We start from the raw sequence: 72,089 nt of genomic DNA, 5'->3' as shown, positions 1-72,089 counted from the left end.
GGGCCAGGGAAAGAACAGAAGGACTTTGCCCAAAGTAAGAGGATGGATTCAAATACTAAAGAAGGAATAGAATAGAGAAGCAGAGGACGCAAAGAGAAATGGAGAGAGAGAGAATTAAAGGGGAAGCCAAGATAGGAGTGATGGTGTGGGAAGTGTTTGTAGGTAGAACCATGTCCAACATGCCTGTGGGTTGGTAAGCAGACTAACGGAGAAGAAGGCTGGTGATGAGAAGTGGAGAGTAAGGAGAACAACTGAAACCAGATTCCCAATGACTCATTGAGATACAATGAGTCATAAAAGATACATATTTGGTCATTTCTGAAAACACAGCAGAGTCTTAAAGGTGAAATGGGTGTCTTGTCATGTTAATGGGAGACTTTTGGACCCCATCCAAGGGCGGGGTAAGTTGAATCAGCCAATGGCCAATAATTTAGTCAATCACAACTACGCAATGAAGCCCTTACAAAAACCCCCAGAGAAGAGCTTATCGCCCTCTGCTCTCTTGGATCCTGCTTCTTGGTCAGAGAAAGCTTCTAGGCTTAGGGAACCAGAATGCCTCCATGTGCCACTGAGCCAGACCCAAGCTTCTCGAAGACAGAAGCTCCTTTATTTGGGACCTTGCCCTGTGTCTCTCTTCATCTGACTGTTAACTTGGATTCTTTAGAGTATCCTTTATTAAACTGGTAAACATTAAGTGTTTTCCTGAATTGTGTAAGTCTCGAACCTAGCAAATTAATCGAACCTAAGGGGGAGGTTGTAGGAATCTCTAATCTGTAGCCAGTAGGTCAGAAGCACAGGTAACTGCCTGGGGCTGGCAACCAGCATCTGAGACAGTGGTGGAGGGCAGTCTGGTAGGACAGAGCCTCTGACCTGGGGATCTGGTGCTGTCTTTGGGCAGATAGCATCAGAACTGAGTTGAGTTCTTGGACACCCTGCTGGTGTTTGAGAATTGCTTGGTGTTGTGTGCATTGGGAGAACACCGTGCACCCCCTCCACATGTACTGGAGTCGGGCCTGGGAACCTGGGAGTTAAACGTAACATTGCACTTGTGAATTAGGTGAATCTCAAGCTGGCTCCTCAAGCACAGTCATCATCTTGAAGGCCATCAACAGGTTTTGATGCTTTAGCAACACCTGGACAAAGGATGTACTGACCCAATACAGATCCAGAATCCACCAAGAAATCCAGTCTTTGACTTCCTCCTACTCAGCCAATCTGAGGGAGAGGGGTTCTAACAATACATAGAAGGAAAGGAAATAAAAGTCCTGTTGTGGTTCTTCAGAACCAACCCACTTTTCCCACTCAGGTGCAACCACAGGCCTTCAATAAATTACTTGATCTTGAAGTCATAGTGACAGCCACTCTCATAAATCCATTCCTGGTGCTTCCTTAGATCTCTTTGCTGGAAATATAGAGAAAACAGACAGGAGGAGAGGAGACAGCCTAGAGTTCTCTGTGGGGAAATATAATACCGAACTTGAAAAATCTAAATTCTGGCCATTTTGACCTAAACACAGGAAGCATCAGCTTTTCCACTAACAGATGGCAGGCAGCTTGGCCATGGGCACCTGGAGAAGTTAGGTAGTTCTATTTTTAGCTCAGTACAGAAGGGGAAAAGTTCGACCTGTGAACACCAGAGAGGCTGTGCTCACAGAGCCCTGGGAGCTCTGCCCTCCCCTGGTGGCATTTACCACCTTCCACGCAAGCAGGTAAAATGACAAATCTTCACCTGTTCTCGGCTCCACCACTGATGAGGGCTGGAGGGTACATGTCTCTGTTTGGTAGCTGAAAGTCAATCTTACTCACCAGCATGAAATTCAGATGCCAAGATTTGTCCATAACAATGCTCATTACTGGTCTGTTGAAAAATCTGAATATCCGAGAGGTTCTTTCTTCTATATCTATGCCCCTTTCCTCTTTTTCCAAGAACTCTCCCCAATCTCATTCTATTTATGTATCCTCTATGGTCCCCACAGCCCTTCTTCTTTGTGGAGAAATAAGTCAACAATGTGGAAAACTCGATGTGCTGCTACTGTGAGGTGGACGAGTTTGAGTGAAATCTACAGGTTTCATTTTGAATCCAGGCTCTGCCCTCACCAGCTGTTGGAGGACATCCCTGAGGGGACCTGACCACCAGCTAACCTTGAGCTAAACCTGGGCAACTGGAGGCTCCTCAGCCCCTCCCCAGTTCTTGGAATGTATGTTCTGCCAACTGTCCCATGGCGTGAGCCATTTTCAAGGTGTTGAGAAAGTAAGATGTGGAGACCCCCTGGATGGTATAGGGGACTAAGCCCAGTTAAAGACTCTATATAAACTCTTAAGATCCTGATTATGTAGATGCAGAGACAGGTCTTGAATGTAAGTTCTCTTGCTTATTAAATCACCAGCTGCCAGCTGAGTTGTCTGCCTTTTCCTTTGGTCTCTCCCTGCCATCCCTTTACAGGGGCCCCATTCAGACTTCACCCAAGAAATTCCTGAGTTTGTGGACCAATACCAGCTCTGTGACTTCAGACCTGTACTTTGCAGTACTTGGGCCCCACATGTGGTTCATGGGTCCCCTCTCCCACTGTACCTGCTGTCAATACCACTCAGAAGAGGGCATCTTTGGCAAGCCACGCCTTTTCCTTACCCACGGGTAGTAGTGTCTTTGGAAGAGGACAAAAGAAGCAGTGGCAGGCAGAGAAGCTGTATTCTCCCCAAACTGGGACCTAGAAGTAGCAGGATGGGTAACTGCCTCCCTATTGCAATCAAGGGTCATCAGAGGGCTTCCAAATGTCTTCCTCAATGGCCTGCCCTCCAGAGAAGAGTGGCTAGAATAAGATGCCTTCCCAGGAGGCTGACATGTTACCTGAAAAAGGATATCACATCAACCATGCATAATCATTGCTAGGCTTAGTCTGTCACAGTACTAACATTAGAGATAAGGCTTCTGAGGGAAGAAGACATAGGATACCTAAGTCTTGGCAGTGAAAAAAGTTGAACAAAGTTGGGAGCAGCATGAGAGTGGTAAGTGTCAGTAAAAAGGTAGAAAGATGAAGCATGGAAGAAAAGTTTGCAGAAGACAAACTCCTTCCATGCAGAAGACAAATCACTCCCAGTGCGCTAATTACTAATGTACAGTCAGCAGGTCCTGGTGTCCCATTTACACCCTTCCTACTATCACTTTCCTTAGTCCAGTACACTTTGAAGTTAAAAGAAGCCACTTTTATTTACAGCTCATCTCCTGTGTCCCTCACTTCCTGCTGCATCTGCTAGTCATTTCTGGGTTTATCCACCATGGGGCTCAAGCAGAAACATGAAAGCACTAGACATGAAGGGGAGATTACACCACAGATGGTCAGTGTCCCTGGGACAAAGGCAGCCAGACATGAAGAACAGAGATGTTTGGGGAGAAAACAGTGGGGGAGTAAACATTCATGGTGCAATGGTGAAAACCTCCATGCTGGGGTCAAACAAACTTAGAATCAACAGTCATCTAATTTTAAAATTTGAACTTACCTCCAGAGTCACTGAGATCTAAAATCGTACGCCCTTCTTTCGTACCACTGTCCGTGACAGTGGTACATGGCTATAACAAGGTCCACATTTGGATCTCTCTCATTGTAAGAAAGATCTTCCTTATGCTTCCACTGTGTAAAAAAATATAGTGCAATGTACATATGGTCTTCATTGTATATCTGATATCAACTTTAAAATGCAAAAATAAACTATAGTATATCAGAAGGTCACTTGCAGTGTTGCTCATACCCAAAATACGGTGCTTCAGGTACCAAATAAAGACATTCACTTTATCTTGCTTATGTTTTTGTCCCAAAGTGCTGTTAAGGTTTATATTTAGAAACTTTTAAATCCAGAATGAAAAGACAGGAAAGGTCTGCTTTCTCTAAAGCTCTTTATCAGCTCAAAATATTAACTATTTATTCAACTCTCTTCCTCTCAAGAAAAACTAAAAATCTACAGGCAACAAAGAAGAAATACCTTCAGTCCTGTGTTTGAATAAATTCTTCTCTAGGAGATACTTGCCAAAAACTCATAACTTAATAAATATTCTTTATAGAGTAGGGACAAATATCTACAATGAAACAGAATTAAAGGCATCTTGTAACTGAAGTATCTGTCAAAAATTTATTTATTAATAAATGAGTATTCTTTGGTTTTCCCAGCTATTATGTTGCTCTCCACTTTTAGGAAGTTTCAACATGTATACTCCTTTCAAAACCAATAGCTGGTTTATGAGAAAGAAGGAAATGAGCCATGAGAAGGAAGGACACCCTGCCATTTGTGACATGCATGGACCTTGAGGACATTAATAATGGGGTCATTCAAGTTATTTTTAAAATTCCATTTTAACTTACTATTGGCATAACTACACTTTTTAAAGGTGGTTGTTCTGGGATAATAGTATACATCCTTAACTTCTTACAATCTATATAACTTAATATTATACGTCACACACAAAAAAACAGAAACCTTGAAATCACATAGGTCTCTTTAATTTTGGTAAACTTGATGCTATAGTTGTTATATATATCACACTTAAATATTTTAAAGCCACAAGACAATGTTCTGATACTTTGTTTTAAATAATCCTATTTAGTTGAAAAATTCAATATAAAAAGTATTATATATTTACCAAGCTATCTACCACTTCTGATATTCTTTATTCCCTCCCAAAGATCCACAACTTCTTATATCACTTGCCTTCAGACTAAAAAGCTCTTTTAGCATTTCTTGTGTTGCAGTTCTGCTGGCAATGAATTCTAGATTTCTTTTTATTATATCTTCCTTATTATAAAGTTACAGTCTTTTTGTTGTTGGACATTGAGTTCTAGATTGCCATGGTGGTTTTTGCTGTTTTCACCTTTTAGCACCTCAAAGATATCATTCCACATCTTCTGGTCTTTATAGTTTCTGATGAGAAGTCTGAGTTCATTAGAACTGTTGTTCTTCTATGTACAGTGTGTCATTTTTTGTCTAGATGCTCTCAAGATTTTTCTTTTTACCTTTGTTTTTAAAATCTGTTTACTGTGATTTGATGAAGCATGGTTTTCTTTATATGTATTCTATTTAGGTGTCACTGAACTTCTTAAATTTATACATTTGCGTTTTTCACCAAATTTGGTAAATTCTGGCTAATTTCCATCAATCTGTGTTAAGGTTGCTGATTCTTTCCTCTGTTATTTCCAGTCTGGCTATTAAGTCCATCCTTTTTAAAAATCTCAATATTCTATTATTTCAGTTCTACTATTTCCTTTTTTCAAAGTTTTCTTTCTATGCTGAGACCTTTTGTCTTTTAACTTACGAGTTAAAGTTAAAACTCCTTTGCCGTGTTGGACATAATCATGATAGCTAACTTACAGTCCTTTCTGACAAATCCAACATTGAGGATACCTTGTGATTTGTATCTGAATACTACCTTCTAAGGGTAATATTTCCTTGGCTTTTTGTTTGTTTACTTTTGTTGCTGTTGAATCATTTTGGAGTATATCCTTGACATTATGGATGCAATGTTATGGAGACTCTGGATTTTATAAAATTTTTCTGAAAAATGTTGACTTTTTTGTTTTAGTGGGCAGATCTGGTTACACTCAGACTTAAAGTTTCATCTCACTTCACAGTCCTGCACCATCTGGGTATCTACAGCCTGCCCGCGGGCTACATCCGGGAAATCAGGAAGCTCACCCCTGCCTTTTTCCTAGTTTTAACTCCTCTTTAAAATCTGCCTGTTTTTGTTCATTTTCCAGAACTTCCATGCAGACCTTTCGATTTTGTTTTGTCCAAGTCTATAGATGCTCATCTGTGGGGTTGTTGTTCTGTTAGGAGCTTCCTTCATAATGCTGTAAGCAGAAACCTCTGGAGGTTTGCTCTTAAAATCTGAAATAATTCCTAGAAATATGGTGTAAATTTGTGGTAAGAAAGGAAGCAAGATGATTTATGTCAGTATCCTCTCAATTATGTGTGAATCTCTAAGAAGGTGCTAAGAAAACACCAAGGTTAAGGAGGAAGTAAGAATGCTTTTCAAGGCTGTCCAGTGAATATTAGCCCTGCTGATCCATTTCATGTTTATGCCCTAACTGCATGATTACTTCTAGAATAATTTACTAATTATTTCCAAACAACAACAAAAAAAGTGTAGCACATGTTGGTGTCCTAGCCAACTTCCAAAAGCCAATACCTGCATTTCTTTGCCTGCTCTCCCGACCTGCACACCCAACTGGGAGAGACGAGTGATTTGAGCTTTCAGGAGCAGCACTAAAATACTGGCTTGCCTGGGTGTACAAACAATGCTGCCCACTCACACCCCGGGACAACTTAACTCTGAGGCATCGGCTTTCTGTATCAGTGCTTCTCAACTCGTAAGTTGTGAGGTACCTGTTTGTTTCTGACCAATGTTTTAGTAAAATACAATAAAAATCATAGTGTAAAAAAAGATGGCAGCGTGAGAGGAGAGACAGAGGCTTCCTCCTAAAACTGGATACAATTAGAAAATTTAATTGGCGCAACTAATTCTGAGAGAGCAACAGGAAAGAGGGCTGCAACAGACTGCACACACCTGGAGAAAAGAGCAGACCTCAGCTAATGGGGAAATGTACCAGAGCTGTGGCTCCACGGGACCCGAGCCCCTGCTCCCACCCAAGCTCACCTGCGGGAGGAAGACAAACGGAGCAGGGAGGGAGTAGAAGGCTTGGGACTGCTGAATACCTAGCTCCGGAGATCTGCACTGGGAGCACAAACCTACATTTCATGGTGCTTGCATGAGACTCTCATGACTACTGGGTTGGAAAGTTAATACAGGCAGAGTTCCTGGGGAGACTGGGATTCTGGCTGCTTGTGGAAAGCAGGGATCTGTATCTGGCTGCTCTGGGACAAAAACATACCTGTGTGCCTGGTCCACTGGCTCAGGCAGTGGAGACAGGCACAGCAGCCAGGAGGCAGGGAACAGTTCTTTCCACCCCCCAGGTACCAGTACCACTCCCCTGCCACCCCCGACATTGCTTCAGGGGCTGAGAAGCTCCAGAATAGAGCTTCTGAACACTAGAGAGCACCATATACAAACATGAAATGCCAAAGGAACCTTGTCCAGAGTAAAATTGTTAATACAACTCTGGAGAAAAATTTAAATGATATGGACCTCATGACTCTTCCTGAGAGGGAGTTCAAAATAAAAATAATCAACATTATAATGGAGGTACAGAAAGACATCCAATAACTCAGGAATTAATTCAGGTCATAGATCCAATTGTTGAAGAACACCATGGAGGGTCTTAAAAGCAGGTTGGATATGGTGGAGGAGAGAATAAATGAAATAGAAACTAGAGAAGAGGACTACAGAGAAGCTGAGGCACAGAGAGAAAAAAGGATCTCTAAAAATTAAAGAATATTGAGAAAACTGTGTGACCAATCCAAGCAGAACAATATTCATATTATAGGGATATCAGAAAAAGAAGAGAGAGAGAAAGGGATAGAAAGTGTCTTTGAGGAGGTAGTTGCTGAAAACTTCCCCAGACTGGGGAAGGAGATAGTCTCTCAGGCCATGGAGATCCACAGATCCCCCTACACAAGGGACCCAAGGAAGACAACACCAAGACATATAGTAATTAAAATGGGAAAGATCAAGGTTAAGGACAGACTGCTACAAGCAGCCAGAGGCAGAAATAAGATCACATACAAAGGAAAGCCCATCAGGCTAACATCAGACTTCTTGGCAGAAACTTTACAGGCCAGAAGGGAGTGGCATTATGTATTTAATGCCATGAAGCAGAAGGGCCTGGAACCAAGATTACTTTATCTGGTGAGATTATCATTTACACTTGAAGGAGGGATTAAACAATTGCCAGATAAGCAAAAGCTGAGAGAGTTTACCTCCCACAAACCATCTCTGCAGTCCATTTTGGAGAGACTGCTATAGATGGAAGTGTTCCTAGGGTTCGATAGCTGTCACCAGAGGTAGTAAAACCAGAGGTAGGGAGGGTGGAGTAGCTGATTGAGAGGCAAATGCAAAATTGAATTGACTATCCCCAACGTCAATCAAGAGATAGACAAAAAGTACAGAATTCGATACCTAATATATAAAGAATGAAGGAGGAAGAAAAAAGAGGAGAAATAAAAAAGAACCCTTAGATTGTGTTTGTAACAGCATACTAAGTGAGTTAAGTTAGACTCTTAGATAGTAAGGAAAGTAACCTAGAACCTTTGGTAACCACAAATCTGAAGCCTGAAATGGCAATAAGTACATACCTATCGATAATCACCCTAAATGTCAATGGATTGAATACACCGATCAAAAGACATAATAGAGTCACTGAATGGATAAAAAAACAAGACCCATCTATATGCTGCTAACAAGAGACTCACCTCAAACCCAAAGACATGCACAGACTAAAAGTCAAGGGATGGAAAAAGATATTTCATGCAAAAAATAGGGAGAAAAAAGCAGGTGTTACAGCACTAGTAACAGACAAAATAGACTTCAAACAAAGAAAGTAGCAAGAGATAAAGAAGGACATTACGTAATAATAAAGGGCTCAGTCCAATAAGAGGATATAACCATTATAAATATATATGCACCCAACACATGAGCACCAGCATATGTGAAACAAATACTAAAAGAACTAAAGGAGGAAATAGAATGCAATGCATTCATTTTAGGAGATTTACACACAACATTCACTCCAAACGACAGATCCACCAGACAGAAAATAAGTAAGGACACAGAGGCACTGAACAACACACTAGAACAGATGGACCTAATAGACATCTATAGAATTCTACACTCAAAAGCAACAGGATATACATTCTTCTCAAGTGCACATGGAACCTTCTCCAGAATAGACCACATACTAGGCCACAAAGAGAGCCTCAGTAAATTTCAAAAGATTGAAATTCTACCAAACAACTTTTCAGACCACAAAGGAATAAAACTAGAAATAAATAGTACCAAGAAAGCAAAAAGGCTCACAAACACATGGAGGCTTAACAACACACATCTAAATAGTCAATGGATCAACGACCAAATTAAAATGGAGATCCAACAATATATGAAAACAAATGGCAACAACAACACAAAGCCCCAACTTCTGTGGGATGCAGTGAAAACAGTCTTAAGAGGAAAGTATATAGCAATCCAGGCATATTTAAAGAAGGAAGAACAAACCCAAATGAATAGTCTAACATCATAATTATCAAAATTGGAAAAAGAAGAACAAATGAGGCCTAAAGTCATCAGAAGGAGGGACATAATAAAGATCAGGGAAGAAATAAACAAAATTGAGAAGAATAAAACAATAGAAAAAAATCCAGTGAAACCAAGAGCTGCTTCTTTGAGAAAATAAACAAAATAGATAAGCCTCTAGCCAGACTTATTAAGAGAAAAAGAGAATCAACACACATAAACAGAATCAGAAACGAGAAAGGAAACATCACAATGAACCCAACAGAAATACAAAGAATTATTAGAGACTATGAAAACCTGTATGCTAAGAAGCTGGAAAACCTAGAAGAAATGGACAACTTCCTAGAAAAATACAACCCTCCAAGACTGACAAAGGAAGAAACAAAAAATCTAAACAAACCAATTACCAGCAAAGAAATTGAAGCGGTAATCAAAAAACTACCCAAGGAAAAAAACCCCGGGCCAGATGGATTTCCTCGAAATTTTATCAGACATACAGAGAAGATATAATACCCATTCTCCTTAAAGTTTTCCAAAAATAGAAGAGGAAGGAATTCTCCCAAATTCATTCTATGAAGCCAACATCACCCTAATACCAAAACCAGGCAAAGACCCCACCAAAAAAAGAAAATTACAGAACCAATATCCCTGATGAATGTAAATGCAAAAATACTCAATAAAATATTAGCAAACCAAATTCAAAAATATATCAAAAGGTTCATACACCACGACCAAGTGGGATTCATCCCAGGGATGCAAGGATGGTACAACATTCGAAAATCCATCAACATCATCCACCACATCAACAAAAAGAAGGACAAAAACCACATGATCATCTCCATAGATGCTGAAAAAGCATTTGACAAAATTCAACATCCATTCGTGATAAAAACTCTCAGCAAAATGGGTATAGAGGGCAAGTACCTCAACATAATAAAGGCCATATATGATAAACCCACAGCCAACATCATACTTAACAGCAAGAAGCTGAAAGCTTTTCCTCTGAGACTGGGAACAAGACAGGGATGCCCACTCTCCCCACTGTTATTTAACATAGTACTGGAGACCTAGCCATGGCAATTAGACAAAACAAAGAAATACCAGGAATCCAGATTGGTAAAGAAGAAGTTAAACTGTCACTATTTGCAGATGACATGATATTGTACATAAAAAACCCTAAAGACTCCACTCTAAAACTACTAGAATTGATATTGGAATACAGCAAAGTTGCAGGATACAAAATTAACACACAGAAATCTGTGGCTTTCCTATACACTAACAATGAGCCAATAGAAAGAGAAATCAGGAAAATAATTCAATTCACAACTGCATCAAAAAGAATAAAATACCTAGGAATGAACCTAACCAAAGAAGTGAAAGACCTATACCCTGAAAACTATAAGACACTCTTAAGAGAAGTTAAAGAGGACACTAACAAATGGAAACTTATCCCATGCTATTGGTTAGGAAGAATTAGTATCATGAAAATGGCCATCCTGCCCAAAGCAATGTACAGATTTGATGCAATCCCTATCAAATTACTAACAACATTCTTCAACAAACTGGAACAAATAGTTCAAAAATTCATATGGAAACACCAAAGACCCCAAATAGCCATAGCAATCCTGAGAAAGAAGAATAAAGTGGCAGGGATCTCACTCCCCAACTTCAAGCTCTACTACAAAGCCATAGTAATCAAGACAATTTGGTACTGGCACAAGAACAGAGCCACAGACCAGTGGAACAGATTAGAGACTCCAGACATTAACCCAAACACATATGGTCAATTAATGTTCGATAAGGGAGCCATGGACATACAATGGGGAAATGACAGTCTCTTCAACAGATGGTGCTGGCAGAACTGAACAGCTACATGTAAGAGAATGAAACTGAATCACTGTCTAACCCCATACACAAAAGTAAATTCAAAATGGATCAAAGACCTGAATATAAGTCATGAAACCATAAAACTCTTAGAAAAAAACATAGGCAAAAGTCTCTTGGATCTGAACATTAGCAACTTCTTCATGAATATATCTCCCCGGGCAAGGAAAACAAAACCAAAAATGAACAAGTGGGACTATATCAAGCTGAAAAGCTTCTGTACAGCAAAGGACACCATCAATAGAACAAAAAGGTACCCTATAGTATGGGAGAATATTTTCATAAATGACAGATCTGATAAAGGCTTGACATCCAAAATAAATAAAGAGCTCACACTCCACAACAAACAAAAAGCAAATAATCCAATTAAAAAATGGGCAGAGGAACTGAACAGATAGCTCTCCAAAGAAGAAATTCACATGGCCAACAGACACATGAAAAGATGCTCCACATTGCTAGTTATCAGAGAAATGCAAATTAAAACTACAATGAGATATCACCTCACACCAGTAAGGATGGCCACCATCCAAAAGACAAACAACAACAAATGTTGGCGAGGTTGCGGAGAAAGGGGAACCCTCCTACACTGTTGTTGGGAATGTAAATTAGTTCAACCATTGTGGAAAACAGTATGGAGGTTCCTCAAAATGCTCAAAATAGGAATTTACCCTAAGGATGCAGCACTCCAGTTTGAAAAAGACAGATGCACCCCTATGTTTATTGCAGCACTATTTACAATAGCCAAGAAATGGAAGCAACCTAAGTGTCCATCAGTAGATGAATGGTAAAGAAGATGTGGTACATATACACAATGGAATATTATTCAGCCATAAGAAGAAAACAAATCCTACCATTTGCAACAACATGGATGGAATTTAGAGGGTATTATGCTCAGTGAAATAAGCCAAGCGGAGAAAAATAAATACCAAATGATTTCACTCATCTGTGGAGTATAAGAACAAAAGAAAAACTGAAGGAACAAACAGCAGCAGAATCACAGAACCCAAGAATGGACTAACAGTTACCAAAGGGAAAGAGACTGGGGAAAATGGGAGGGTAGGGAGGGATAAGGGCAGGGAAGAAGAAGGGAGGTATTATGATTAGCATGTATAATGTGGTGTGTGGGGGGAAAGGGAGTGCTGTGTAACACAGAGAAGACAAGTAGTGATTCTACAACATCTTACTATGCTGATGGACAGTGACTGTAATGGGGTTTGTGGGAGGGACTTGGGGTAGGGGAGATCCTAGTAAACATAATGTTCTTCATGTAATTGTAAATTAATGACAATAAAATAAATTTTTAAAAAATCATAGTGTAATCATGACAGTGTCAACTTGCTACAAATGTTTATAAACATCTGTAAACATTTGATGTCCACTTCTGGACTTACCTCATTGTTAACTGGTAACAAACAGTTTGTGAAGTAACACCAGCTACATGTGCTCACTGTAGTCACTGGCTGCATAAACCCCCTTTATGGGCTCTAGTTCTTTCCCTGTTTCACTTCTCCAATTCTTTACCAGTGTTTTCTGGGATCAACTCCCAAATAAACTACTTGTTCTCAAATGCTTGTCTCTGGTCTGCTTCTAGAAGAATCCAGTCTAAGACACGAGAAAATCCAGCTAACATATCAGATATAACATTAATTGGAGTGGGTAGGGTAGTATTGCGTCAATAAACAAATGAAAATGTTCTCTTTTACTCAATGCAAAAGAAACTCATACACTTGAGATGCTAAACCACTGACTAGAACATTTGAAGTTGAAAGAAGAAAGAAACTAAAAACAAATGTGATTCAGACCCAGAATTTCATTCCAAAGCAGGGCAAAATCTGATCTCAGAATTCTGACTATATGCTGTTACCATCCATCTGGTGAAAGGATACCATTTTCTTTGTGAGTTGTGTGATTTGATGATTTCTTTTATAATGTCACAGTAGGCGATCAAAACAGTAACTTTTCTTTCCCTTTGGCTTAAGTAGTGGTTTATAATTGGACATGAAATGATTCTACATCAGTGAAAATAAACACAGTCCTTTCCTTTTTGTCCTAAGATGACCCCCTTTATCCTGGTGCTTGACTATAATCCTTCAGTTGGGAAAAGAATAAGCTTAAGATCCAGAGCACAAAAATATAATCTAATTTGGGTTTGAGTTTGTGAAGGAAGAGTCCCCAGGAAGAGTTTTTGGCATGGAAGATACCTTTGTTTTAGTAATGATGTACACTGTGTAGGGAGACTCAGCCAGATTTTACATCATGTAGTGGAAAGTATATGGCTTTTGAGTTTTAAATCTGACTGCTCTGGCTTGAATTCTGATCTTGCCAGTTACAAAGAATGCAATGTGTACAAGTTTCTGTAATGGATTTCATGATTATATCTATCTCTTAGGGATGCTGAAATTGAAATAATATAATGATGTATTTGAAAATATCTGGCTTAGTGGAAGAGATAAATCAAAATTATGCATGCTCTACACCGATTTTTATAGTTGGGAAAAAGAACGTGAAAGGAAAAAGCATCATATGATGGTGGGGGTTAAGGAGAGAATAGTAAAGGTGTGGATAGTTCAGCGTTGTTTATCACTGTTCTACCAGATAAGATTTACCAGTCCAATTCCCCCTTCTCTGCCAACCGGAAGGGACCTAGCTGAAGTGGAGTACAGTACATTGAACAGGAACCTCTCTGGCTTTCTCTAATTGTGTTCTGTGGAATGAAATGAAGCTCGAAAAAAAAGAAAATTTTAATGCAAGTAACGCCTGCTGCATATGAGGCCACAAGGACACTCACTGTAACCATACCATAAATCATCAAAGAGATATGCCAGGGAAGATCTATGCCTCCAGGACAGTTTGCCTCATTTAATATAGCTAATGCCGCCATTATAGCAACTCCTTCGTACCCCCCTTTCCTTTGTTCAGTGGTAATTGTCGTTCTGCTGGACCATTCATTTCTTGTAGAGGTGTCTCCTACCCAGGAGATGTGTACAACCAGCCCTGAGTTATGAGTTCTCAGCCCTGGAAAAACCTTATGTTTGGTTCGGTAGTGTTCAAAGTTAAAGTGAAGAGCAACTAAAAGCAGAGAAGGAAAAAATGACCCTTGGAAAAGCTTGTTGAATAAAAGAATGGATGTTGATAAAAATGCCTTCACTTCCTGCTGTGTTTCTCTAATAAAGAATAAATAATGAAAGACCTCATTTTGGAGAATAATCTAAAGAATATGATGAAACTGATGCAAAAAGTTATGAAGCTGCCAATCTAAGAGCCCACATGCAGTATGTCACAGACCTTCTACATTATAAATGGGTCACCAAGAAATCTTCATAGTGTGGTTTAGAGCCAGTGAATTAAAATGATCAAGTATATTTTAACCAGAAATCAGCATCCTAAAAGCTATATTCAATCTCCAGTATGCCTTATGATTTGACACATCTAGGACTACTCACAACCATCAACCTATAATGAAACTTTAAAAGCTTTAGTCCTTCTCAAGTTGGTAGCTAAATCTCCCACTGGAGACCTAATCACACATAAAAGAGAATAATAGATTTAGCTGAGAATCTGAGAGAAAAAAATTGAACAAGATACAAAGGCTCAGCCCAAAAGAAAATTTTAAGTGAGTAACAATAGACTATATAGCACTAGTATTCTGATTTTACTTCACACACTACTTACAAGTTCTTCAAATAAACGCACCAAGAAACATGCCAATAACACAAGGGACCCAGTGTAAGCCTACAAAAGGAAAAAAATTAAAAGCTGAGAAAAGAAAGCATTACAAGAGGATTAGGAAGCACCGGGGATAGCTGGTTAGAAGCAGCAGGTACAATAAATATCTTTCTTGATGAGGTGTGCCATCATAAGTTTTTCTTGATCTGTAGCTACAAAAGCAAAATAGATTTCCTTATTCTCATTCACTGCAGTATGAGATACAAAGATAAAACCCAACTTTTCAGGGGCTGGAAGAGAAGCAGTTCAAACAAAGCATTCACTTTATCTTCCAAAGGACCACAGCACAGCAGCAGAAAGCAATGCCATTCAAGTTTTCTTTAAAATTCATCAGGCAGCTCCCCATTTTTGACTATTTAAGTGGTTCCATCCAGATTCTCTTCTCCTGTCTGGTTGCGTCTATTTAAATTGATGGCCCGTGGAGTTAATCATCACAAATCAGAGGCTGCCCTTTGAGAGGGGCATGACCTAACAAGATTTAATATTTACTCTTGGCCTCTTCGGGTTTCCTTTTAAAGGACACACCTGGCCTCACAGTCGGACAGTGAGTCAGTGAGGATTTCTTCTGTCCCTTGAGGATACAAGCAGAGCACTGAGCCTTGTTGCCAGTAGGCTGCAGTTCAGTCTCTCTTGGCCTGCTAGAGAATATGGGGGGACCAGACTCAACAAGCCCCAACTAGAAGGCCCCACTTGGCTGGCAGGTGTGGTTAGCCCTGGAGACCTTCCATGCCACTAAAATCTATTTCATACACTCAATTACCTGCATTATCTTGATGCCACAAGTCTGCATTTGATTTCTGGCGCTGACAATACAGTGGTTTCCAAGTTCACATGAAATCTCCTTTATTACAAGCTACATCTTTTTGCCATATCCTGGATATAGTGACATTTACATAGAGGTAAGACTAGACAAGCTCGTTCACCCATGTAGAAAACAAAACCCATGCCTGAGTGGTTTGCTTTTTAATGTATAGTCCACAGTCGTTCCTGAGGTCCATTGTTAAATGAGATCTGCAAAGGCACTGATGCTTCTGCACACTCCATCTGTCCTTTGCACCCTCAAGAGGAACTCCCTGTAACAGTCATGGCCACGTAAGGCCAGCATCCCACAGATCTTTTCTCCACTTTCTTCGGTCACCTGCTGCTCTATAATTCAGGGAAGCCAGTTGTGTGCAGCAGATTGAGCCAAGACAGGTGATTTCTGCCAGAATGTCCAGGATTAAGATCTTAGAAGATTTGGTTCAGCACTCTACATTTGTCACCATATTTAGTCACTGAGTTTAGCAGGAACCTCTTTGCCAAGGCTTCAGAAAAGACACAGCTGAAAGTCTGATGCTTCTAATACTAATCATTTATTCATGCACCTCCCCACCCAAAGTGCTAATCCAGATAGCTATGATAATTAAAAGACACATCAGCCTCCACCACAGACAAGGGACTAAAGGACTGAGTAGGTGACTAAAGGGACAACAAATCACACAACACAGGAAAAATAATCAACAGGACAGCATAAGACTATGGCTTCAGAGGATTAACAAGGAGAAAGACAGATGGCTCTGGGACTAGTCAAGAGGAGCCAGGGAGGTCCAAAGAGGGGATGGGTTGAGCGTGGCTGTTTCAGTTGGTGGAGTGAGGAGAAAAGGATGGAGTCCTGTGGACCACCATGGGCTTTGAGGTTGCATTGATCTGTGCCCAGGTTTTGGTTAAGTCATGTCCTGACGATGTCATTTTTAATAAACTAATCTGTGTAAATGTAAATTTCTTAATCTGTAAAATGGGGATGATTAATACCTAACTATGGCAGAGTGTAGTGTGAAGAATAAAAAGGATGATGCATAAGAGTTATCAGAGCAGGGATGATTACGACCTAAGCAGAAGCTACCTGTTAGCCTAATGGGATCAGAGGCTACATGGAGAGACAACCTTAAAAACTTATGATGAGGCCAATTAAATGTGAGCTTCAGATATCCAGCAAAAGAGTGTGGGTCTGGAGTAGGGAATCATCAAGATTCATAATTATGTGGATAATATAATAAAAAAAAGTGTTTTGAAGGTTGGGCTGGGAGGATGAATAATGGTAGTCAAAATGTTATGAGCACTTACTATGTACAGGCTCTGTTGGAAGTGCCTTAAGCATTATCTCATTTAATGATACTACAGAAAAAAGGGCAGAGAATGAATGACTGACACAAGGAAAGCTAAGAGGCAATGAGAGGAGTAAATGGTGGGGGAAGAGGAACTTGAGCGGCATGGTGACTATATAGGGAGAGATAAAGGAATGTGGTTGACGTGGGTCACATGTGGCTAATACCTTAAGGCTAGAGAGCATGAGTCCACAATTAAGATGAAAAGTCATGGAAAGCAGAAGTTGTGACTAAGAATACTTCCTACTGACAATTCCCTTTGGTTGTCAACTTCGATTTACTTCTTCAGTTCCCTTTACTCTCTGGCTCTCCATGCCTCTCTTTGTGTTGCTACTGGAAGGAATCCAATGGAATCTCTTACATTTTTTGACAATATGTACATGCTTCAAGGCCCTTTGCTATTTTTTTTTTAGTTCTTGATTTTCTCCACTCACCCTAAAAATTGATACAGTTGCTCTTTTGATTTTTCAGTTTGCACTGTGCCTTCAGCTACTAATCCTACAAAATACATGTGAAAACACCAAAGAGGCAAAAAATGCTATAGAATTCATGTGGGACTTATTGGGAAAACCATTAAACTAAGATCATTCTCAACTTTCCAGAATGAGACATAATTAAAAATTGTTACTACAGTTAGAAAGAGAGTGGGGAAAAAAACTGTTTCAGAGCTGGGAGACATTCTGGGCTTCTCAGTCCACAACAATTCTCTTATAGATAAGTCACACAGTGCTGAAAACAAGATTTTTTTCCTGGATATGTGACAGACCCTTCCTAAGTGACAAAATGGGTCATAATTTTAATGTCCATTGTGACACCTATCAGTTATCCTTGTATGTGAATGTGACTGTGGAGTGTGCAAAAGTTGGAGAGTGGCTAAGTTCAGTGAGCAGATTCCTGTGTATCTGTTGACAATTGTCAAGAATCTAAATGACCCATTTAAGGTAAAATTAATTTAATGTTTAAAAAGAACCTCACCTGCATATGCAAAACACCTCTATCTTAGGATCAGAGAAAGTTACAGAGCAACCCACAGTACAATAAGGCAGTGAAGTATACTAATGGAGAAAGGGGGAAAACACCTTGGAATTCAGAGCAGCAGAAGTTAAAATTATCAATGGAAGCTCTTGTTGTCATGGAAACCTGATGCAACAGAGGGGCCAGGAAAGCCATTGTTTAGTTGTATCAAATGGAAAGGTTCGGATGCTATTCAGAATAATTGAAATTGTCTGGGCAGATGACTTCAAGCAACCAGTAACCAAGTTAGTGATGGATCTAAAAATTACAAAGAAAATCCCTGATAATGAAGGTAAGGAAGTGAGAAATCCAGTGGTCCCAAGAAGAGAAAAGGAAATCCCTTTGGGCTCATGTATACCAGGGAAAGAATAGACAAGAAAAGACTAATTAGCATCTGTTGGGTCTTCTGATATAATAACGATAACACTTAAATTGTATAGGAAAGGAGGAAAATTAGGAAACAAGAACATGCTTTCATGATAGTATTAATCACACTGCACTGTATTAATTGCTAATATATTTATCTCCCTACAGACTCTGAGTTCTTTAGAAAGGGTCTGTGGCTGTGTTTATCACTCTCCACCCTCTCCAACCCCCAGCCGAGCACACAGTAGGCACTCACTGCTTGGTGAGTGCTAGTAATGGTGACTGTTTATTGAAAAGTGTGATGTGAGAGCCACTGCAGTGAGCTGTATTAGTTTGCTAGGGCTGCCATAACAAAACAGCACAGACTGGGTGGCTTCAGCAACAGAAGTTTATTTTCTCACAGCTCTGGAAGCTGGGAGTCTAAGATTAAGGTGTTGCTGGATTTGGTTCCCTCTGGGGGCCTCTCTCCTTGGCTTGCAGAGGGCTTCCTTCTTGCTGTGTCCTAGCATGGCCTTTCCTCTCTGTGCACACCCTTGGTGTCTCTGCTCATAAGGATGCTAGTCATATTGTATTAAATCACCACCCTAAGGCCTTGTTTTAACTTAACCATCCATTTAAAGACCTTATCACAAAACATGGTTACATTCCTAAGTATTGGGGCTTGGGGACTTGAACATACGAATTTTAGGGGGGATACAATTCAGTCCGTAATACAAGTGTATAGGTTGCTTCATCTAATTGTCAGCACAATATTAATATAGTTACTTTGCAGGAGAGGCCATTTGAATTTCAGAAAGGTCAAGTAACTAGTTAGCGGCCACACAGCTAGGAAAGGGCCAAATAGGGATTTAAACCCAGGTTACTGATCTCAAAACCAGTTTTCTTTATAATGAATGAAGTAAGATAATCAAAGATGAACTGGGAAAGTTAAGCTAATAGGTATAATGCTATCATCATCATTAGGCTTAGGAGGTAAAGGTAACCAAAAGATTCTGCGGGACTCCTTCATTTCACAGATGAGACTGAGCCTCAGGGAGGGAAGGCAGGTTGGTCCCTAAGGGCTCCTTGTGTCTTAAACGCTCCAGCTCTGTTTCTTAAGAGTTGTTCTCTCAGACAGGATCAGGTAAATTCTTCTAGCCTCTAGGTGAAAGACCAGAAAGACCTTCTGAGAAGAGCAACAAGAACACACTGGAGCCAGCCTCATGCACAGTCCAAAGCGTGATGGAAATCTGCGCAAAGACTAGAGTAGGTTTTATGTTCTCATGGTGGTAAAAACATGCTTTGTTGCTGTTTTTGCTTGCTGCAGTGTGTTTTTATGGCCAAAGCTGGTCTTTTTCTAGTAAACTCTGCTGACCTATTCCTGTTCATTTAAACAGAATTTCATGAGAATTAAGTGGTAAAACTGCAGCATGTTTTTGTGAATTAATAAAAAAATGGAAATGACTTTGAAAATTCCAGTGTAATCCTCTTGATTCTCTAAGTAAGTGGTGGTGTTTTATTTCCATTGTTAGAGGTTAGAGGTCCTTCCAAGTCACCAATCTCCAGGCCTCTGCCATTTGAATAGAATGCATTTATAAACTGATGCAGAGAGAAAAGGTGGCAGCTGTCAGATCCTGTCTCAGTCTCTGGCCACAACATGCCTTCCACTGCATTTTGCATATTTTTCAACTAGATCAAACCCATCTGTGGAATCCTCCTCATGAGGAACAAAGGTCTTTAAGAAGAAGGTTTCTCCTGCAGGCTTATAAGCACTTTAGCTCTGGCAGGGGAAGGCTGTTCCCTGCCTGGGGCAAGTTCTCTATGAATGAGATGAAACCAAATTAGGACAAGGGGAAGAGCAGGTTGGGAGAAGGACTTTTATTGCTCACAGGCCGCTGGAGATCACTAGCCAGCCCTCACTCCATCCATCCCCTCCAGCAGTGGCATGCGGTCTCCCTTCCCTGCCCACCCCTTCCAGCAGGAATTCCACAGGCAGGTCCCTGGTGACAGACACCAGACCATTTACATACCAGGAATGGAGGGGAGGAGAGAATGGCTGTTTTCTCTCCACCCATTGCCCCAGACTGACCAGAGGCTCTGCCATGGTAAACATCCATTGGTATGTAAATGAACTAAGGTCATGTGGAAGATGCTGGAAACTCTGGGGGAAACTCCCATTTACCAAACAGCACCTAAAGCTAACAGGTTGATTGGGGGTCCATAATGTTGGGAGATATGGAACCCTGCAGCTCTCTGCATTACCCTTGATCAAATCAGCACACCTTACCAATGAACAGGGCATGTTCCTGGGTATTGTGTGCTGATCATTGGGGCTTGTTACTTTCTGTAACTATTTCTCTCCTCCTCTGCACTAGATTTCCTCATGAGCTCTGGAGCAGAAGAGGGAGGGACCCAAGAATTTTCCTCAAATTAAAGGCCCTACAGGTAAATGCAACTGATGTAACAGGACTCTTTGGGGATGGATATTATGCCCCTCTTTCAGCAAGACAGTTTCAAACACCAGTAAATTCTAGTCATTCCTAAAAAATGATCTTGCTACCTTGCAATTTATGGCACACAGCTCTCAGTGAAACGCAGTGAGGCCCTATGGTAAAGCTTCTTGCTGTGGAGTCAGTCACGGTACAGACAAGGCCACACAGGCAGTACTGGAAGCCGCTAGGGGAACTGTGGTTTGGGATGGATGGAAACAAAGAGGAGGTGCCAAAGGGGAGACAAGGAAGTTCTCGTTAATTCCGTAAAGTTCAACATTTACTGACCCGCTATGTTCCAGGCAAGGTGCCATACTCTGGTGGAGTGCTAACAAAATAATGCTGTTTCTCCCTAGAGGTGTTCAGGGTTAAGATTAAGCTTTTTTTTCTTCAAATAATACAATCATGAGAATCTGCTCTTTTCCCGATCTGCGACTTCTACTTTTTCAAATGATATTTGTCACCTTAGATGTTTAAAAAGGAATCTCAGAAGTGAAAACAAGCTCTTCCACCCTTAATTAATGAGTCATATAGGAAATATATACCTATGCTGGCAGATATATACATATGTATCTGCTACATATATACATATATCTATTCAAGTGTTGCTATACATTTTACAGAAGCCAATATTTTTTTAAAGTTCAGATCCTATGATTAAGGAATAGAAAGTAGAAACAGCATCATTTTTTTCTCTTCTCTACTTTGTAGGAGAAAGGGAGGATTTGCATATCTCAAGAGGAAGTTCTTCAGTGCACAGAGCCTGTTTCTTTTCTCTCTGCAGGCTCAGCTTCAGCTTCAATAGAGCTCAAACCCTGCATATGACAAATAGAATATGAGCAATTAAATAATTACCATGTCTGTGCTCTCTACAGAGAAAAGGAAGAAGGGTAGGCATTGACAGACACAAAATCAGAATAAAAACTGCTTTCACAGAAATTATAAGGTGCATCCTGTTTCTTGTCATCTCGCCCCAGCTAAGAAAAGAGACTTTAATTAATCTCAGAGAAAAAGCAAAGTGAATGACACTCCTATGGCCAGGCCTAGACAGGGCACCTAGGAACAAGTAAAAAGCCACTTTAGGGAGAAATTAAAGCTCCTCTTTCCAGCTTCTGGAGAGGAACTGTTAATGTTTTTTCTCTTACTGACACACTTGTTCTCTTCTCAAGAGTTCATTTCAATTCTTACTACTGCTGTCATTATTTTGGTTCTTCACTAAGAAAGTTGGCTGGCTTAAAAGTCATTTCGGACTGAAGTTAAAGATCTGTCTTATCCTCAGTTTTTCCTTACTTGTCTCCTGTTGTATTTTCTCTTTAGAAAGGTGTTAAGTCATGAACATAATAAGAAAATGAATTTGAATTATTACAGGTAAGCTTTTGGTTTTAAGTGAATATCAACTGTAAAAGCCTGGAGTGGCATTTCTCAAGTGTAAAAATTGGACTGCTGGTCTTAGAGCCATCTGGGGATTATTATTTTGTATAACAGCTTTACTGAGATAGAATTTATGTACCATGCATTTCCTCTGTTTATAAAGTGTACAATTCAATGGTTCTTAGCATATTCACAGAGGTACACATCTATCAACACAACCAATTTTACAACATTTTCATCATTCCCCAAAGAAACCCCCCTCAACCCATTAGGAGACACTCTCCATTTGCCTCTGATTTCCTCAGTTCCAGGCAACCAATAATCAACTTTCCATCACTATGGATTTGATTATTTGGGATATTTTACATAAATGATCATACAATATATGATCTTTTGTGCCTGAGTTCTTTCACTTAGTATAATGTTTTCAAGGTTTATTGATGTTGTAGCATATATCAGTACTGCATTTCTTTTTAGTACTAAATAATAATCCACTGTTTAGATCTACCTTTGAAAAAAACATCTTTGACAGACAATGGGTTTTCCCTTTGAGGCTATTATGAATAATGCTGCCATGAATATTTGTGTATGAAGATTTTTTTGAACACATGTTTTCAGTTCTCTTGGATACATTATCTAGAAATGGAGTTACAGGCTTGTTGGGTTATTCTATGCTTAACCCTCTGAGGAACTTCTAGACTGTTACAAAGTGGCTACACTGTTTTAAATTTGCACCAGTAGTGTGTGAAGATTGTAGTCTTCCCACATCCTTGTCAACACTTGTTATTATCTACCTTTTTGAATATCGTCAGCCTAGTGGGTGTGAAGTGGTAGCTCATTATGGTTTTGATTTGCACGTCCTTGATGGTTGGGATTATTGTTAAAAATGCATATTCCAGGGCTGCAAACTGATGCTGAATTAGAATCTGTGAGTCTGCATTTTACTGAGAGTCACACATCAGTTATTTTTCCTGCATAACAAATATTTATTACCTCTCACAGTTCCTGAGGATCAGATATTTGGGAGAGGCTTGGCTGAGTATTTCTAGTCTGGGATTTCATGAGGCTCAGTTACATATCAGCCAGGGCTGCAGACATTGAAAGGCTTGACTTGGGCCAGAAGATCCACTTCCAGGGGATGCTTTGTAGACATGCAGTCTGTGCAGTTATACAGGACACCACGCTCAGAAGGGTTTTACATACTTGATTTAATGCACTGCTGTTGCCATCTTATAATTCTTAACAACTTGTTGTCTTTGATTTTATGCTTTATAAGTCAAGTCCTGTGGGACAAGGGAGCATGTGTAGGCAGACAGGGTTTGTACAATATGTGTGTCTGTGTTCCTTGGGGCCCCATTTGCTTGATAATTGAGTACCCACGGACACAGAATACTGGTGGACCCATGATGTGTGCGAGTTCTGTGAGACTCAACATAAGTATAAGGCAAGCATGTTATGTTTACAACTATGGGTAAACACTTCCTGTTAGAACAGCAACCTGCTATGAACACAGTAAAGTCTGCATTTGGCCTTGGACATGAAGGAGGGAAAGAGAAAGGATAAAGCTAGCAAGATGACCGAAGCTTTGTAGTGCACTATGGGCGCCCTCCCTGTTCCTTTTCAAACCTTTAGGAAAGCTCCCAACCCTGACAGATGCTTTGTGGGAGTATTTTATTGTGAAAACCACTGGAAAGTTTTAGTTTGGAGTATGAGTGGATTTAAGGGAAAAGAGAGACAGTGCAAGTGGGTGCAGGATTGCAAGATCTCAAGTACTGTTCAGGGCAGATTTGGATCAGGGATCACAATGCTGAGCCTAACTGAAATCCATTGATCCCCTCAACTTAGTATTAGCTGAACAAGAGCAACAGAGAGGAGGAGGATAGCCTCGTGGAGGCTGTGGGAGGGCACCAGGGACCAGTAACAACATGAAACATTGGCATTTGAAGACTATAAGGCCAAGAGGAAAAGGGAATGGAATGTTCTGGTCTCTAGTTGCCATTGCCTGAGTCTTGGCATGGCTTGCTCCGTTCGCTAATTGGGGCATAGCTTACCATCATTCACTAGTGACAGAATTTCCTCATCCCGACTCCATTGAAAACCCACTGCAGGAGCAAACCTGCTTGTCAAAGCACTGGCTCCAGCAGTGTAGTGCTCTTCAACCTGCGTGCGTTTATGCCTGAGGAACACTGGGTATAGCAGGATGCTGTGCAAGGCCAGGTCAGCAGGCACAGGATTCACTCAGTAGTGCCTTACTGACAAGCTCCTGCTTTGCTATTTCAAATGACCAGCAGAAAGACAACCACACCATGGCTTGGAGCCAGAGGCTTTTCTTCTTGTACACAGAATGAAAGAGAAAACTGTTCTTGCAATTTATTTTATATTTCAAAATCAGTAGATTACTACAGAGCAATATTTATTATTACTTTAACCTGTGTTACATGAAGGTGGCTATATATTTGGCTTTGTACATATTTTTAACTTAGTTACACGTGTGCTTTGACCTCCATGTAGCTCAACGTGTACTTTGGTTTCCAGACTCACCTACCCAATTTTTTACTCTTCAGTTTGGATGTCCAAAAGAGCATCTCAAACTAAACACATCTAAAACCAAACTCTTAATTTCCCATACACTTCAGTTCCACCCAGCCAGCCAAACCTGTTTTCATCTCATTAGATGGTACTCCTCATTCCGACACTCAGGCCAACACCTATTATCAACCCTTATACTCTGCACTTGACCAACCTTTGTCTGGAAGAATCCTCACTAAGATATTGCCATTCCTCACTCCTCACACCACTCCTGTCTCTCTGACCACCCTATGTCCTCTGCCCTGTCATTTTCCTCTTGTTACCTGTATTGTTTTCTCATAGTATTATCACCATGAGAAGTTGTATAGTTGTATATTTACTTTTTGTCTCTGTTCCTTTTTGAAAATGTAAGCTCTTTGAGGATAGGGACATTCTTTTGCTCATTGTTATATGCACAAGGTACTTACATATAGAAGGTTCTCAATAAATATTTGTTCAATGAATTAATGAACAAATACATAATTGTTTGGGTGTAGATTCAATTTGTACTTGTGGACAAACTGAAGTTGGGCTTGAGGAGACACAGTAAATGAAATTCAATGGGAATCTCCTTAGTGGAGTACTTACGTGATGATTTCATGGGATGTTTTCTCTCTGGTTAGTCTTAAATCTAGAGGAAAAATAGAAAAATATATCTAAGAAACATTTACTGAGCATTGCTCTGTGCATAGTGTTATGAGGTATTTAAATGTACATGAAGACACAGTTCTTTCAAGAATATTGCAGTCTTACACATTACATCTCTAAACTAATCCACTCGGGTGAAAAATCCTCAAATGTCTTATTCCTCCATTTAAAAAAAATAAATTATAATCAAATAATCAAGTAATTATTTCATTCTTATATTTAAAAATGAAACATATATCACAAATAATTCAAACATTACAGAAAGGTATAAAAAAGAAGGCAACAAATCACTTTGAACACCACCAGAAATAACCAGTGTTACCAGATGAACATCTATATAGAAGAAATCAGAGGTTACATAGAAAGAGGAAAAGAAATTGGTTGATAAAGATGAGGTAATGCTATACATGGTGTTTTAAAAATGAGAAGTGATTAATTTTTGACTTAACAATACTTTTATTACCCTAAAAAGCTTCTGTGCCCTTCTATGCATCCTTCCGTCCCCCTTACCTCCTGGGAACCACTGTTTTTGTTTATATTGCCTCCATTGTTTCACATCTTTGAAATGTCAGATAGTTGGCATCAGAGAGTATGTAGTCTTTTAACATTGGTTTCTTTCTTACTAGTATGTATTTAAGGTTCTTCCATGTCTTTTCATGAATTGATAAAACTCATTTCCTTTTTTATATTAAGGTATCATTGATATACAATCTTATGCTCAGGTTTCACATGAGCAACACTGTAATTACAACATGCACCTAAACTATCAAGTCCCCACCCCCACCCCACTGCAGTCACTGTCCATCAGCACAGTAAGATGCTATAGAGTTGATACTTGTCTTCTCTGTGCTGTACTGTCTTCCATGTGACTCCCATACATTATGTGTACTAATCATAATGCCCCTTAATCCTCTTCTCCCTCCCTCCCCACCTACCCTCCCCAATCCCTTCCCTATAGTGACCGCTAGTCCCTTCTTGGAGTCTGTGAGTCTGCTGCTGTTTTGTTTCTTCAGTTTTGCTTTATTGTTATACTCCACAAATGAGTGAAATCATTTAGTACTTGTCTTTCTCCACCTGGCTTATTTCACTGAGCACAATACCCTCTAACTCCATCCATTTTGTTGCAATGGTAGGATGTATTTTCTTCTTATGACTGAATAGTATTCCACTGTGTATATGTACCACTTCTTCTTTATCCATTCATCTTCTTGGGTTGTTTCCATATTCTGGCTATTATAGTTAGTGCTGTGATAAACATAGGGGTGCATATGTCTTTTTGAATCTGGGATCTTATTTTCTTCAGGTAAATTCCTAGGAGTGGAATTTCTGGGTCAAATGGTATTTCTATTTTTAGTTTTTTGAGGAACATCCATATTGCTTTCCAACAATGGCTGAACTAATTTACATTCCCATCAACAGTTTAGGAGAGTTCCCCTTTCTCCTCATCCTCACCAGCATTTGTTGTTCCTTGTCTTTTGGATGGTGGCCATCCTTACTGGTGTGAGGTGATATCTCATTGCAGTTTTAATTTGCATTTCCCTGATAATTAGTGATATTGGGCATCTTTCCATGTGCCTGTTGGCCATCTGAATTTCTTCGTTGGAGAAGTGTCTGTTCAGATCCTCCACCCATTTTTTTATTTGGGTTATTTGTTTTTTGGGTGTTGAGGAGTGTGAGCCCTTAATGTATTTTGGATGTTAACTCCTTATCAGATATGTTATTTAAGAATATATTCTCCCATACTGTAGGACGCCTTCTTGTTCTGCTAATAATATCCTTTGCTGTACAGAACAAAGTTTGTTTTTAGTTTGATGTAGTCCCATTTGTTCATTTTTGCTTTTGTTTCCCTTGCCCGAGGAGATACGTTCAGGAAAAAGTTGCTCGTGTTTATATTTAAAACTCATTTATTTTTAATGCTGAATAATGTCTTTCTTCATTTTTAAAATTCAAAAAATATAATCAGAAGTATCTGAATGTTATTATTCTATATGTATGTTTCTTTTATTTTTTTGGTATAAGGTGTGACCTTAAATTTTATTATTGTTTAATATTTGGCACATAGAAACATAGTAATAAAAAACTCCTCCAACCTTTCTACCTCACCAAAAACCGGAATTTTTCCAGAATTATTCCATCTGCCAATATTCTTTGCTATCTTAGCCCATTTGTCTATCTCACAGAGATAAACACTATCTTGAAATTTGTGTTTATCATTCTCTTGCTTTGTACAGATTTTTATCATAAATTGTAAATATATTCCTTTAAACTATATATTGCTTAGTTTTGTGTTTTTGTAGTTTTAATATACATAGCCTTCTAGACCTTGCTTTTTCACTCACTATTATGTTTTTAAGATTCATCCATCTAGTTTCATTGTATTCCATTGTGTGAATATGACCTGATTCCATTTTCCTGTAGACAGGGCCTTGGAGAGTTTCCAGTTTGCCCTATTACAGATAGTGCTGCTATGAACCCTCTCTTATTTCCATCATGGTGCACATATGCAAGAGTTTCTCTGGGGGCATATAATTAGGAGTGGAATTGCTGGACTGCAGGACATGTAAATACTTATTTTACAAGATAATGCCAAATTGTTTTACAGAGAGTTCTTACTAATTTGCATTCCCACCAACAAATATAAAGTAAATGTTTATCCATATTCTTTCCAACACTTAGTTTTTCAACTTTTTTTTTGCCAGTTTAGTAGATGGAAAATTGCACTTCATTATGGTCTTCGTTTGCATTTTCCCATTATTTATGAGGCTATGCACCTTCTCAAATGTTTGTTGGCCATTTTGGTTTCCTGTTCTAGGAAATACATGGTCATGCCATTTACCCATTTTTCTATTTCATTGTTTTTCTTTTTTAATGTATAAATCTTCTAATATATTTATATTGGTTATATTTGTTGCAAATATTTTACCTATTTTTTTTTTTTTTGGTTAGCCTTTCCCCTTTTTGTATTGTCCTATTTGAAAGAGGTTCTTAACTTTAATATAGGCAAACATCAATCTTTTGTTTGATGTTTGGGCTTTTTCATGTGTTTTTAAAACTTTTCCTTATTGCAAAGTCAAAAAGGTATTTCCCTATATTTTCTTCTAAATGCTTTAAAGTTTTTCCTTTCACATATATGTCTTTATTCCATCTGGAAATGATCTCATAAATAGTATAGAGACACAATTTTATCTTTCCCACATAGAGGACTAATTGTCTCAGCAATCCTACCAAACAGTTAGTATTCTATAACAGATCAAGTACTGAGAAATGTGTGTGCTTTCTAGGTTTTTCTGTTCTCCTTGTAACAGAGGCCACACCAATACCACACTGCTGTAATTAGTAAAGACATAAAGTAAGTTGGGTGCAGGGAGGTGCAACTCCCCGTGACTTACTGCCTGTTCTTGGCTTTTTGTTCTACAATACACATTTTAGAAAAAATTTTACAAGTGTCTCTCAAAATCCTATTGAGGTTGGTTTTATTTTTTGGTTTTTGTTCATTTGTTTGGAATGTACTGAACCTGTAGATCAGATTAGTTAGAATTAAATCTTGATATTGAGTATTTCTATATGTATATCTGATAAATTTCACAATTTCAGTTTTCTTTAATGTCTTTCCAAAAAGTTTTATAATTTCTCCTAACAGGGTCTGAACAATTTTTGTTAAATTTATTTCCAAGGATCTCAGATATTTTCATTGCTGTTTTAAATGTCATGTAGTTTTAAAAATAACAATATTGCTGGTATTTAAAAATGCAATTCATGTTTGCATATCAACTTTATATGTCCATTTTGTTTATTTTATTTTAATAAATAATGTAAATCATTAATCTTCAAATTAATGAGCATTTTATACTCTCTTCCTAATCTTTATGCCTTTAATTTTTTTCTTTCTGTCTTATGGAACTGGCAAGGACCTTTAGTACATGTTGAATGTATGCAGTGATACTAAGCACCCTTGTCTTGGTCTTAATTTTAAAGGGAGTACTTACAAGATTTCTCCATTAAATGAAGTTCTCTCTAGGTATTTTAAAATAACCTTTATAAAATATTTTCTTCTATTCCTAGATTGCTTAGTTATTTTTAACCCGAAATTAGTATGCATTGTTGGTTAATAACAGGATTTACGAGGTGACTAATACTTAATGGCCACTTAGCAGATAATTTTGATACTGATGATGAAAGTAATAGAATTGGCAAAATGTCCTTCTATATTTGAAAAATGCCAACTTTAAGGCTATGGTTTGCAAGATAAGGGAAAGTCTCTGATTACAGAGTCCATTATAGACACTGTAACTTAGCAAGTCCACGTCTCCAAGCAACACCTAGATAGCCAATAGAGAATAAAAATATTTAGAAGCAGGATAATATTTCTAAGTTTCTGAAATACAAGCGAGAAAATTATTTTGGGGGATGGGATGTCCTTATTTTTGGAGTAGAATTTCCTGACTTTCAACAGAATATCCTCTCTCTCTGAGAATACATTTCACTAAGAGTTTCTAATGCTGCAGAGGAAATTCAAAGGGACAAGGTAATTGATGGTTCCCTCTATTCAGTGTGGCACTTGTTACTATGGTAATTATACTCACTGTCCTTCTTATAGTACTTGCCTTTCATCTTGCCTCAAACATCAGAATTTATATTTGTTTTTCAAACTGATGTTGTGTATGAACACAATAGGAACTGTCTCATTTGAAGGCCCTGGTTGTTGGGCTCACTGTCACACTGGTCTTTTTCATTTTTCTTTGATTTAATCATACTTCGAGATTGAATATTATTATTCTGTCATCACTTTTTGTACTATGTTATAATGTTCCTTTATGACTTCCTATGCTTTCCTATATGAAAAGATATGCAATGAATCAAAAATCAATACTATAAAATGATAAAGCAACTCTTAAGAAGATAAACAACCAAAGTACAAATCTACAGACTGCACCACTAGTTTGAGGACTCAGGTTTTTCAAAGTAACAACGACCCTGAAGTTTAGAAGTGGCAAGAGGAATCAAAAGAATAAATGGGCCATGGAATTTTAGCCTTTACAAAAGGAGAGAATTTCTCATACTGGTGTCTTCCCAATGTATTATTTTATCCTTCAGCTTATATGAGAATTACAGAGGCTAACAAGTGAATTGCTTTTGCCATGATAAAAATAGAAGGGGAGTTCCACGGCAGGAACATGTCTTAGGCTGTTACTTTGATGAAATGGCCTAAACTTAGAGGTATCACTGAACACAGAACATGATGAAAGCCATTTAAATTCTAGTACTGAGAAAAGGCTGAGAAGTAGAGGTCTTCAAATGAGATGTAATGGAAGGGCTGATTTTGTTCATTTTTGATATATATCATGAGAAGGGACATGACATATTGCAGTAGTTACCCTGATCGACTGTCAAAGGCATTTACTTTTAAGTCTTGCACTGTATGTAAGTATGTGATTCACTTATGGCAACCCCAGCCATGGATGTTAAAAATCCACATTTCTGTCACTGATATGTTTTATTAGTAATTATCCCACACACTCACTTCTGACTGAGGGAGGAATGATGACAGTTACTCTAGGGATTTGCATGTAAAAAAAAATTGTTTTAAAATATTAGAGGCATCACCCAGCGTAAAACACCCCAAATGATCATTCACTTTAAAGAACTAACTGACATGGAAGTAACTTCTTTACTTTCTACCTTCCAGAATAGCTTTGGAGTATTAATAAAGCTTCATGGATATCCCATGACACACAGCAAAGGAAAGAACTTTCAAAGGAGTCCAGATATTTAAATTAGCATTGGCCTTCGAACTCCACAAGAAGCCATAGAATTTTAAGTGAGACTCAGTTGGTTTGCTCGGTGCCCTGTACAATCCCCTTGATTTTTAATGAAATATTAGAGTTGATACAACAGTGAAAATCATTTGACCTAGAAAGAATACTAGAAAGTCCACCTTTATATCTCCTATTGGTAGTGCAACCACGGTCACCTACGTTTTTCATTAATATTTTAGTGGATGCCACTAAGGACCTATTAAAAACTAGGGTTAAGACATCCATACACACTCCTGGTACCATGACTCTGGGTAAGACACTGTCCCCCAATATAAGTGGCACTTTTAGGCACCTGAGAGTATTAGGAAAAATCCTGAATTAACTAAGTCAAAATCTCAAGTTACTGAATTATTCCCAAATGGATTAAGGTTACTTTTTTCCCCTAATCAGACACAATGAGGTTTAAAATAGAGATTAAGTTGAGTTATAGAAAAATAAAGAACATTATCTTTCTTTCCCACACATGAGTAAATGACCAAAAAATTAATAACCACTACATTTTTCTTTTGACTTGTGTATTAGTATTATCTACTGCTGCATAACAAATTATCCCCAGTGGCAGCTTGAAATAGTTATAACCATTTAATTCACATAGTTTCTGTGGTTCAAGAATTCTAGAATGGCTTAGCTGGGTGCTGGATGGTCCTGCATTAGGATCTCCAATGGCTATGATAAAAATGATTGAGACAACAGTCATCTGAAGGATTCACCGGAGTTGGAGGATCTAATTCCAAGACGGCCCATTCAATCACTGGCAAGTCAGTGCTGGCTGTTGGCAGGAGGTCTCAGTTCCTCGCCATGTGTGCTTCCCCATAAAGCTGCTGGAGCATTTTCATGACACAGTGACTGACTTCCTTCTGAGTGAATAATTCCAGAGAGCACAAGGCGGAAGCCACATGTCTTTTATTATCTACCCCCAGAAGACCCACTATAATTTCCGCAATATTCCATTGGTTACAACTGGTCATCCATATTTAATGGGAGAGGTATGGATCACTGTTACAGCATGGCTATCCCAGGGTGTAAACCAGACCACATATTGCTCGGAAGGTGTTTCAGCTGTAACTATAAACATGGAAATGAAATTTCAAAGAATGTACATTCATATCAGCATACCTAGCCAAACAGTCTGAGAACTAAGTTTTGTATTGTTTTCTTGTTGGCACAACATGATCTGACAAAAATAACAGGATTTTCCATGGTACATAGCACCTCCATGGTGGAGGGCAAATGTCATTTTATCAGCCTTTACATAATCCTAAAGCCCAGGGTCCTTGTTAAAAGTCACACCATGCAATAGAAAGTAATAAGTTGTTATAAGTTAGAGAACTGCAGTGATTTCATAAACATGAAATGTTTCATCTACATTTCATTGTTACTACAAATAAGAGCCAATAAGATAAGATGGAAATAAGTGTCTGAGTAAAAAGAAGAAATGCAATAGTTTCAATTGTTGTCAGTATTGTAAAATGCAGACTTCTTTTCCCAAGTAAACTAAGTGGAGAAACGAAGGTAAAGAAAGAGGAATAAACCAGAGATAGAACTTCTAGCTCATTCCCTTGATTTCACAAATGAGGAAACTAAGGACTTGCAAATACAATTGACTTATTCAAAACCATACAGTAGATTAACGTTATATATTCAGAGGTGATTTCACAGGCCTGACCTCTTTTAAATAAGTATTCAATGTTGTTGAATTCAAAGTATACTGATGTTGTATTCACACAACATCACACAACAGGTCAAAAGTACAAAGTTATTTATTATCATCTAGACCAATAACAAAAGGGATTGCTTGGTAGACTTCAACTATCTGCAATTTTTAAAAAATGTAAATTTGGTCCAACAACTTTGTACTGTAATGACAAAGTAAATCATTAGATGAAATCTTTCTAACTCCAATGCAACAACTCAAGGTATTGTTTTAAATTAAGGAAACCTTATGGCACTCTTTAAGAAGACATTGCCATATTTAATAATGTAGGTAACTGTCAAAATCACTGTTTCACTTGAAACCAAAATAATATTGTGTATCACCTTTACCTCAAAAAAAATATATATATATATATCAAGAAAACATTGTCAGAGAACAAAATACTTCGGTATTTCCTTTTAAAATTGATCTCATTTTTTATATAATTTTGAATATAAAGGATACTTCTTTCATGTAGGAAGTATATTTTCTAATCATATAAAAATAATTTCCTATCATGCCAAACATTCCAATCAGATGAAAGGGCTATCCTTTAGCTGAATGTCTCTTTGGTTGGCATTTTACAAGTGTGTTTAGGAAATGTTTTCCAAACTGAAGTGTGACTCATTGCCTCCTTTCAACTCGGCATTGTCTGCCCCTCTTTAGTGTGCAAAACTTTCTGATTGTCGTAATTTTATTTTCATGCCACATTACCCTAGAAAATGTTCTTCTAAACAAACAGTTGCTGTCAAAAGGCAGAAGATGCACTGTCTGTCTTGGATTCTAGTGAATGAAAATAACTCATAATGGTCTATGGCTTGGTTTAGAAATGTCATTGCCTAGTCTGGAAACTGAATTAGCACATGCTAAATGGCAATTGTTAGTTGCTAGGACAAGGTGGAAGAGGTCCTTAGACTAATTGATTAGAAAATGTGAAAAATAATGGGCTATATAAAGAAACATAGTAATGATGCACTGGCACCTGAATTTCTTCATAAAATCACATATTTACTGAGTCCTCCCATAGACTGAATACTTATCAGTGATCATGCATGGTGCTGTTGTTAAGGGTTCAAGATTGATTTGGGTTTTAGGGCTCAAATTCTACTTCTCACCTCTCCTCCAGGTTTTATGTTGAATGTATTAAACACAGAATACAAAAGGAAAAATGACCAAATATCTTAGAAAATACTTGCACATCAGGATTCCTCTAGAAAAGGCTCCGTAACATGGCTAAGGCCTATATCAACACCCACTAACCTCCATCCCATTGGGAAGCCAATTTATTATTATTATTTTATTTTTTACTAAGCTATCATTGATATGCACACTTATGAAGGTTTCACATGAAAAACATTGTGGTTACTACATTCACCCATATTATCAATTCCCCCCCTCAAGCCCCATTGCAGTCACTGTTCATCAGTGTAGTAAGATGCCACAGAGTCACTACTTGTCTTCTCTGAACTACACTGTCTTCCCTGTGAGCCCACAAATACCATGTGCACCAATTATGATACCCACAATCCCCTTCTTCCTCCCTCCCCCCCCACCCTTCCTCACCCTTCCCCTTTCGTAACCACTAGTTCATTCTTGGAGTCTGTGAGTCTACTGCTGTTTTGTTCCTTCAGTTTTGCTCTGTTGTTATATTCCACAAATTTTGGAAATCATTTGGTACTTGTCTTTTTCCCAGCCTGGCTTATTTCAGTAAGCATAATATCCTCCAGCTACATCCATGTTGTTGCAAATGGTAGGATTTTCTCCTTTCTTATGGCTGAATAGTATTCCATTGTGTATATGCACTACATCTTCTTTATCCACTCATCTACTGATGGACACTTAGGCTGCATCCATATCTTGAATATTGTAAATAGAGCTACAATAAACATAGGGGTGTATATGTTTTTTTCAATCTGAGAAGTTGTTTTCTTTGGGTAAATTCCTAGGAGTGCAGTACCTGGGTCAAATGGCATTTTTTTTTTTAAGTTTTTTGAGGAACCTCCATGTTGCTTTCTGCAATGGTTAAACTAATTTACATTCCCACCAACAATGTAGGAGGGTTCCCCTTTCTCTGCATCCTCACCAGCATTTGTACTTCCTAGTCTTTTGGATGTTGGCCATCCTAACTGGTGTGAGGTTATATTGCATTGTGGCTTTAATTTGCATCTCCCTGATAATTAGCAACATGGAGCATCTTTTCATGTACCTGTTGGCCATCTGAATTTCTTCTTTGGAGAATTGTCTGTTCAGATCCTCCACCCATTTTTTTATTGGGTTATTTGCTATTTGGGTGTTGAGGCATGTGAGTTCTTTATATAATTTAGATGTTAACCCCTTATCAGTATGTCATTTACAAACATATTCTCCCATCCTCTACGATGCCTTTTGTTCTACAGATGGTGTCCTTTGCTGTACAGAAGCTTTTTAGTTAGATGTAGTCCCATTTGTTCATTTTTTCTTTTTTTCCCTTGCCCAAGAAGACTGTTCAGGAAAAAGTTGCTCATGTTCATATTCAAGAGATTTTTGCCTATGTTTTCTTCTAAGAGATTTTTGGTTTCATGACTTACATTCAGGTCTTTGATCCATTTTGAGTTTACTTTTGTGTATGGGGTTAAACAATAATCCAATTTCATTCTCTTGCATGTCACCATCCAGTTTTGCCAACACCAGTTGTTGAAGAAACTGTCATTTCTCCATTGTATAATCCATGGCTTCTCTATTGCATATTAGTTGACTATATATGGTTGGGTTTATATCTGGGCTCTCTAGTCTGTTCCATTGATCTATGGGCCTGTTCTTGTGCCAGTACCAAATTGCCTTGATTACTGTGGCTCTGTAGTAGAGCTTAAAGTTGGGGAGCATATTCCCCCAGCTTTATTCTTCCTTCTCAGGATTGCTTTGGCTATTCGGGGTCTTTTGTGGTTCTATATGAATTTTAGAACTATTTTCTCTAGTTCATGGAAGAATGCTGTTGGTATTTTGATAGGGATTGCATCGAATATGTAGATTGCTTTAGGCAAGATGGTCACTTTGACAATATTAACTCCTCCTATCCATGAGCATGGGATGTATTTCCATTTATTGCTATCTTCTTTAATTTTTCTCATGAGTGTCTTATAGTTTTCCGGGTATAGGTCTTTCACTTGGTTAGGTTTATTTCTAGGTATTTTATTCTTTTTGATGCAATTGTGAATGGAATTGTTTTCCTGATTTCTCTTTCTGCTAGTTTATTGTTAGTATATAGGAATGCCACAGATTTCTATGTATTAATTTTGTATCCCATAACTTTTCTGAATTCAGATATTAGTTCTAGTATTTTGGTGTGGGGTCTTAGGGGTTTTTTTTATATACAATATCATGTTATCTGAAAACAAGGACAGTTTAACTTCTTCCTTGCCAGTCTGGGTGCCTTTTATTTCTTTGTGTTGTCTGATTTCCATGGCTAGGATCTCCAGTACTATGTTGAATGAAAGTGGGGAGAGTTGGCATCCTTGTCTTTTTCCTGATCTTAGAGGAAAAGCTTTCAGCTTCTAGCTGTTAAGTATGATATTGGTTGTTGGTTTGTCAGATATGGCCTTTTATAGTGAGGTACTTGACCTTTATACCCATTTTGTTGAGAGTTTTTATCATGAATGGATGTTGATTTTGCCAAATGTTTTTTCAACATCTATGGAGATGATCATGTGGTTTTTGTCCTTTTTTGTTGATGTGGTGTATGTTGATGGATTTTCAAATATTGTACCATCTTTGCATCACTGGAAAATCCTACTTGATCATGATGGATGATCTTTTTTATATATTTTTTAATTCAACTTGCTAATATTTTGTTGAGTATTTTTGCATCTATGTTCATCAGGGATATTGGTCTGTAATTTTCATTTTTTGTGGTGTCTTTGTCTGGTTTTAGTATTAGAGTGTTGCTGGCCTCATAGAATGAGTTTGGAAATATTCCCTCCTCTTCTACTTTTTGGAAAACTTTAAGGAGGATGGGTATGAGGTCTTCACTAAATGTTTGATAAAATTCAGCAGTGAAGCAATCTGGTCCAGGGGTTTTGTTCTTAGTTAGTTTTTTTTTTTATTACCAGTTCAATTTCGTTACAGGTAATAAGTTTGTTTAGATTTTCTGTTTCTTCCTGGGTCAGCCTTGGCAGGTTATATTTTTCTGGAAAGTTGTACATTTCTTCTAGGTTGTCCAGTTTTTTACCATATAATTTTTTCATAGTATTCTCTAAGAATTTTTTGTATTTCTGTGATGTCCAAAGTGATTTTTCCGTTCTCATTTCTGATTCTGTTTATGTGAGTAGACTCTCTTTTTTTCTTGATAAGTCTGGCTAGGGGTTTTATCTATTTGGTTTATTTTCTCAAAGAACCAGCTCCTGCTTTCATTGATTCTTTCTATTGTTTTATTCTTCTCAATTTTATTTATTTGGGCTCTAATCTTGATTATGTCAATAATTCTACTGACTTTGGGCCTCATTTGTTCTTCTTTATCTAGTTTCATTAATTTTGAGTTTAGACTGTTCATATGGGATTGTTCTTCTTTCCGGAGGTAAGCCTGTATTGCGTATACTTCCATCTTCGCACAGCCTTCACAGTGTCCCACAGGTTTTGCAGTGTTGAATTATTGCTGTCATTTGTCTCGATATATTGCTTGATCTCTGTTTTAATTTGGTCATTGATCCATTGATTATTTAGGAGCATGTTGTTAAGCCTCCATGTGTTTATGGGCTTTTTTGTTTTCTTTGTGTACTTTATTTCTAGTTTCATACCTTTGTGTTATGAGAGGCTTGTTGGTAAACTTCAATCTTCTTGAATTTACTGAGGCTCTTTTTGTGACCTAGAATATGATCTATTCTTGAAAATGTTCCATGTGCACTTGAGAAGAATGTGTTTCCTATCTATTGCTTTTGGGTGGAGAGTTCTGCAGATGTCTGCAGGGTCCATCTGTTCTAATGTGTTGTTCAGTGCCTCTGTCTCCTTGTTTATTTTCTTTCTGGTTGATCGGTCCTTTGGAGTGAGTGGTGTGTTGAAGTCTCCTAAAATAAATTCATTGCCTTCTATTTCCCCCTTTAATTCTATTAGTGTTTGTTTCCATATGTAGGTGCTCCTGTGTTGGGTGCATAGATATTTATAATGGTTATATCCTCTTGCTGGACTGAGCCTGTTATCATTATGTAATGTTCATCTTTGTCTCTTGTGACTGTCTTTGTTTTGAAGTCTATTCTGTCTCATACAGGTACTGCAACTCCTGCTTTTTTCTCCCTATTAATTGCATGAAATGTCTTTTTCCATCCCTTCACTTTCAGTCTGTGTATGCCTTTGGGTTGGAAGTGTCTCTCTTGTAGGCCTACAGATGGGTATTGCTTTTTTATCCATTCAGTAACTCTATATCTTTTGATTGATGCATTCAGACCATTTACATTTAGGGTGATTATCGATAGATATGTACTTACTGTGATTGCAGGCTTTAGATTCATGGTTACCAAAGGTCCAAGAGTAACTTCCTTACTATCTAATGTTCTAACTTAACTCACCTAGTATGCTATTACAAACACAATGTAAAGGTTCTTTTTTTTTCTCCTTGTCTTCTTCCAAGATTCTTTATATATTAGGTATCATATTCTGTACTCTTTTTCTATCCCTTGATTGACTTTGGGAGTAGTTGATTTGATTTTGCATGTGCTTAGTACTTAATTGTTCTACTTACTTTACTGTGGTTTTATTTCCTCTGGTGACAGCTATTTAACCTTCAGAACACTTACATCTCTAGCAGTCCCTCCAAAATACACTGTGGAGGTGGTTTGTGGGAGGTAAATTCTCTCAGCTTTCGCTTATGTGAAAATTGTTTAATCTCTCCTTCAAATTTAAATGATAATCTCTCCAGGTAGAGTATTCTTGGTTCAAGGCCCTTCTGCTTCATTGCATTAAATGTATCATGCCACTCCCTTCTGGTCTGTACACTTTCTGTTGAGAAATCTGATGATAGCCCAATGGGTTTTTCTTTGTATGTGATCTTCTTTCTCTCTATAGCTGCTTTAAAAAGTCTGTCTTTATTCTTGATGTTTGCCATTTTAATTATTATGTGTCTTGGTGTTGTCCTCCTTGGTTCCCTTGTGTTGGAAGATCTGTGCACCTCCATGGCCTGAGAGACTATCTCCTTCCCCAGATTGGGAAGTTTCCAGCAATTACCTTCTCAAAGACACTTTCTATCCTTTTTTCTCTCTCTTCTTCTTCTGGTGCCCCTAAAATGTGAATATTTTTCCATTTCGATTGGTCACACAGTTCTCTCAATATTCTTTCATTCCTAGAGATCCTTTTTTCTCTCTGTGCCTCAGCTTCTTTGTATTCATCTTCTCTAATTTCTATTCCATTTACTGTCTCTTCTACTATATCTAATCTGCTTTTAAATCCCTCCATTGTATGTTTCATTTCAGATACTGTAGTCTTTAACATTTATATCTCATTGTTGAATTCCTTCCTGAGTTCCTGAGTATTTTTCTGTAGCCCCATGAGCATGTTACTGATTTTTATTTTGAAATCTGTTCCAGGAAGATTGACTAGTTCAGTTTCACTTGGTCCTGTTTCTGGTATTTGTGGGATTTTTGTTTGATGCAGGGTCTTTTGATGACATATTTGCAACTGGCACCCTCTAGTACTCAGAAGATCTAATCACTGGAGCTGCTCAGCCCCTGGAACAATGGCAGGGGTCACAGGTGAGCAGCTCTGGTGCCTGTCAGGAGGAATGAGCTCTTTCATGCCTCCTGGCTGCAGTGCCTGCCTCCACTGGCAGGGCCAGTGAGCTGAGTGCACAGTGAGGAGCCTCTATGCATTAGACTTGTAGCTGCCAAAGGTGGAGCTGCCCTCTGGCTGGCCTGGTGCAATGGTGGGGGCTGCCAGTTTGTAAGCTGGTGCCGGCCATTAGGAAGGTACAGCAGGCTGCATATCACAGTGAGGGCCTTGTAGCTGCATAGCCAGCCAGGGGGATGGAGCACCTGAAACTCTTGAAAGTTCCCAACCTGCTGGGCAGAGTGCACCCAAACAATTTTTTCCACCTATCCTTTCTCCCGAGCAGGAAGCTCTGTGCAATCCTTGCCCCTTTAGCAGCCCCCTCACTGTTAGGAAGTGTCTCAGACTGCCTGCCTTTCTTTTGTTCCAGAGTGGCTGGTTATGGATACATGTTTTGAACAAGCGGCTGGAATCTCAGTCTCTCCAAGTTTTCCTCCTGTTCCAACCCCACTACTCTCCACATCACCATGTAGTGTAGGTTCGTAGTCCCAGAGCAGATCTCCATGACTGGGTGTTCAGCAGTCCTAGGCCTCCACCCGCTCCCCAATTCATTTCTCTTTCTCCCTTCAGTGAGCTGGGGTGAGGGAAGGGCTTGGATTCCTCCAGAGCACGGCTTTGGTACTTTTCCCTTTTCCTTGAAGTCTGCTGGTTTCCCCAGGTGTAGCCAGTCTGCTGCAGCCTTCTTTCCTGTTTCTCTTTCAGGATTAGTTGTATTTGCTATATTTTCATATTATATGTGGTTTTGAGAGGAGGTTTCTGTCTCACCTCTCATGCGCCATCTTTAATCCAATCCCCAAGAAGCCAGTTTATTTTAAAACATACATACCAGTGACAAGGTCAAGTAAACAAGAAAGAAGTAAAAAAATTGAAGTCATATAGTTACCACCAATGCCCACTGTTCAGTTGCTTAGGCTCCCCACACCCTACTTACATGGGTTCTCTGACTGACATAATGCTATGATGTGAGATGAAAGAGAGCAAAGGAAATTGGCAATGCCTTCCTCTTATGGAGGGAAGGCTCTGGTGCTATCTGGTGGACCAAGAGCCATGGCCAGGTAGCCCCACTGTTTGAAAACAGAAAACTCCTGGGAAGAGTGCAGGAATTTTAAGTGTGAACAAAGGGCTGCCTTGAGAAAATGGCCATCAGAAGCAGAAGAAAACATTAGTCCCTTGTCTTCATCTGCTCCTAATACAATGGCCCCACCTACTATTGAATTGTGAGACACTGAGAGAAAGACTCAGAAAAAATAAGTCCTACTCTTGGTAAGGAAGTGGCATTGCAGCCACCAATCTTCCGTCCATATTCTTCTGACAGGGAAAGAAGCTTGGGAAGAAACTGTTTGCCTTTTGGGCAGGGGCTAAATCCAAGGGAAAGTAATCTCCCTTCCTTTCATGTATTCATGTGGCTTGTAAGGAATCTGGAATAAGAAAGCTTGGGTTCAAACCAGAGGCTGTCACCACTACAACCACCACCATTCCCACCAGCACCACCATGTAGCTGAGTAAATGCTGGCAGTTATTTACCACCTTGGGATCTCAAGTCCCTCTGACAAATGTGTCTCTCCCCACTAGCTGTGAATGATAAAGGCATCTTCCCTGTATCTTTACCCAAGGAATTCTCTGGACCAATGCTGAGTAGGTCTGGGAGTCTCTTAGGGGCATCCTCTCCCCTAAGGAAGAGGTGGGAGGCAGAGGAAAGGGTCTCGAATCAGTCTTACATCATGAAGTCTGAGTGCCTAGGGTGAGCTACTGACTTCAGGGGGCCCTTTGAACATCATTTCTAAGTCCTCCTGGGATATACCAAGACTGATTTCTACCCTGATTCTTTAAGTATGTTCCAGTTTTCCCATGTTGGAGCCTCTACAACTGCAGTGTAACTCCTTCCCTTGCTCAAAAGAAGGACCTGTTTTCCCTTGCAGTTGTTGACTGGATATCACTACAAAGAAAATGCTGCTGGCTGTCTAGTCATACAGTGTGTCTCCCAGGAAATATTATTATCATCCCTTAGTGTCAGCTGCAATCTCCCCACACCCACTGTTTAGAGTCACGTGCACTGCAGGTCAGCTTCTTTGGGGGCCAGCTGCACAGCTCAGTTAGCCCTGTCAGCTCTGGCCCACGTTTCCAGCTTCCTCTCTGATTTCTATAGGTCTGCTATTGAAATTGCAGGATGCCTCCTGTTTAAGGATACAGTTCTCCACAAAACTGGGGAGGTCACAAAAGTGATAGGTCTTTACATCATAAAGAACCCAACAGTAAGTCAATCAGAGATGGGCAGTGGTAGATTTAATTAGGCAATGCTTTCTACTTGAGTGCAGTGTGGCTAAGAAATGTGTCAACCTCATTTGTAAAGAAGGCAGGCTGTTTACTCTACCAAGGAATGTCCTTGCCCCATCTCAATAGCAGATCTACTTGTCCATTCTGTTCAGCCCTCCTAAGCAAAGATCTTTGTTACTCTCCATTGTGTAGGACTAGATATGATGTCACACTGGAAGTGACATCACCAGATCCGGGCACCAGGGAGTGATATCACTGGAAGTGAAATCCCCAGAAACAGAAGTGACTACACCGGATATGAGATCAGTCTGGAAGTGACATTATTATGAGCCTGCATATATAAATAGTGCTCAGAAAATAAACTGGGTCACTTGTCTGCCATCAGCAGGCAGTGAACCTCCTGATCCCAGCTTTGGTTTCTGTGTTTTTCTTGTATCTTCCTCTGTTTTTCCTACACTCCTCATCCACTTCACTCAGGTTCAGCTGGTTTGTGGAGCTGGTCTCTGCACTCCATGTAACAAGCACCTACTAGAAATCCCTATTGTTTCACTGATCATACTATATTGTAACTCTTGGATTTAAGTGTATTTCTCAGTTTCTGTTGCAGGTTTCATGAAGGCCAAGACCCTATATAAGTTATCTTTGTACTCTCAGTAGCCTGGGATACAGTGAGCCTTAAATAAATATATTGTATGACTAGATACACGAATGGATAGATGGATAAGTGATACCTACAGTTGGATTGGGGTATCATGGCATATAAATACAAAATTTTATTACACATCCATCCCAAAGTATCATTGTCCTTGGGAGACCTTTAACAATCCCCATTTTTAAAGCAAGGTGTCACTTCTAAGATACAGATTTTCCCTCCACACTTTACATCTCTGAAACGGAAGGGACCTCCCAATCTCCATTAGCAAGGCAGCAGTCAGGACACAGCTGTCAGGCTGTGCTCATGCATCCAAAGTTCTAGGATGGATATCAGTGGATGGAAGAAATTGTGTAGAGGATGGAGGATGGTTTTACAGCAATGCCACATCACCGATGCTCCTGATGCCACAGAAGACAAGAGTGTGTGGAAAATCACACTACCTACTGCTTTGAGTCAAAAAGTTTTCAGAAAAGACAGAGTCTGAATGTAAAGAAGTTTTAGAAATACCTTAACCAACTTAATTTGCTTGTTTTCCTTTTTAAGGAATGTGCATGACTGCTGTATCATAACAATCTATATCTAAAAAACTCAAAAACAGCTCTTTCAATAAGAAAAGAAAAACTCAGAGAAAAACGTTATGTAAATTTAATTGATAACGCTTTTTCTCTCTTAGCAATCTATGAAATAATGGTGGTTCTCATAGTCAATGACAGTACAGCCCATGAAATATGGGATGCTGTCTATAAAATTAGTAGTTTTTCCCCTGTCTTATGGGAAACAAATGGGATTAGTAAATTGTAACTGTTATCTTTTTTACTGAAGTAAAGCACAGAGATCTGCATGTCTCTTCCTCAGAAAGTTAAATTTCACACTGCTACAATAAACAGAACACATGAGGCTTGCAAATTCCCAGGGGAAAGTCTTTGTGTTCAAATCCAGGTTTTGTTATAGTTTAACGTTGCTGCTGAAGAAAAGAGGGGCACCTGCCCAGGGAAGGCACATTTAAAGAGTCAATATGTTTTGGGGAGCACTGCCAACCACTGCCACCTTCACACTGCTGACTCTACCCCAAATGGGCGATAAGCAAACAGAACATAAGGCCCCTGTTCTCACCCACCCTGACTTTGAGGCAGACCGGAATTTGTTACCAAAGCTCTCTATTCCTCCAAAAGAAGGTGGTTAGTCCTTATCTTAAATGATTAAAAAATAAAAGGAAAATAACAATAACAAAGGAAAGACTCTTCTGAGCAGAGAGCTAAAGGATAAAAAGATGTAGGAAACCCTCTAGAGATAGTCACAAAGTGTCTGCTAATTGTCTATGTCCTGAATTCACCATTTTGCTGCATAAAGGACCAAAATAAAGCCTTGCCCAACTGGACTCCAACCCTGAGTATTTTAGAGAAGAGCCAAAAACATACACCAAGATGTCCATAGTAGGCCTAACATTCTTATGATTTTCTTCCTGCTCCCCGCCCGGGTGGGGCCACCCACTCCGTGGTTTTCAATTCTTTTCCCATCCCTCACTTCCCCTCTAAACAGTAGGAAACAGTATCCATCAGCATAAATGGTGGCCCTTTACCCTGCTCCATGATGGTGCATTCGACAGCACTGGGTCCTGGAGATAGTGCAGGAAGCAGAGTCCAGTTTCAGCCCATTTAGAGGAAAGATGACTAGGGGAGTAAATAAAAGGCTCCCTCGGTGTGCACGTGCCCCAGTGTGCAATTACAGCAACGTCTGGAATCCCCTGCAGAATCACTCAAGTTCTTGCCTTTTCAGACTCTTGTGGTTGATTATCAAAATGCTCATTCACCACCTTCCTTGGTGAGTTACCTCTGGAAATGCTCACCCCACTCCATTTGACCCTTAATAAAAAACTGATGTCCGAAAGGGTTGATGATTATAGATTCATCTCTAAACGTCATTTGTTCCAAGAAGAAAAAACTGTGTTTGTTGTTTGGGGCATCCAAAGAAGGAAAGCAGGCAAGAGAAAAGGAAATATTTGATCTTCCAAAAGTGCCAAGCTTTGAAATTATGAAGCTTCAAATTCTCTCCAGCAGCACTCTTCGATCTCGGGAGTCCCTGTGGCCCAGGTGGCCTCTGCTGAGGTTCCCAGCTGCTCTTCATAAACACGCAACTTCATTGCTTTGCAGAGAAGTAGCTACACATGGCACTTTAAAATTTTTTAATGACTGCATCTCTCCTCCTCTAAAGACAGGCTGGGTTCCACGGGGGGAGGCTGACCACCACCCTGGGCAAGTTGCCCATGGCAGGAGGCTGCTGGGAGCTGAGGGAAAGGCCTGGGAGGCCAGGAGGCAGCATCTGGTCTGAGGGAAATGAAATACTGCATGCAGAGGGCTTATTAAAAGTTTCATGCTTGAAAAATTCATAGTAAAGGCAAGTCTGGGGAAGCAGTTTCCCCTTTTGCTGGTCATGTTAACGTTATAGTCAGAAATTTGAATGCAATTTTGACATTTGTATGGGCTTAGGAAGAAGAAATAAAAACATGGTGAAGCATGAAGCCAGTTTTGATTGAAAAAAACAATGCAGAACAGAATTTCCCAAGTCAGCACTTTGCAGGTGACTGAGGTGCATGCAGCCTCCCCTCCTGAGGCTCTGCGCGCCTCATCTTTGGGCTTCAGCAAACACAGGCACAAAGCAGACCTGTGGCTGCGGAGGCCATGGCTTCCCTGAACCTCTCTGATGAATTGACTCTAGAAATTTTGCCAGGTTATTCAGGACTTTGTACCCCCTTCAGCAGCGAGACAGCATACTGTATTCCTCAAATGTAACTTTGAAAAGCTCAACTGGCTTATTTCTTAATTGTAAAGGTAAATTGTGTGTTTAAATTTTTTGAGCAAGTAATTTTTGCACATAGTACAAAATTCAAAAGGTGCAAATAGTATATGCTGCATATAGGAGTCCCAACCCTCTCCCTGGTGATTCTACTCCCGTTACTAGAGGCGACCTTCAGTAACCTCTTCCTGCAGATCCTCCCAGAGTTCTACGGTATATACAGCACACCCTACATACAACCATGTTTCTTATATGAGCTTTGTGTTCTTGTTCCATCAAAGAGGTTTAATAAAAAAATAGATAACTAATTTGGTGAAATGGATAATTCTTTTAAGCAACCATGAAATGGATAATTTTCTTAGATCTGACCGGATATTTTTCAAGTATTGTCATGTTATTAAGTGACTCCCCAACTGAAAAAAGTTTTAAAGATATAGATACTTCCACAATATCCAGTGTGTGAATTTCTCTCCTCTTATTGTTCATGGACTTTTGTCTGCCATCAAATGGAGCTCCCTCTCTTACCCCACTTCATTGTGATCTTTACACCTTTCTCCCTGATGGTCATCATCTCAGCCTTTTTTTTAACATTCCTAAAGTAACTGTTTAGGGTTTTCTATGTAGAGATGGCAAAAATCATGGGTTTTTAAACTGGCGAATAGAAATGAAATCACTTACCTATGGCTACCCATAGCTGATCATTGGCAATAATGAGAGAAGTGGGGTTACACTGCAGAAGGACCATTTGGCTGGGCTTTAAGTGGATTCTGATCTATTCATTCTTGTCTTATTAGCCTCTGGATCTCAACCAAGTATTCAAGTCTCTCTAGCCTCCTATTTCAGTTCTTTGTAAATGAGCGGAAATCATAATTAGAGATTTCCTACTTAAACATTCTGTTTCCTGTCTGACACTTCCCAGTGTTTTGCCCATATGTATCTAGTCCTTAAAGTCTCAAATTTTTGACTGTGCAAAAAGCTTAATTGTCTCAAGTTAAAATAAAAAAGAGGTGCACCATCACATTGAAATTTGCTAGGTGTTATGGACTGAATATGTGTGTCCCCCTAAAAGTCATATACTAAAATCCTATCCTATGATGTGACATATTTGGAGGTGGGGCCTTTGGGAGGTAATTAGGTTTACATGAAGTTATGAGGGTGGGGCTCCTCAGGTGGGATTAGTACCCTTTAAAGAAGAGGAAATGACCAGAGAGCTCTCTTCCCACCATGAGGCAGTAGAGGGGGACGGGACGCACCATGAGAAGGAGGCCTCCTGCAAACCAGAAGTGGCTCCTCACCAGAATGTGGCCATGCGGGTGCCCTGATCTCAGCCTCCCCAGCCTCCAGGGCTGTGAGAAATATATTTCTGTTGTTTAAGCCCCTCAGTCTGTGGTGTTTTGTTATGGTATCCTGAGCTAAGATACTAGGTGTTGCCTAATTTCTTGACAGCAAATAGTTTAGCAATTCAAAAGTATGGCTTCACATGATGCTAATTCCTGTTTTTTTCATTCAGTCATATAGGCCCTTTCATCATTAGTGCCTCAGAAGAATGTTTCCTGCTCAGTGTGTGCCCAGCCCTACACCTAGTATAGATGCTGGCTGCACAGCACGATTCCAGCTCCTGGGTCCTGCCACTGAACTCATGAAAACTATAAAATGCAGTAAGGCAGTGACATCTGTCCTAACTTGGCTCATCAACTGGTCTGAATTCCAGGTGACTGAGTGTGAGGATCTGAGACACACTGGAACAGTGGGCTGCTGAGACTGAAACTGAGAGACATGACAAATTCTTTCCAGGCATTAGGCCAAGGTCAGGAAACACATACTAAGGCATGGAATAAGATGAGATCAAATATGGGGCAGCATTTATTTGTTCTTCTAATTGTTACATTTGTCACTCAACAAATTTCTACTACAGGCAAAATGATGTGCTAAGCATTGTGCTATGTGCCAGCGAAATGCAGTGCAGAGACCTCCCTACCTAAACAAAACAAGGACAACATCAACCTCAAAAAACAAAGTCCTGCCCTCACAGAGCTTATGTTCTAACATTATCTTCTACTTCTTCTCCATCAGCCTAGTTAGTGTCTCAACCAATTCCTTTACCTTCAGCATGAAAATATTGGTGCCCTATTCTTATATAGCTGAACTTGTATTTTGTACATGACTAGGATTTTTTATGTTTCCATTCTGTTTTTCAAATATAAAGAGGTCTTCCACTCTTTGTCTAAATAGATTGATTCTAAGAGCAAAAATCTACAGATTTACATTATCATAACTATGTAAATGGCAGTGACTACAAAGTCATGTGCTATGCTAGAATTATATTTCTTCCCTAAAAAATCTAATGACATAACCCTTAAGCCAATGAAAGGAGAATGTCTGTATCCCAAACATTTGAGTCAAATAAATTGTTCTTATACCATATCAACTAAATGCTTACCATTATAACATGACATCAAAAACAAATCATGACACAATTCACTTTCTTTCATATTTGAACCATAATTTCTTGCATAAATTTTAAAAAACTTTTTCCTGAAGTTTGTAATTGCTCTCTTTTTTCTTTTTGCTGGAAGAATGATGCGCCTTCTCAGGCTTAGCTAAACTATCAACCATACTATCCAGTACATGGAGTTCACCTTCTCCCTTAGAGATGTCTCTCTCTGGATTCTGCATTCTCCTGCTCCAGTCAGGAGTAGTTGCTGCTTAAGCCCATTCTATAGCTTTTATCCTCATCTCTTCACTGTCTTCCTGGGGTCTACTGTTTCTTGCATCTTACCTATTCCTCTTTTGATTTTTCACCCTTGTCTTCTTAGAAGATACCCCAAAACAATTTGCTAAGGAAGCAGCTTAGAAGATCCTGAGACATATACATCTAAAAACTGTCTATGTTTTTGCTTTCATACTCATTGGATAGTTTGACCAAGTATAGAATTCTAGGGTCAGTAAAGGTGTAACAAGATAAGCTACAGACTAGGAGAAAATATTTGCAATATACGTATCTGAAAAAAGTCAGGATCCAGAATTTACGAAGAACTTCTAAAAAATCAACAAGAAAAAGACACACAACCCAATTTTTTTAAATGGGCCAATACTTGAAAAGGAACTTTGCAAAAGATAACAAAATGGCTAAGAAGTATGTGAGAAATTGCTCAGTATCAGTGTTCATTAGGGAAAATCAAATTAAACTCACAGTGAGATATCATTGCACATTGACCAAAATGGCTTAAATTAAAAACCACTTCTGGGTATTTACCCAGAGAAAACAAAAAAACTAATTCAAGAAGATATATTCACCCCTATGTTTATTGCAGCATTATTTACAACAGCTAAGATGTGGAAGCAACCTAAGTGTCCATCAAAAGATGAATACATACAAGATGTGGTTACTCAGCCATTAAAAAGAATGAAATCTTGCCATTCGCAACAAGGATGTACCTAGAGGGTATTATGATGAGTGAAGTAAGTCATACATGGAAAGACAAATACCATATGATTTCACTTACTCTGCAATCTAAAAAACAAAATGAAAAAAAAACAAATGAACAAACAGAACCAGACTCATAAATAGAATGATCTGGTGATTGCCAGAGGGGTGGGAGATGGGAAGATAGGTGACATAGATGAAGGGGATTGAGAGGTACAAGATTCCAATTATTAAATAAATAAGTCACAGGAATGAAAAGGATAGCATAGGAAATACAGTCAATAATAATGGAATAACTTTGCATAGTGACAGATAATGACTACACTTATTACTGTATTTCATGATGTATATAATTGTTGATTCACTATATTGTACACCTGAAACTAATACTGTATATCAACAATGATTCTATTAAAAATAAAAAATTTTAAAAAGATCAACAAAACAAGTATTAGGAAAGAGGTAGAGCAACTAGAACTAGACTACATTCTGATGAGAGGGTGAAACTCTTTGAAATAATATATAGCAGTTTTTAATAAATTTAAACACCTATCTATGCCCAGGCCAGCAATTCCTATCCTGCATATACACCCAAAAGAAATGGTTAAGCAATTAACAAAACTCTGTGTAAGGATGAGGGTAGTAATTGCGTTCGTAATAGCTTCAAAGTAGAGACAACGCGATGCCCACCAAAAGGAGAATGGATACACAAATTATATTTTCATAATACAATGGGATACTTCTCAGCAATAGCAGAGAATGAACTACTGTTACAGTCCACAACTTGGATGAATATGAAAACAAACATATTCATTAAAAGAAGCTAGACATAAAAAGTGTATACTGTATGATTTAATTTATACAGTTTAATTTATACAGGAACAGGGGAAACAAATCTGTGGTGACAGAAGTCAAATGCTGTTTATTTGAGGAAGAGGTGATGTTTATGGACTGGGAAGGGACATGAGGGAACTTTCTGCACTGGTGGAAATATCTTTATCTGGAAGATGGTAACAAAAATACTCACTAGGCTCTATACTTAATATTTATGCATCTCACCATGGATGTTATACTTCAATTTGTACTTTTTTAAAAAATATCTAGGTTGAAAATTTTCTTCCTTCAGTACTTTGAGAGCTTTTTCTCATCTTGCAACATCCACAGGTGATGACAGGAAGTCTTGGGTCAGTCTGGTTCTCATTCCTTTGAAGTCCATTTATTCTCACTGGAAGCTTAAGAACTTTTCTTTAACCTTCTTGTTCTGAAATCCCCTGAAAATGTTTTAGGTAGAATCTTCGTTTCCACTCTTGCTGTTTGCCCCTCAGTGTGCCTTTTCAATTTGATACTTGTGTTTACCTTTCTTTCTTTTTTTAATTAATTTTTGAAAGAATTTTTACTTCTTTTTATTAAGATCTACAGTTCTTGAATCTCCATGAGTCAGAAGATGAAATTTCTTAAACTAAGGCTCTATGTCTCTTACTTTCATTTTTGCTTTGTTTTGTAGATTTCTGCTGCTTTATCTTACAACAATTATATTTAATTTCTGAGTTCTTTTACTTGCCCTGTGTTCCTGTTTCCTGGTAATTTATTTTGCAATACAATATCTTGTCAAATCACTTTGAGATATTAGAGGATTTTGTAAAAGCTCTCCTCTTTTCAGAGTTATGCCTGTGTTCTCTGATAATTGTGGTCTTTCTCTTTCATACCATTTGTTTTCCTCATGTGACTGATCCCCCTTGGAAGATACATATTGAAAATGAAGGTGTGTGTTTCCTTCTCTATTCAGCAAGAAGGTTTGTTTCCTCAATAGACCTCTCCTTGCGTGGGGGTGTCCTCCTGGAAGATCTGTGTATGAGAGCAGTGCAGGTTGGAAGACCAGCTTTACGGTAAGTTGGAGCATGGAGTTCTATGACAGTTCAGGAGTTTGCAAATGCAAGAATGAGGAACCCCTTCTGCTGAAGGGTCAAAACTCTCAAAGAGGTCATGGCTTTCCCTGGTTCACTTAGTATCTTCAGAGAAGGATCCTGGAGGCAATGGCCAGGTTGCCTGCAGCTCTGCTAGAGTCAGGGAGCAAGTAAGGCTGTCAGGGACTGACCTTCATACAACCTTCCTGTTTTACATCTTCTGCTAACCTCTTCTTTCTTTTCATTCCTGTGACTCCAAGCCTTTAGTCCATCCAGGTAGGTGGGTGTCCTCCTTCACTGAAGACCCTCATAGCACATTCTGGGTTGTGGTTTTTCTACTCTGTTTCATCTCTCTACATGCTTGCAATCACTTCACATTTCTAGAAATTTCTTGAAGTCTCTCATCTACTAGCGTCCTCCACATTCTTTGAAAAACGTTTATTATCACTTCAATGTAGCCTCTAGAGGGAGGGAGCCAAACATGTATGTTCGATCTATCTTGAATTGGAATGTGCATTCTTTTCCTTTTCCTTTCCTCAAGAAGTAAATTAATACATTTAGAAAAAACTGGTACGATTATTAAATAAGATTAAAGATATTACCAAGCAAAACTCATTTAAGGCATCAGCTGACCCTTTCATGAAGATGATTCCCAAATCTATATTCTCACCATCTTTCTGTATTTCCATATGCATGCTGGTCATTTCCACTTCTTTGTCTTAATTTTGTCTCATTTACATGAGCCCATGCCCATTCTCTCCTGGCTTCTTCCCCATGAAGGCACTCTTCTGCATCACAACTGGCTCCCTGGTCTTTCTGTAGGTTCCATCCACATCCATGCACACTGAACATCACACAAGTCTTTGGCTTTTCTATGCTCTGTCCCTTTATAGTCAATGAGTGTTCAGATCCTTTCAGTTCTTCCTTTCTATTTTATATTTAGAATGGTTCTCTCTGTTAGCTCAGCGCAGGTTTAGAAAATAAAGGAAACTGAAAGTAATAACGAGTATACTGGCTGCATTATTGCCAGGAGAAGGATAAAGGAATCACCACTCTGGAATCACAATTAGCCCTATCTTTTCCCTTTACACAGAAGTGCACAGCTCATAACTTAGCTAAACGAGAATTGTGCTGATTAAACATTCAGAGAAAATAAATTGTATTTGTCACAGAGAAAAATTTATAAACATCTTTTAAAGGTTGAATGCCAAGTGCCTATATTCTTAGACCTAAAATTAGTTTCAAGTCCAGGAGATGGATACCGATCTCTTCTACTCTACAGCCATTCTGATAAAGTCCCAACCCTATTTCATTTCTTTCCTCTCTTTATGTAAATAAGATACTGCAAGTGCATATAGAGTATCTGAATCATCGTATTAGCTAAAGGCTGGATCTTTTGAGAGCTGAAATATATGTGGGTAGAAACCACCCTCACACTCCCTCAAATGTCATCGTCCGTTGCCTGGCTTTAGTGCTGGTCTAATGCCAGCAACCTCAGCTGTAATGAGAAACACATAAAATTGCTTTCGGGATGAAATGTTGATAAGCCTGGTTCAGGAATTTAAGGCTTTTCTGCTTTAGCTCATACTCATCTCTCTACTGATATATGATTGTGAGGCTTGAACAATTCAACTTGCTGTGAAGTTGTTGCCTGTGAGCTGCTCAAGAGTAAGTCTGAGGTCTGTGAGGAAGGCTTGGTTGGGGTGCAGGAAGCAGAGAGAGGGAAGGTGACGGGAGAAAGGGAGTGCTTCTATTCAGGGAGGTTTGGATGTTAAACCGAAAGGCAATCACAGATGGTGTCTGATTACCACTGGATCAGTGCCAACAACTCACAGGTAGGCACCACAGGAGAGACCAGACGTGGCACCTGCAGGAGTCTTGTTCCCAAGCCTTGGTGCCCTTCAGGGGCTCAGGATTGTACCCTGTGTCACTGTTGCTGATTTTACACATAGACACGTACATACCTGCAATTCCTGTTAAGAAACCTCATCTTACCCAAACTTGAATATAGTGAATAGGTACATGAACCAGAACATATTTCCATCACAGAAGAAGTCTCCATTTCATGAAATGATTTTACAAAACAGCAAATAGTTCCCTATGAATTTAAAATTTGATTTATTTATAAAATTAATTTTCCATGCAGCTATTAGTTAATTCACTTAATCACTTATAAATGTTTATTGATCACTGCCATGTACAAATTCACAAGTACACATCAGTTAATGCAGAACAAGATTCATATATATAAATTAGGATAGGCCACGATCTTGATCTAACATGGTGTCCCTTTGTTTTCACCTACATGGGTGACAGTGACTCATTTTTGTTAAATAAAGGGTGCTGACCAGCAACTGATGTCTAAGTTTATTGATGGCTTCATAACTGTAGGATAGCACCTTAATGATTTGTGCTTCTCTGGCTTTATAATGTCTCCATAATATCCCTATAACCTGATGAAAATAGAAAATGCTGTACAGCCAGCTGTTTATCCACTGCACATCAGTGTAACTAAGTCAGCAGGTATCTCTTGGAATATGACAGACTTCAACTAAGTAGTGCTAACCTGAAATGTGCTGGATTCCTTAGACAGTGAAAAGAAGGGCTATTAGCTGCAAAAAAGAAATCCGGAGTCCTGAGATACTCTCTCAAATTTCCAGAAGCCATGCCTAAATAAAAATAACAATAACAAAACTCCCTTTCATTTCTGTGGGGAGAAAAGCCATATTGTTAATTATGGGTAGGGAAAAATGAACATTAATCCACTGAGACTCTGCTAAAATAAAAAGCACAGGTCTAGAGATAGAGAGCCAGGACCAGAGTACCCGGGTTTCAATTCTGACTCAGTGGCTTTTAAGCAGGTATATGTTTTAGGGCAAGTTCCTTGATCTTGCTCTGCCTCAGTTTCTTCATCTATAAAATGGAGAGAAAAATAATAACTGCATCATATGGCTGTTTGAGGATTAGATGAGTTAAGGCATAAGGGCTTGGGAGGGAGATTGGCACAGCAACAGGAATATGTAAGCACCTGCTCCTGTGTCCGTCCCTGGTGGAGAGTGGATATTATTACCTCTATTGGCCTTGGTAAGAAAGTGGATTTCAGAGGAGATCAGTAATTCTTCTTGCCGATACTGGATAAGTGGTTGAGCTACAGTTCACACCCAAGTCTTTTTAATACCAAGCCACCTCTTCCTACTCATAAAGAGGAAGCAGCTAACTAGCTGGCTGAATTTTTCTTTCCAACTAGTTGTCTTAGTGTTCTGGTCACACTCGGACAGCCACCTCAAAGATGCTCCAGCTGTTCCTGTCCCCTTTATGGCCAAGGAGCAGCCACGGTAATTACCCAGCATGGGCAGCAGGCTCTGCAGGGAAGCTGGGGGACAGATGCGATGATCAGAGGGCCCTGGTCCCAACCACTTTCTCTTCCCTAGTATCAGAGCAGCTCCCTGCAGTGGTTGCCAGTCAGGGTATGTGATTTGTTTGCTCTTTCCCTTTCGAATGTTTTAATTTTCTTCATACCATATTTGATATTTTATGGTTTCTTGCAGATGAAAGGAGACAAGCATGTTCTGAAAAATATACAACTCCTCTTTCCACAGACAAGATCCATCCCAGAGCAGAGTTCACAGCCGGCGCTGCCAGCTTCAAAAATAAATGGTTCTGATGTCTTCAGAAACCAGATTTTCATATTTGTTCTCTGAAGAGTGGAGGGTACATTTTAAATAAAGTTCTAGTTGTGATAAATCACTGGCTCAAAAATAGCCGGCAGAGGCTCAGCGAGCACAGTGGCCTAGGAGCCACTGGGGTGAGTACTTTACCTACATAAACAGGGGTACCAAGGAAGTCTTCAGTAAGGCTCAGCTCATTTTAGCTGGGTGACTTCATTTCCCATTATCAGGTCTGATCTCAGAGAAGGTGATTTGCTTGCAGCCCAGAACTGGCTGGCTCTGGCCCAAACCTACCCAATCTAACCTCAAATCTAAATCAGAAGGGCCGATATTCATCTTTTCTATCATAACATGTTTCAGCACAGCATTGACGTAGCTTGCACATATTTATTTGCGACAAGGCTCAGACCTTGGGAGACCTTCTGGTTTAATTTCTTACACAGTGACTGAATTTAGATGAATACCTATGACCAATAGGAGCATATACACTTAACATTGAAAGCAATCTCTTGCTTAATTAATTGGAGCTGCTTACATGTGATCTGGAGCAAGGAAAAGCTAGGAGAAGTTAAGTCAACTACACAGAAAGAAGTGGCAAATGTCACCATCTTCTCTCTCTCTAAACTCATACTTTATTCATTCAGTCCAGCTCTCCTCCCCTGTCAGTGATGGGAGCAGGTGTTCTCTAAAGGGACCCCTTAGGTAAATAATATTTTACTTAAATTTTTACTGCTGCTTTAGCCTTCTGAGCCATGGGTGAAATCCTCTGGGGTCCATCTTCATGCAGAAGAATGGAAGTGTCTCCATCTACTGAGGAAGAATGGAGGAAATGGACTGTGTGGCACAGCCACTGAAGGCTGTTTGGGCAGGCAGACAAGGGAAAAGGTGTGAGGATGCTGCTCTCCCTCTGAGAGCCCCTGTGGATGGAATGCTAAATCTTGTCCAGTGAGAGGACCTGACATACAGAAGAATATGAAACCCAAGTCTTAGTTCTGTCCTCTCTGCTCCTCCCGCTCCTACACATTAATTGGTTGGAACTCTGGCTGTGCCATGGGGATGGCATTCCAAGGAAGTGCAGTGTGACGGGAGGTCCTTCTCAGTGCCTAGCTCAGCAAAAAGAGGATGTGCTGGATATTTTTTGACCTTCTAGGTCTGCTCTCTATCTTCTCCCCTCTGTTCTGTGTCCTGGGAGGCTGAAATTTTATGAATGGCATCCGTGGGCTCCCTTGCCCTCTGGCTTCCATCTGGTTCTGTCAATGGGAGGCACTAGTAAGAGAAAAGAGTGAAACCTGAGTATTCATTCCTGAGCCCTTCTCTGCGGGTTCACTGCAGTTTGGCCACATCCTTCTACCAATGGCACAGTTCCTGTTTTGATCCATCTTGCAAGTATGGAGATTAGCCTTGGAAAGAACATTTCAACTCTTCCACTCTGACCAGAGAAGAGGAAGCAAAGATACCTGTGGTTGCAGTTGTGGGTAGGAGTGGCAGGAAATTGAGAGTCCTCGCATGGTGGCATCCTTTTAGTGCAAATGTGTGAAGGAAGGAGTTAAATGCATTCTTGATGCACGAGAGAAGGGAGTAGGGGAGAGGGTTTGAGAAGTGTGGAAAAGTTGGAAAGAGCAGACTGACATGTAAACATTTGAGGCACATTTGAAGGCTGCATGCAGTTAGAGAACATGAATTTGTAGTGGCACCAAGCTTCAGGTTCAGAACCCGGGTAGTGGGAGCAGAAAAGGCCATCAGTTGGAGATCTGTAAAATAAGAGTTAATTGAGCACAGGGGATGAAAGGAACACACTGAGAATTAAAGACTTTGGCAAGAGAGTGACTGAAAAGATCTGCCTCGTGGTCACGGTAGGACCAAAGAATATGTGGGGATGACAGCTGAAGGAATGAGGGAGTAGAGATCAGAAGGACACTGAGGAACAGACAGAGTAAGGAAATCAAACTGAGGGACCTAAAGAGTATGTGGCTGGGATTAGGAAGTGTGAGATTTGGGTAGAAGGAAGTCATTACTGGTGAGGACAAGTTTTAGGATGTGATCATGGAAATGGATAATAGAAAGTCATTAAAGTTCAGAAGGTCAAGCGATGCAAGTCTTTTTCATCCACAATGATAACAGATTAGAGAGGAAGAGTAGCTTTGAACAAATGAGGAGTAGGTAGTTGATGGCAATGAAAGTAGAAGGTAGATGATACTAGCCTCAAATGAACGTGATTTTGTGCATAAAAGGGTGGAGTAATGGACTAAAAGTAACATTGTGAGGCAGAAGGATGCCTACTTTGCCTCCTGATCTTAAGGTATGTGGAGAATGATCAGCTACCCACTCGGAAAACCTGCCAGAGAAGCAGCACTTTCAGGGGAGGGCCAGGTTTGAGTATAGACAGGAGATGAAAAAAAAACATTTAATGATGAGGTCAAGGGAAGCAAAAAATCCATTTGCTATGGCTCTGGGAGACCATGCAAAAATTAGGATAAAGGGCATTAGGAAAAGTTGGATTGAAAGAGCAATCACCAGATTGATACATATTTTAGTTAACAGCCTTTGTAGAGGTGCAAGGCATGGTGGGTTAAGTGGTCCAAATGGCCTACTTGTAGTAGTATCCAGGTGCTGGGAGAGAGGTGGGGAGGAGGGGACATGCCTAGTCTTCTCTTGAAGAAGTTTGGATTGTACAGGATTGACTGACCTCTGAGGAATTCCTAACCCCAGTGAACAGGCAGGCATGGGTATCAATTAATTTATCAAATCCTTACCCCAGTGGTTGGTCCTATTATTTTGATAATAGGACCTCTTTATACGCTTAAAAATTTTGGAGGCCCAAAGAGTTTTTGTTTGTATGGGACCTATCTGTCTATATTTAACATATTAGAAATGTACAGTGAGAAATTTTTAAATTAATTTATTATATTATTTTAAACCCATTTTTTCACACAACTAAGTTTTTAAATCAAAATCAATTTATTGGAAAAAATTCATTTCAGTGAGAAACTATGCATTGTCTAGAGGACACCCCTTCTGGATTACCAAACTCTAAACCTCCATTTTTTTTAGATATTTTATAACTCTGTAAACTGTAGGTGACTAATTGATATTCAAATTCTATTCTGTATGATAACGGTTAGATTGGAAAAATTGGTTTTGCCTCCATTTACAATTCATTTCAACACATCTTTACTCCATGTAAGTCTGAGTTTAACTTATTTTTTGAATTGCTTATAATACCTGTCTGGGTCCCTCATTGATCATTGATTAGAATAAGATTTTTACTCTGTATTCATTTTTATACCTATGTGATAGTCATTTTACTTAGGAGTTTTTTTTTAATTACTTTTTAACAAAGCATATTTTCTAAAACAAAAAAAATAGTGAGAAGAGGGGAGCTGTTTTACACTCTAACAAATCTTTTTAATGTCTGACATAATAGAAGACAGCTTCTGCATTCAATCTGCTGTAGATATGTTGTTTTAGTTGAAGTATATTAAGAAAATCTGGCCTCACACAGATATGTAGTTGGAAGAGGGGGTAGTATTTTGATACTCTTTTCAGATAATTGTGTGTACTCTTGTTAATACTATATCATAACTTGCTAAGTTGTAGTTTCTTAAAGTTAGTTGCAATATGGTATCTGAAATCATTTCAATGGACTTTTTATAAAACTTCACTGGTCTGTTTGTCACTTTGAAAGGATCTTTTCCCTATGCATGATTTTCTAACATCATGTATTGTTCATTGGGAGAACACAGATTCGCTGAGGTATGCAGATTTTCCAGAAGTTGACATATCTCATTATATAATATTTTTTAAATCACACTAATATTACCACTATTCTAAAAAAAATTCTTAAATATTAGAAATCTGTCAAACTTACAGGTGCATATGTTTTCTAAAACTAATATTTCACTTGCAAGCTTGAATTTCATCATTAGCAACAAATATAGCCAGTTGTTTTCTGTAAGGGACAAGTTCACTCACTCATTTTTAAGAAATGTATCTACCAATTACTCAAATCTAAAGAACATCTATTTGCCCATCACAGTCATTCATTCAAGTAAAAATGGCATTTCACAAAAAGCAGCTAATCCGACTTACAACTCAAACAATTGCACTAGTGCTTTTCCTCAAAATAACTCTCTTACTTCAGTATGCAACAGAAGTGCTTTATGTGGACTTCTTGTTTTGTCACACAGGCTATTGAAAAGGCTTAAACTGAAGGGTGGAGATTTAAAATGAATGCTTTTTACTACTTCAGAAAGAACATTCTCAAGTGAAATTGACATTTTCATTTACTGTGAGTTGGTGGAAGTGAAGAACCCAACAATTACTAGTTTAGTGCCTCTGTCTTGATTCACTATAAGGCATGAAGAAGTTTATCCACTATTGCTTCTGCATCATCAATGCAAATATCAATATGGTGGAAAAACAAATAATGCCATAACACTATCATGAAGAGAGTTTTGCTCTTGTGGGTCCCTGGGACTCCCAGGAGTCCACAAACCACATTTTGAAAACCATTGCCTTACTGTATTCTATTGTGTGTCTCCTTTACTTGAGGAACTTGTACCACTGCAGTGACTTCTCTGCTGCTGTGTGAACCACTTTCATTTCTCTTTCTCTGTGGCTTGAGCTTGACATGAAGTGAATTATCAATGAGTGTTTGTTGGAGGAAGTTCGTCAGGGTAGAGTCCAAAAGACAGAGTGATAAACTTTACCTGAAGGAACTGGGCAGAGTTTGAAGAAGATGTCATTAAAGTGGATTTTGAAGAGTAAAAGGAGTTCAACATGTGGATCTTGCCGAGAAGAGCACTGTGCATAGAAGAAACACAATGCATGGATGAGACCTTTGCCATGTTGAGTTAGATGAGGACACCCATTATGTTGTTGGATACATGGGCTTGGTACTTGAGGAATAGTTAGGTTTCACAGAGAATTGAGAATCATCAAAATATTGGAAATAGAATCACATAAATGGATGCAATCTCATAGCAAACGTATGTAGAGTGAGGGACAGTGGGAGCAGGGGGAGGAGAGGGTGATGGAAACTCATGAACCTGCTTATAGGTAGTCAGATTACTCAGCAAACAGAACCTGGGGCAAAATCTTATTTTCTAACACTTTACTGGGGGCAGGAGTGACACAATTCCAAGGAAATGGGAGCGAGGGAAAAGGAAAGTGAGACAAAGTCAGAGTAAGAACAAGTATGAGAAGGCACATTACTGAGATGACTATTGCTTGCTGTCAAGTGCAACTGATTACATGACACTGCAGAATGCCTTGTGAAATACTGCAGGACAGTCAGGGAAGGAATAAGAATAAAGAAAGAGAATTTTTACAATAGTTCCTTTCTTCATTGGCCAAATTTTACCCTGGTGAGCCAACTCCCCTGTCCCACTAGTTCGCTAATATCTTGGTGCCTAGCAGGATCCAGGGAAGTCCCACAGTGGGACAAGAATTATTGTGCCCATGTGAAGATGGTGGGTAAAGCACTACTTGAAAAGAATTCATACAGAGCATATTTTCGCAGTGGCATCTGAGGCAAAGCTAATGGTTGAGGGCCCACGAGAAAGGTAAGGGCAAGAAGTTCTAGTATTATGCCTAAGAGGTGTCTGAAACAGGGAGTTAACTTGAAAATAACAGTAAGAATTCAAGCATCACCTGTTCCCTAAGAATAAGAAGAGTTTTTGAGTAGCACTGAAGGCACAATGGATAATAAATGTTGATATTGGCAATCATTTGCAAGGCTATGTGATTTTCTCCAACAACATTCAATAGCCCCAATATAAGAGAGATGTAACTCAACATTATAGAGTTTAAACTTAAGATTTCTGCGATAGGATTACTGGAAAGTGAAAGGAGGTGAGGTTATAAGTGAGGAATGAATTGAAATGACCAATTGGTGAAGAAGGACATGGTGAAGAAGGAATCATATTCAAGGGTGGGCCAAAAGAGTCAGAGAAAGGAACTTGAAGTTCTAACATATTTGAAATCTGGTTCAGTGGCAACAAAAAGGTAAAAGTGGAAGAACATGAAATTGAGATCACAGAGCAGCATATTGTAAATTTCTATTTTAGAAGGGAAACATTTTGGTGAACTGAAGAACCATTCTGAGTCACGAGAATGAATTCACGAAGCAGAATCAGGATGAAAATTCTATGACTTCATGTCAAGGATGCTGGGTGTACTGACCACATGGAAGTGACTCAGGATGACAGTCAGTGAAACGAAGAGATGCAAGATGCCAAAGTTATCAGGGAGCATAGGAAGGTGAACTAGATATGTGTTCCAGTGACAGGAGGAATAAGAGTTAGCTTTAACTAATTATATTGTCTAGCAGTACCAAGTATCAACTACTTGCCGGTCACTGCATTGCATTCTGGGAACACAAAGATGAGCAAGATAGTCCCACAACCTAATAAGCCAACAAACAGCAAGACCAATACTCTAAATACAATAAGGTATGTCCTTTAATGAAGTTACATACACACCATGCTCAGGAAGTCATAATAGCTGATGCTGAAGTTAAGTCTACAAAACTGATTTAGAGTTTTGCAGGTGAAAAGAGAAGAAAGGAAATGAATTCAAAGTAGAGGGAAGAAATAGAACCACTTACTGAGAAAGAGAGTCAGCAGAGACTAGGAACTATGGGTAAACTTGATTATTCTGATGACTTTTCAAATTTAGTATGTGCTGTATGTTGTTTGGAAATTCTTCCAAGTTTTTAATTTTTGTTGCAATGCACAAATTTATATGAGAATATGTAATTTAATTATAAAAATAATTCACACCTTTGGTTTGTTTTCTTGACATTCACATTTTTTTAGCTCTCAAGGGCTGTAAGGAAAGATTACAGAAGCCAGTCACTGCAGGATCATCTGTCTTGCCTCAAACCTCGGGGTGGGATGGGAGACCACAGATCTCTTCAAGACAAGGGCTGACACTCTGGTCCAGGATCAATAAATGACAAATGCCCACTCTAGAGTACCAAAGACTAGCAAAAGAAAATTGTAAATGAAAATTCAGAGTATTATCTTTAGAATTGTCCGCTTACTTTAAAGGATACATTTTAATTGTCTCTCCCTTCTTTTACTACTTTTGAAGGAAGATTAATTTTATTTTTATGGCACTGGTTACACTCTAATTTTTAGAGAAGCAACAACAAAAGAAAGGGAAATAGCCTGGTAAACTATAATTAGCCCTTTAAAATGGAGCTGTGGATAAATGATCAAACAGTGAGGGCCTTGAAGATTTTTTCTCAGTTTATAAATGGCCACTAGCTGATGTACTTTCCAACATCACTCTCTCATATTCAGTTTTTGAGCAAATAGTGCAGACAGCACAGGGTGGGTGATAGAGTACAACAGACCTGGGTTGAGTCATGATCTATGCACTGCCTACAGGCAGATTTTTGTTGCCCCAGAAATAGTTTCCTATTCTGTAAAATTAGGCCTGGGCATAGTTCTGACAGGGTAGACCTGGACTTTCCAAGATCAAAGGACTCAGCCAGCAGGACTACAGAGCTGTGGTATTCTTAGAGCTCCCCCTGGACCTGAAAGTGGTCCTGCAAGGACCTTCCCAGCCTGCTGCCCAACTATGGCTTGCCTGAGTCCAGATCCCCTGCTTAATTGTCATATTGCCTGCCTGTGTGTCTCTCCATCCCCTTCCCTCAAGAATTTCCATGGCTTTAATCACATACTCAAAAAGGCTTGTGATACAGAAAAAGGTAGGGGGAAAAATTCACTGTGCTAGTTCTTCAAGATCAACACAACACAAAATTCACTGTGCTAGTTCTTCAAGTTTCCAAAGTGGAAGCATGGGAATAGGCAGATGAAAAATAAGTCTAGTCAGTCAGTTCGACAGTTCCCTAGGAAGAAAGAACTTTAGGAGGCTTGAGGTCAAGTTAACAACTGAAAGTTGTCAAATATGATAAGTTAGGAGTCTTGTTTATTGCATTTCACCATTATGGTCAAAAGCAAATGTACTATTGTCAAGAATGCTAAGTTGTTGTTTTGTTACTACTACTACTACCTCAGGAAATGTTTCTAGGAAAGACCTGGCAATAATTTTCTGTCATCCAGAAGAAAATTCAAGGGATATTCATCATGCACTGGATCTCATATCATTGGTCAAGTGCATCCAAAATAAGGCAAGTATTTTAAGATATGATTGTTAATGTACTGCCCCAGGCACCCAATCTCAAATCATAGGGTGGTAGCAGGAAATTAAACAATTCAAAGAATCTGTTCTAAAGACTTAAGTTCCAACAGTTTCTTAGTCACATTTTACTTTAGACAAGGCATTACATTTACACCTCAGTTTCCTCATCTATGGAATAAGAAGTTTGGCCCAGATTAGTGCTTCTCAAAAAATTCCCAGGCTTCCACTTTGGAAACTGGTTGTGTTGATCTTGAAGAACTAGAACAGTGAATTTTTCCCCCCACCTTTTTCTGTATCACAAGTCTTTTTGAGTATCTGATTAAAGCCATGAAACTCTGTATAGAATCACCTAGAGTTTCTATTTAAATTGTAAACCTCCCAGGTGAATCTCAAAATCATTATGCAAGGGAGAAAAGGGAAACACACCAGGCTACAGGCTACATGATTATTGCATTTCTAAGAAATTCTAGAAAAGGCAAAATTACAGGAAAGAAAGCAGAGCTGCAGTTGCTGGAGGGCAGAGGTAAGGAAGGGGGAAAAAATGAGCTGCAGAAGGCCAGACCAACACTTGGTGGGGTGATGCAGTTGTTTCATATTGTGACTGCAGTGGAGGTTACATGACCACACAGTCATCCAGATTCATCAACTATACACTTCTGTGTGTGAATATTACCCTAAATAAGTTATACCTACTCCCCAGATTTTCAAATTTCTGGGCCTTATCAAAATCTGAATTTTTAACAAGCTGTCTCAGTGGATGTTTTATTCACCAGAATTTGGGAACTACTGAGTTTAATAATGTATTCATCCCTTACAAATTTAGGACTCCATAAAATTCCAATTTGGGCGGCAGTGGTAAAGTGTTCCTTAATGTCAAAGATAAATGGCAAGGGGTATTTTTAGCTGTGATGCCGACTATGAGAAAATATGGAAGACTAAGAATTCTAGAAGTTAAAAACATTTTTTAAGCTTGGCAAACCTCTACCTAGGAAACAGATTTAAAAGGACTTAGCATGTGGGTTAGAAGGGCTTCTAGGGCTGGTTTTAACCCTGACCCATGGCTGGGCAAGGATTTCCTTTGCCTCTGGCTGCAACTGCCCCCCTCTTCCAGTGCAGAAGGATGCAGGCTCTTGAGATCAGGGTGAGGCCAACAGGAACTGGTGTGATTCTGCTGTGCCTACCAGCATTGTTCACATTCCTGTTAGTCTTGAGTGTTAAATGTTTTAAAGCAAACTATTTTCCAAATCTCCAAGGCCTATTTTATTGTAGAGAAGTAGGACACCTGGCCTGTTGAAGGCCTTGGAACACTGCTAATCACCCTCAGAAGAGCTGAGCAAGGAAAGGGCTCGAATTCTAGCTCTTCTGCTGCTCATGTGGATTATGACATTCTCCGAGTTAACTGACTGCATTCCTATCTTCCTTTCCATTTGGGATCATGCATTATTCAGAATATTTTTTCATTAATACAAAAACAAGAAGTGCTCACTCTCTGGAGCAGTGCCCTGGTGCGTGAGATCACCTGATTGATGGTTAACTCTTGTCAACTACTGGGGAGGGACCACAAGCTGCCAGCTGTTGCCTGGAAACAGTGGGCAGCAGAGGCTATGAGGAGATCCAAACACCAAAGAGGATTTCAACACTTGGAATCTAATAAATGAGTGATTCCTCAACAAACAAAAAATATAGAGAGAATGCAGAAAGGCCAAACGTGGAAGCCAGGAACTAGGCATGATCAGAATCAAACGCATAAACACCTCGCAGACCTCTTTGGTCAGCAGAGGAAGGGTGTGCTCTTTGCTGCCTGCTTGGCTGCCTAAAACTGCTTGCTTTATCCTCCTTCCCTCTCTTCCTCCCTCCCTCCCTCTCATCCCTGATTCAACCTTTAAATGAGCACCTTTTACACAGATCCAAAAGAGCCCTGGAGAAGTACAATGAATATAGAAGATGCAGCTCCTTGGAGAGCTCATAATGTAGCAGGACAGCCTGAGTGCTCAATGGTGACCATTAGGCACAACAAATGTTTTAATGAAACTAATTGCCGCGGGAGCCCAGAGGGGCAAGCGCCTTGCTCTCCCTCGGGAAGCTTTCTTACTTTATACCAGTGGGTCTCATCCAGAGGAGACTGGCCTCCCAGTGGACATGTAATATCTGGAGACGTGTGTGGTAAAAGGTCAAGACAGCAGGAACAGAAAGAGTGAGCCTTCAGATGGTGATTTAGGTCTGATAACTCGGAAAAAAGAAAGAAGGCAGGCAGATGGACGAGGAGGAGCTTCAGACTGCAGTGTGAAAGTCATGGCCAGGCTGAGGCAGAGTCCCTGAGCACACAGTCCATTCGAGGAGTCCTGGGCCAGGCAGGGATGGCCCTCCGCTAGTCCCCCAACTTCGCTCACGGGCTGAGAGCTGTCTGGGAAGACCGTAGCCTTGGCGTGAATGCCACGGGGTGGAACCAGAGGTGTGGCACCCAAAGCTGTCAGGTAACAGTGCTCCTCTCAGGAGGTTCTCCCTGGGGATGGAGTGGTGCACCTCCACCACCACCACAAATAGACCGTGACTTTATCTATGGTGTTAAGCAAGATTTATTAAAGGTATTCCTCTTCCTTCCAAAGAGCTAGGCTGCACATCTGCACTGAATGAGGAGAATGTGCCACAGCAAATTTTCTTCCTAAGCCCTTAGCATTTATAAGGCAGCTGGCCCAGTTTTTTGTTATGTGTGTCTATATAATACAGGAAAAGAGACTTGTCCCATGTCTCAAATTAAATGAAGACAAGGTATTATTATGCACCATGATATGACCACAGTTTCTGCCCCTGGAATGTTAATAAGATGGACTATAACACACACACACATTCTTCTATGACTACCTATTACTTCCATAAGGCATTGGCTACTGGTTGAGGGAACCACCTTCCTATGGAGCAGCTTCCACTCCAGAATCCAAGATTTTCCAGATGTTTGAAGAATCCTCTCTTGGGAAATAATGGAAGGCAATAGAGGAAATTCTGTTTGGTGTCATTTCATTTGGAAGAATACAATGAGGCAGTAGAATGCCTTGACTGGCTTTAGTTTCTGGTGGCATCTTGATTTTGGCAGGTTTAAAACAATATCACATGGGGGCCATCTGCCTTCTGTGATTGCCCCTTAAGAAGAAATGTGGTTCTCCTAGTATGTCTCTGGCTACACTGGAGCCTAGTGGGTTCTTAGGAAATGATGGGAACACAATTGAAACAGAAAACGGTGATCCTTGCCACCAGTCGGAGCATGCTGCCACTGGGATCAATGCAGCTGGCACTCTCAGTCATGAGGCAGATGCCCATCATCAACAGTCTGGGCTCATTCACTGTTGGACCATAAGGAGCCACTCCAGTATTGTAAATTTAAGAAGAAAATGCAGACTACATTACTGTGTTCGGGTGGAACTTCTTAAAATCCAAATGCCAAGAGTAACTCCTCTAAAACAGAAGGGAAAATAAAGGAAGAAAGAGATACTGTGTTTGTGTGAGCTGTTTACTCAATTCTCATCTTTTTTGTGACATTTTGAGGAAAGTAATTCTAGCATTAAACCTCACCATGAGAGTGCTTTAGTCCATGCCCAGCTTCAGGAAATAGGCAAAGAACAAAATGCGGTTTTGCCAGCAAGCTCATGGCATTCATACAATCCCATCACATTCACTTGTGAAACCTCCAATGGGAAATGACCCCACATCGGGTGCTCTCCTTTGGGGAAACATTATACATGAGGCACGTTGTAGGAGAAATCCTAGGTGTCCAGCTCTCATGTACCAGAAACAGCTAGAGAGCTGAGGAAGTGGGAGATTATTATATTATTATTTTTCCAGAGTATTTGGCATATTTATTTTATCTGGAAATGAGTTCAGGGAAAAGACAAGCTAGCTACTGCACTATGCCCCATCAATGTCAGAAGGCTTATCATACACAAACACTCAATAATGACTTTAAAAAGTGATTATGAACTAGTTCATTTCTCAATGCAGTGCACACTACAGTAATAATCCAAACTGCCTGTGACTTATGAGTATATTTGGCAACAGCCACTAGTTCCCACTGTAGTGTGAAATTAACACCACAGACTGTAGCTGTAGCATTTATTGAGCACAAGGGAGCTGATTATAGCCTCATAAATTCAAAGGCAACCTCTACTATTACTTAATTAGAATCAGTATCTATGCATAAATTACAGTTAAAATAACTAGTACTGTTATAGTTAAAGATTTGTCAGTTTCCTTATTGTACAACAACCCCTTATTTTTCCAAATAAACATATAATTTAGGAAGGTTGTAAGTTGTCTGTAAAATTGGTTCAGAGGAGGGATCACGGGAAGATGGCGGTGTCAGTAGTTCAGAGGAAATCTCCTCCCCAAAACATATGTATTTATGAAAATACAATAAATACAACTATTCCTAAAAGAGACACCAGTGGATGCAATACAACAGCCAGGATACATCTACATCTGCGAGAACTCAACATCACATGAAGGGGGTAAGATACAAGCCGCGGCCAGGCAGGACCCGAATGCTCCCCCACCCCAAAACCCGGTGGGAAGAAAGTAGTCAGAACGGGGAGGGAGTGGAAAGCTCAGGACTGCTAAACAACCAGCTCTAGAAATCTGCACCTGGAACGCAGACACAAAGTGCATGGGGTGCTGGATATTAGAGAAATGGAAAAGCAAAACCTGTGGGCAGGTCCCCGCAACCGGTGCCCCTGAGACAAAAGAAAAGCGAGAGCTTTCTGCAAGTCTTAAAGAGACAGGGACCCCATAGCTGGACGAAGTTGTCCCGGCAGCTGGAAATACCAGGGAAACTTAGGTGCCCTAAACGGAGGCAGTGCAGCTCTGAAGTCCCTCACAGGACTAGGCAGCCTGCCAGTTGTTCCTCCAACTGGCGCGGACCCCAACACATGGGCCCAGTAGCAGGAGAGAGGGAGCACACGCCGGGGGCGGAAGCACTAGAAGGAACCAAGAGCAGATCCTTGCGCCACAGGCCTAGCCCACAGCAGCATGACCGAACAGCCAGGGCACGGCTCACGTGCACCGGCGGCAGTGCAGCCAGAGCCCGGTAGAAGCCTGCACAGAAAAGCCCAGCGCACACGAGCAGTGGAGCCAGAGGGAGCGGGCGCGCTCCCAGGAGCTGACCGGAACCCCAGCCCAATGCACAGCCACCCAGGCCAGACCCAAAGGCCACTGCTGCCACACAGCTAGCCGGCAGGGTAGCCACTAGCACGGAGGAGAGCACTGGCATGCCTGCCACTCCCCGAAGGGCTCCGTGCTGCTCTGACGGACACCCGCCCACAGCAGTTTAGGAGATTAACCAGGTGGCTGCTCCAGGAGTGCAGGTAGCCGTCACAGGCAGCAGAGAAGGGCAAGGCATCCAGCAAGCAGGAAAGGACTTTCTTCTCCCAGCTGACACACCCGCAACGTGCCTACAGCCACTGCAATCACCATGAAAAGGCAAAAAAATCTGGTCCAGACCAAGATAGTTACACCTGAGAAAGGATGTGCAGAGGCAGACCTAACCAGTCTCCCTGAAAAAGAATTCAAAATAAAAATCATAAACATGCTGACAGAGCTGCAGAGAAATATGCAAGAGCTAAGGGATGAAGTCTGGAGGGAAATTACAGACGTCCAGAGGGAGATCACAGATGTCCGGAGGGAGATTACAGAAGTGAAACAAACTCTGGAAGGATTTATAAGCAGAATGGATAAGATGCAAGAGGCCATTGATGGAATAGAAAACAGAGAACTGGAAAGCATAGAAGCTGATGCAAAGAGAGATAAAAGGATCTCCAGGAATGAAACAATATTAAGAGAACTGTGTGACCAATCCAAAAGGAACAATATCCACATTATAGGGGTACCAGAGGAAGAAGAGAGAGAAAAAGGGATAGAAAGTGTCTTTGAAGAAATAATTGCTGAGAACTTCCCCAAACTTGGGAAAGAAATAGTTGCTCAGACTACGGAGGCACACAGAACTCTTGAGAGATGGGATCCAAAGAGGTCAACACCAAGACACATAATAATTAAAACGGCAAAGATCAAGGACAGGGACAGAGTATTAAAGGCAGCCAGAGAGAGAAAAAAGGTCACCTACAAAGGAAAACGCATCAGGCTATCATCAGACTTCTCAACAGAAACCTTACAGGCCAGAAGAGAATGGCATGATATATTTAATGCAGTGAAAACAGAAGGGCCTTGAACCAAGGATACTGTATCCAGCATGATTATCATTTAAATATGAAGGAGGGATTAAACAATTCCCAGACAAGCAAAAGTTGAGGGAATTTGCCTCCCACAAACTACCTCTACAGGGTATCATAGAGGGACTGCTCTAGATGGGAGCACTCCTAAAAAGAGCACAGAACAAAACACCCAACATATGAAGAATGGAGGAGGAGGAAAAAGAAGAGAAAGAAAGAATCATCAGACTGTGTTTATAACAGCTCAATAAGCGAGTAAGGTCAGACAGTAAGGTAGTAAACAAGCTAACCATGAACCTTTGGTAACCACAAATCAAAAGCCTGCAATGCCAATAAGTACATATCTTTCAATAATCACTCTAAATGTAAATGGACTGAATGCACCAATCAAAAGACACAGAGTAATAGAATGGATAAAAAAGCAAGACCCATCTATATGCTGCTTACAAGAGACTCACCTCAAACCCAAAGACATGCACAGATTAAAAGTCAAGAGTTGGAGAAAGATATTTCATGCAAACAACAGAGAGAAAAAAGTAGGTGTTGCAATACTAGTATCAGACAAAATAGACCTCAAAATAAAGAAAGTAACAAGAGATAAAGAAGGACATTATATAATGATAAAGGGCTCAGTCAAACAAGAGGATGTAACCATTATAAATATATATGCACCCAATACAGAAGCACAAATCTATGTGAAACAAATACTAACAGAATTAAAGGAGGAAATAGAATGTAATGCATTCATTTTGGGAGACTTTAACACACCACTCACCCCAAAGGACAGATCCACCAGACAGAAAATAAGTAAGGACCCAGAGGCACTGAACAATACACTAGAACAGATGGACCTAATAGACATCTATAGAATTCTACATCCAAAAGCAACAGGATATACATTCTTCTCAAGTGCACATGGAACATTCTCCAGAATAGACCACATACTAGGCCACAAAAAGAACCACAGTAAATTCCAAAAGATTGAAATCATATCAACCAACTTTTCAGACCAAAAGGTATAAAACAAGTAATAAATTGTACAAAGAAAGCAAAAAGGCTCACAAACACATGGAGGTTTAACAACATGCTCCTAAATAATCAATGGATCAATGACCAAATTAAAATGGAGATCCAGCAATATATGGAAACAAATGACAACAATAACACAAAGCCCCAACTTCTGTGAGACGCAGCAAAAGCAGTCTTAAGAGGAAAGTATATAGCAATCCAGGCATATTTAAAGAAGGAAGAACAATCCCAAATGAAAAGTATAATGTCACAATTATAGAAATTGGAAAAAGAAGAACAAATGATGCCTAAGGTCAGCAGACGGAGGGACATAATAAAGATCAGAGAAGAAATAAATAAAATTGAGAAGAATAAAACAATAGAAAAAATCAATGAAACCAAGAGCTGGTTCTTCAAGAAAATAAACAAAATAGATAAGCCTCTAGTCAGACTTATTAAGAGAAAAAGAGAGTCAACACCCATCAACAGAATTAGAATTGAGAAAGGAAAAATCACGATGGACCCCACAGAAATATAAAGAATTATTACATAATACTATAAAAACCTATATGCTAACAAGCTGGAAAACCTAGGAGAAATGGACAACTTCTTAGAAAAATACAACCTTTCAAGACTGACCCAGAAAGAAACAGAAAATCTAAACAGACCAATTAACAGGAATGAAATTGAAGCAGTAATCAAAAAACAACCCAAGAACAAAACCCCTGGGCCAGATGGATTTACTTTGGAATTTTATCAAACATACAGAGAAGACATAACACCTATTCTCCTTAAAGTTTTCCAAAAAATAGAAGAGGAGGGAATACTCCCAAACTCATTCTATGAAGCCAACATCACCCTAATACCAAAACCAGGCAAAGACCCCATCAAAAAAGAAAACTACAGACCAATATCCTTGATGAACGTAGATGCAAAAATACTCAACAAAATATTAGCAAACCGAATTCAAAAATACATCAAGAGGATCATACACCATGACCAAGTGGGGTTCATCTGAGGGATGCAAGGATGGTACAACATTTGAAAATCCATCAACATCATCCACCACATCAACAAAAAGAAGGACAAAAACCACATGATCATCTCCATAGATGCTGAAAAGGCATTCAACAAAATTCAACATCCATTCACAATAAAAACTCTCAACAAAATGGGCATAGAGGGCAGGTACCTCAACATAATAAAGGCCATATATGATAAACCCGCAGCTAACATCATACTGAACAGTGAGAGGCTGAAAGCTTTTCCTCTGAGATTGGGAACAAGACAGGGATGCCCATTCTCCCCACTGTTATTCAACGTGGTACTGGAGGTCCTAGCCACAGCAATCAGACAAAACAAAGAAATACAAGGAATCCAGATTGGTAAAGAAGAAGTCAAACTGTCACTATTTGCAGATGACATGATATTGTACATTAAAAACCCCGAAGACTCCACTGCAAAACTATTAGAACTAATACTGGAATTCAGCCAAGTTGCAGGATACAAAATTAACACACAGAAATCTGTAGCTTTCCTATACACTAACAATGAACTAATAGAAAGAGAAATCAGGAAAACAATTCCATTCACAATAGCATCAAAAAGAATAAAATACCTAGGAATAAACCTAACCAAGGAAGTGAAATACCTATACCCTGAAAACTACAAGACACTCTTAAGAGAAATTAAAGAGGTCACTAACAAGTGGAAACTCATCCCATGCTCTTGGCTAGGAAGAATTAATAGTCAAAATGGCCATCCTGCCCAAAGCAATATACAGATTCGATGCAATCCCTATCAAATTACCAACAGCATTCTTCAAAGAACTGGAACAAATGGTTCAAAAATTCATATGGAACCATCAAAGACCCCAAATAGCCAAAGCAATCCTGAGAAGGAAGAATAAAGTGGGAGGGATCTTGCTCCCCAACTTCAAGCTCTACTACAAAGCCACAGTAATCAAGACAATTTGGTACTGGCACAAGAACAGAGCCACAGACCAGTGGAACAGAACAGAGACTCCAGACATTAACACAAACATATATGGCCAATTAATATATGATAGAGGAGCCGTGGACATACAATGGAGAAATGACAGTCTCTTCAACAGATGGTGCTGGCAAAACTGGACAGCTACATGTAAGAGAATGAAACTGGATCACTGTCTAACCCCATACACAAAAGAAACTCCAAATGGATCAAAGACCTGAATGTAAGTCATGAAACCATAAAACTTTTAGAAAAAACCACAGGCAAAAATCTCATGGACATAAACATGAGTGATTTCTTCATGAACATACCTCCCTGGACAAGGGAAACAAAGGCAAAAATGAACAAG

General features: G+C 39.5%; 1 long non-coding RNA gene across 2 annotated transcripts; it reads left to right on the top strand.

The window, feature by feature from the left end:
• Positions 1–17,189: 17,189 nt before the first annotated feature.
• On the top strand, positions 17,190–44,470 carry LOC118967066 (uncharacterized). Of its 2 annotated transcripts, XR_012127760.1 has the most exons (5): positions 17,190–18,232; positions 19,451–19,551; positions 20,661–20,730; positions 22,092–22,142; positions 42,123–44,470. It is a non-coding gene; the product is annotated as an uncharacterized lncRNA (long non-coding RNA). The 2 variants fall into 2 exon arrangements; XR_005053829.2 differs by having other exon boundaries at positions 17,190–20,730.
• Positions 44,471–72,089: the final 27,619 nt, after the last annotated feature.

The sequence above is a fragment of the Manis javanica genome, chromosome 2, assembly GCF_040802235.1.
Source record: "Manis javanica isolate MJ-LG chromosome 2, MJ_LKY, whole genome shotgun sequence".
In the NCBI taxonomy this organism is placed as follows: Eukaryota; Metazoa; Chordata; class Mammalia; order Pholidota; family Manidae; genus Manis; species Manis javanica.
This window is presented reverse-complemented; position numbering and strand designations above follow the sequence as displayed.